Below are 72,089 nucleotides of genomic sequence, written 5' to 3' on the forward strand. Positions count from 1 at the left end.
GATCACACTATCAAAACGTTTATTCCAACTCCGAGAGGCTTGCACCACCCCATAAATGGATCGCTGGAGCTTGCACACTTTGTTAGCTCCCTTTGGATCGACAAATCCTTCCGGTTGCATCATATACAACTCTTCTTCCAGAAATCCATTCAGGAATGCAGTTTTGACATCCATTTGCCAAATTTCATAATCATAAAATGCGGCAATTGCTAACATGATTCGGACAGACTTAAGCATCGCCACGGGTGAGAAAGTCTCATCGTAGTCAACTCCTTGAACTTGTCAAAAACCTTTCGCAACAAGTCGAGCTTTGTAGATAGTAACATTACCGTCAGCGTCAGTCTTCTTCTTGAAGATCCATTTATTCTCTATGGCTTGCCGATCATCGGGCAAATCAACCAAAGTCCAAACTTTGTTCTCATACATGGATCCCATCTTAGATTTCATGGCTTCAAGCCATTTTGCGGAATCTGGGCTCACCATCGCTTCTTCATAGTTCGTAGGTTCGCCTTGGTCAAGTAACATGACCTCCAGAACAGGATTACCGTACCACTCTGGTGCGGATCGTACTCTGGTTGACCTACGAGGTTCGGTAGTAACTTGATCTGAAGTTTCATGATCAATATCATTAGCTTTCTCACTGATTGGTGTAGGTGTCACAGGAACCAGTTTCTGTGATGAACTACTTTCCAATAAGGGAGCAGGTACAGTTACCTCATCAAGTTCTACTTTCCTCCCACTCACTTCTTTCGAGAGAAACTCCTTCTCTAGAAAGGATCCATTCTTAGCAACGAATGTTTTGCCTTCGGATCTGTGATAGAAGGTGTACCCAACAGTCTCCTTTGGGTATCCTATGAAGACACACTTCTCCGATTTGGGCTCAAGCTTATCAGGTTGAAGCTTTTTCACATAAGCATCGCAGCCCCAAACTTTAAGAAACGACAACTTTGGTTTCTTGCCAAACCACAGTTCATAATGCGGCGTCTCAACGAATTAAGATGGTGCCCTATTTAACGTGAATGCAGCCGTCTCTAAAGCATAACCCCAAAACGATAGCGGTAAATCAGTAAGAGACATCATAGATCGCACCATATCTAGTAAAGTACGATTACGACGTTCAGACACACCATTACGATGTGGTGTTCCGGGTGGCGTGAGTTGCGAAACTATTCTGCATTGTTTCAAATGAAGACCAAACTCGTAACTCAAATATTCTCCTCCACGATCAGATCGTAGAAACTTTATTTTCTTGTTACGATGATTTTCCACTTCACTCTGAAATTCTTTGAACTTTTCAAATGTTTCAGACTTATGTTTCATTAAGTAGATATACCCATATCTGCTCAAATCATCTGTGAAGGTGAGAAAATAACGATACCCGCCGCGAGCCTCAATATTCATCGGACCACATACATCAGTATGTATGATCTCCAACAAATCTGTTGCTCGCTCCATTGTTCCGGAGAACGGCGTTTTAGTCATCTTGCCCATGAGGCATGGTTTGCAAGTACCAAGTGATTCATAATCAAGTGATTCCAAAAGCCCATCAGTATGGAGTTTCTTCATGCGCTTTACACCAATATGAGCTAAACGGCATTGCCACAAATAAGTTGCACTATCATTATCAACTCGGCATCTTTTGGCTTCAATATTATGAATATGTGTATCACTACTATCAAGATTTAATAAAAATAGACCACTCTTCAAGGGTGCATGACCATAAAAGATATTACTCATATAAATAGAACAACCATTATTCTCTGATTTAAATGAATAACCGTCTCGCATCAAACAAGATCCAAATATAATGTTCATGCTTAACGCTGGCACCAAATAACAATTATTAAGGTCTAAAACTAATCTCGAAGGTAGATGTAGAGGTAGCGTGCCGACCGCGATCACATCGACTTTGGAACCATTTCCCACGCGCATCATCACCTCGTCCTTAGCCAATCTTCGCTTAATCCGTAGTCCCTGTTTCAAGTTGCAAATATTAGCAACAGAACCAGTATCAAATACCCAGGTGCTACTGCGAGCATTAGTAAGGTACACATCAATAACATGTATATCACATATACCTTTGTTCACCTTGCCATCCTTCTTATCCGCCAAATACTTGGGGCAGTTCCGCTTCCAGTGACTAGTCTGTTTGCAGTAGAAGCACTCAGTTTCAGGCTTAGGTCCAGATTTGGTTTCTTCTCCTGTGCAGCAACTTGTTTGCTGTTCTTCTTGAAGTTCCCCTTCTTCTTCCATTTACCCTTTTTCTCGAAACTGGTGGTCTTGTTGACCATCAACACTTGATGCTCCTTCTTGATTTCTACCTCCGCAGCCTTTAGCATTGCGAAGAGCTCGGGAATTGTCTTATCCATCCCTTGCATATTATAGTTCATCACAAAGCTCTTGTAGCTTGGTGGCAGTGATTGAAGAATTCTGTCAATGACACTATCATCCAGAAGATTAACTCCCAGTTGAATCAAGTGATTGTTATACCCAGAAATTTTGAGTATATGTTCACTGAAAGAACTATTCTCCTCCATCTTGCAGCTGTAGAACTTATTGGAGACTTCATATCTCTCAATCCGGGCATTTGCTTGAAATATTAACTTCAACTCCTAGAACATCTCATATGCTCCATGATGTTCAAAACGTCATTGAAGTCCCGGTTCTAAGCCGTAAAGCATGGCACACTGAACTATCGAGTAGTCATCAGCTTTGCTCTGCCAGACGTTCATAACATCTGGTGTTGCTCCTGCAGCAGGTCTGGCACCCAGCGGTGCTTCCAGGACGTAATTCTTCTGTGCAGCAATGAGGATAATCCTCAAGTTACGGACCCAGTCCGTGTAATTGCTACCATCATCTTTCAACTTTGCTTTCTCAAGGAACGCATTAAAATTGAACGGAACAACAGCACGAGCCATCTATCTACAACAACATAGACAAGCAAAATACTATCAGGTACTAAGTTCATGATAAATTAAAGTTCAATTAATCATATTACTTAAGAACTCCCACTTAGATAGACATCCCTCGAATCATCTAAGTGATCACGTGATCCATTTCAACTAAACCATGTCCGATCATCACGTGAGATGGAGTAGTTTTCAATGGTGAACATCACTATGTTGATCATATCTACTATATGATTCACACTCGAACTTTCGGTCTCAGTGTTCCGAGGCCATATCTGCATATGCTAGGCTCGTCAAGTTTAACCCGAGTATTCTGCGTGTGCAAAACTGGCTTACACCCGTTGTATTTGAACGTAGAGCTTATCACACCCGATCGTCACGTGGTGTCTCGGCACGATGAACTTTCGCAACGGTGCATACTCAGGGAGAACACTTATACCTTGAAATTGAGTGAGAGAGCATCTTATAATGCTACCGTCAATCAAGCAGAATAAGATGCATAAAGGATAAACATCACATGCAATCAATATAAGTGATATGATATGGCCATCATCATCTTGTGCCTTTGATATCCATCTCCAAAGCACCGTCATGATCACCATCGTCACCGGCGCGACACCTTGATCTCCATCGTAGCATCGTTTTCGTCTCGCCAACTATTGCTTCTACGACTATCGCTACCGCTTAGTGATAAAGTAAAGCAATTACAGGGCGATTGCATTGCATACAATAAAGCGACAACCATATGGCTCCTGCCAGTTGCCGATAACTCGGTTACAAAACATTATCATCTCATACAATAAAATATAGCATCATGCCTTGACCATATCACATCACAACATGCCCTGCAAAAACAAGTTAGACGTCCTCTACTTTGTTGTTGCAAGTTTTACGTGGCTGCTACGGGCTGAGCAAGAACCATTCTTACCTACGCATCAAAACCACAACAATATTTCGTCAAGTTAGTGCTGTTTTAACCTTCACAAGGACCGGGCATAGTCACACTCGGTTCAACTAAAGCTGGAGAAACTGACACCCGCCAGCCACTTGTGTGCAAAGCACGTCGGTAGAACCAGTCTCGCGTAAGCGTATGCGTAATGTCGTTATTTATATTTCCTTATATCAAGATAAATGTTTATTATTCATGCCCTAGAGGCAATAATAAAGTTGTTATTTATATTTCCTTATATCATGATAAATGTTTATTATTCATGCTAGAATTATATTAACCAGAAACTTAGTACATGTGTGAATACATAGACAAACACAATATCCCTAGTATGCCTCTACTTGACTAGCTCGTTAATCAAAGATGGCTAAGTTTCCTAGCCATAGACATGTGTTGTCATTTAATGAACGGGATCACATCACTAGAGAATGATGTGATGGACAAGACCCATCTGTTAGCTTAGCATAATGATCGTTAAGTTCTATTGCTATTGCTTTCTTCATGACTTATACATGTTCCTATGACTATGAGATTATGCAACTCCCGAATACCGGAGGAACACTTAGTGTGTTATCAAATGTCACAACATAACTGGGTGATTATAAAGATGCTCTACAGGTGTCTCCGATGGTGTTTGTTGAGTTGGCATAGATCAAGATCAGGATTTGTCACTCCGTGTATCGGAGAGGTATCTCCGGGCCCTCTCGGTAATGCTCATCACTATAAGCCTTGCAAGCAATGTGACTAATGAGTTAGTTGCGGGATGATGCATTACGGAACGAGTAAAGAAACTTGCCGGTAACGAGATTGAACTAGGTATGGTGATACCGACGATCGAATCTCAGGCAAGTAACATACCGATGACAAAGGGAACAACATATGTTGTTATGCAGTTTGACCGATAAAGATCTTCGTAGAATATGTAGGAGCCAATATGAGCATCCAGGTTCCGCTATTGGTTATTGACCAGAGATGTGTCTCGGTCATGTCTACCTAGTTCTTGAACCCGTAGGGTCCGCACGCTTAATGTTTGATGACGATTTGTATTATGAGTTTATGTGATTCATTCGGAGTCCTGGATGAGATCACGGACATGACGAGGAGTCTCGAAATGGTCGAGAGGTAAAGATCGATATATTGGAAGGCTATATTCGGACATTGGAAAGGTTCCGAGTGATTCGAGTATTTTTCGGAGTACCGGAGAGTTACAGGAATTCGCCGGGGGAAGTAGTGGGCCTTAATGGGCCATACGAGAATGGAGAGAAGGGCCTCAAGGGGTGACCCCCCCATGGCAAGTCCGAATTGGACTAGGGAGGGGCGGCGCCCCCTCTCTTTCCTTCTCCCTCTCCTACTCCTTCCCTCTCTCCCCTCTTGGAAAAGGAAGGGGACTTCAACTAGGATTGGGAATCCTAGTTGGACTCCCCCTATAGGCGCGCCCCTCCTAGGCCGGCCTCCTCCTCCTCCCTCCTTTATATACGTGGGCAGGGGGCACCCCAAAGGCACTCCAAGATTTGTCTTAGCCGTGTGCGGTGCCCCCCTCCACAGTTACACACCTCGGTCATATCGTCGTAGTGCTTAGGCGAAGCCCTGCGCCGGTAACTTCATCATCACCGTCACCACGCCGTCGTGCTGACGAAACTCTCCCTCGGCCTCAACTGGATCAAGAGTTCGAGGGACGTCACCGAGCTGAATGTGTGCAGATCGAAGAGGTGCCGTGCGTTCGGTACTTGGATCGGTTGGATCGCGAAGACGTTCGACTACATCAATCGCGTTACTAAACGCTTCCGCTTTCGGTCTACGAGGGTACATGGACACACTCTCCCCGCTCGTTGCTATGCTTCTCCTAGATAGATCTTGCGTGATCGTAGGAATTTTTTTGAAATACTACGTTCTCCAACACTAAGACCGAAAGGTCGAGCGTGAATCATATAGCAGATATGATCAACATAGTGATGTCCACCATTGAAAACTACTCCATCTCACGTGATGATTGGACATGGTTTAGTTTATTTGGATCACGTGATAACTTAGATGATTATAGGGATGTCTATCTAAGTGGGAGTTCTTAAGTAATATGTTTAATTGAACTTTAATTTATCATGAACTTAGTACCTGATAGTATTTTGCATGTCTATGTTGTTGTAGATAAATGGCCCGCGCTACTGTTCCGTTGAATTTTAATGCGTTCCTAGAGAAAGCTACGTTGAAATATGATGGTAGCAACTACACGGATTGGGTCCGTAACTTGAGGATTATCCTCATTGCTGCACAGAATAATTACGTCCTCGAAGCACCGCTGGGTGCTAGCCTGCTACAGATGCTACTGATGACGTTAAGAACGTCTGGCAGAGCAAAGTTGATGACTACTCGATAGTTCAGTGTGCCATGCTTTACGGCTTAGAACCGGGACTTCAACGACGTTTTGAACGTCATGGAGTATATGAGATGTTCCAGGAGTTGAAGTTAATATTTCAAGCAAATGCCCGGATTGAGAGATATGAAGTCTCCAATAAGTTCTATAGCTACAAGATGGAGGAGAATAGTTCTGTCAGTGAACATATACTCAGAATGTCTGGGTACTACAACCACTTGACTCAACTGGGAGTTAATCTTCCTGATGATAGTGTCATTGATAGAGTTCTTCAATCACTGCCACCAAGCTACAAAAGCTTCGTGATGAACTATAATATGCAAGGGATGGATAAGACAATTCCCGAGCTCTTCGCGATGCTAAAAGCTGTGGAGGTAGAAATCAAGAAGGAGCATCAAGTGTTGATGGTCAACAGGACCACCAGTTTCAAGAAGAAGGGCAAAGGGAAGAAGGGAAACTTCAAGAAGAACGGCAAGCAAGTTGCTGCTCAAGTGAAGAAGCCCAATTCTGGACCTAAGCCTGAGACTGAGTGCTTCTACTGCAAAGGGACTGGTCACTGGAAGTGGAACTGCCCCAAGTATTTGGCGGATAAGAAGGATGGCAAAGTGAAAGGTATATTTGATATACATGCTATTGATGTGTACTTAAATAATGTTCGCAGTAGCGCCTGGGTATCTGATACTGGTTCTATTGCTCATATTTGCAACTCGAAACAGGGGCTACGGATTAAGCGAAGATTGGCTAAGGACGAGGTGACGATGCGCGTGGGAAATGGTTCCAAAGTCGATGTGATCGCGGTCGGCACGCTACCTCTACATCTACCTTCGGGATTAGTTTTAGACCTAAATAATTGTTATTTGGTGCCAGCGTTAAGCATGAACATTATATCTGGATCTTGTTTGATGCGAGACGGTTATTCATTTAAATCAAAGAATAATGGTTGTTCTATTTATATGGGTAATATCTTTTATGGTCATGCACCCCTGATGAGTGGTCTATTTTTGTTGAATCTCGATAGTAGTGATACACATATTCATAGTATTGAAGCCAAAAGATATAAGTTTAATAATGATAGTGCAACTTATTTGTGGCACTGCCGTTTAGGTCATATTGGCGTAAAGCGCATGAAGAAACTCCATGTTGATGGACTTTTGGAATCACTTGATTATGAATCACTTGATACTTGTGAACCATGCCTCATGGGCAAGATGACTAAGACTCCGTTCTCTGGAACTATGGAGCGAGCAACAGACTTGTTGGAAATAATACATACCAATGTATGCGGTCCGATGAGTGTTGATGCTCGCGGCGGGTATCGTTATTTTCTGACCTTCACAGATGATTTGAGCAGATATGGGTATATCTACTTCATGAAACATAAGTCTAAAACATTTGAAAAGTTCAAAGAATTTCAGAGTGAAGTGGAAAATCATCGTAACAAGAAAATAAAGTTTCTACGATCTGATCGTGGAGGAGAATATTTGAGTTACGAGTTTGGTCTTCATTTGAAACAATGTGGAATAGTTTCGCAACTCACGCCACCTGGAACACCATAGCGTAATGGTGTGTCCGAACGTCGTAACCGCACTTTATTAGATATGGTGCGATCTGTAATGTCTCTTACTGATTTACCGCTATCGTTTTGGGGTTATGCTTTAGAGACGGCTGCATTCATGTTAAATAGGGCACCATCTAAGATATTCGTTGCTAAGAATGGATCCTTTCTAGAGAAGGAGTTTCTCTCGAAAGAAGTGAGTGGGAGGAAAGTAGAACTTGATGAGGTAATTGTACCTTCTCCCGAATTGGAAAGTAGTTCATCACAGAAATCAGTTCCAGTGATTCCTACACCAATTAGTGAGGAAGCTAATGATAGTGATCATGAAAAGTAAGCTAATGATAGTGATCATGAAACTTCAGATCAAGTTACTACTGAACCACGTAGGTCAAACAGAATAAGATCCGCACCAGAGTGGTATGGTAATCCTGTTCTGGACGTCATGTTACTAGACCATAACGAACCTACGAACTATGAGGAAGCGATGATGAGCCCAAATTCCGCAAAATGGCTTGAGGCCATGAAATCTGAGATGGGATCCATGTATGAAAACAAAATGTGGACTTTGGTTGACTTGCTCGATGATCGGCAAGCCATTGAGAATAAATGGATCTTCAAGAAGAAGACTGACACTGACGGTAATGTTACTGTCTACAAAGCTCGACTTGTTGCGAAAGGTTTTTGACAAGTTCAAGGAGTTGACTACGATGAGACTTTCTCACCCGTAGCGATGCTTAAGTCTGTCCGAATCATGTTAGCAATTGCCACATTTTATGATTATGAAATTTGGCAAATGGATGTCAAAACTGCACTCCTGAATGGATTTCTGGAAGAAGAGTTGTATATGATGCAACCAGAAGGTTTTATCGATCCAAAAGATGCTAACAAAGTGTGCAAGCTCCAACGATCCGTTTATGGACTGGTGCAAGCCTCTCGGAGTTGGAATAAACGTTTTGATAGTGTGATCAAAGCATATGGTTTTATACAGACTTTTGGAGAAGCCTGTATTTACAAGAAAGTGAGTGGGAGCTCTGTAGCATTTCTAATATTATATGTGGATGACATATTGCTAATTGGAAATGATACAGTATTTCTGGATAGCATAAAAGGATACCTGAATAAGAATTTTTCAATGAAAGACCTTGGTGAAGCTACTTATATATTGGGCATCAAGATCTATAGAGATAGATCAAGACGCTTAATTGGACTTTCACAAAGCACATACCTTGATAAGATTTTGAAGAAGTTCAAAATTGACCAGTCAAAGAAAGGGTTCTTGCCTGTGTTACAAGGTGTGAAGTTGAGTGAGACTCAATGCCCGACCACTTCAGAAGATAGAGAGAAAATAAAAGTCATTCCCTATGCTTCAGCCATAGGTTCTATCATGTACGCAATGCTGTGTACCAGACCTGATGTGTGCCTTGCTATAAGTATAGTAGGGAGGTACCAAAGTAATCCAGGAGTGGATCACTGGACAACGGTCAAGAACATCCTGAAATACCTGAAAAGGACTAAAATTGTTATATCATGATAAATGTTTATTATTCATGCTAGAATTGTATTAACTGGAAACGTGATACATGTGTGAATACATAGACAAACAGAGTGTCACTAGTATGCCTCTACTTTGACTAGCTCGTTAATCAAAGATGGTTAAGTTTCCTAGCCATAGACATGTGTTTTCATTTGATGAACGGGTCGCATCATTAGAGAATGATGTGATTGACTTGACTCATCCGTTAGCTTAGCACTATAATCGTTTAGTTTATTGCTATTCCTTTCTTCATGACTTATACATGTTCCTATGACTATGAGATTATGCAACTCCCGAATACCGGAGGAACACTTAGTGTGCTATCAAACGTCACAACGTAACTGGGTGATTATAAAGATGCTCTACAGGTGTCTCTGATGGTGTTTGTTGGGTTGGCATAGATCGAGATTAGGATTTGTCACTCCGTGTTTCGGAGAGGTATCTCTGGGCCCTCTTGGTAATGCACATCACTATAAGCCTTGCAAGCAATGTGACTAGTGAGTTAGTTGCGGGATGATGCATTACGAAACGAGTAAAGAGACTTGCCAGTAACGAGATTGAACTAGGTATTGAGATACCGACGATCGAATCTCGGGCAAGTAACATACCGATGACAAAGGGAACAATGTATGTTGTTATGCGGTTTGACCGATAAATATCTACGTAGAATATGTAGGAACCAATATGAGCATCCAGTTTCCGCTATTGGTTATTGACCGGAGATGAGTCTCGGTCATGTCTACATAGTTATCGAACCAATAGGGTCCGCACGCTTAACGTTCGATGACGATCGGTATTATGAGTTTATGTGTTTTGATGAACCGAAGGTTGTTCGGAGTCCTGGATGTGATCACGGACATGACGAGAAGTCTCGAAATGGTCGAGACATAAAGATTGATATATTGGAAGACTATGTTTGGACACCGGAAAGGTTCCGAGTGGTTTGGGCATTTTTCGGAGTACCGAGGGGTTACCGGAACCCCCCGGGGGGTTAATGGGCCTTAATGGGCCATGGTGGAAGAGAGGAGGAGGCGGCCAAGGTGGGGGCACCCCCCCCCCCCCCCAAGCCCAATCCGAATTGGAAGGGGGGGCGGCCCCCCTTTGCTTCTCTCCCTCTCCCTCTTCCTTCTTCTCCTACTCCAACTGGGGAAGGGGGAAACCTACTCCTACTGGGAGTAGGACTCCCCCCCTTGGGCGCGCCATAGAGAGGGCCGGCCCTCCCCTCCTCCACTCCTTATATACGGGGGAGGGGGCACCCCATAGACACACAAGTTGATTTGTTTAGCCGTGTGCGGTGCCCCCCTCCACAGATTTCCACCTCGGTCATATCGTTGTAGTGCTTAGGCGAAGCCCTGCGTCGGTAACTTCATCAACACCGTCATCACGCCGTCGTGCTGACGAAACTCTCCCTCGACCTCATCTGGATCTAGAGTTTGTGGGACATCACCGAGCTGAACGTGTGCAGATCGCGGAGGTGCCATACGTTCAGTGCTAGGATCGGTCGGATCGTGAAGACATATGACTACATCAATCGCGTTGTCATAACGCTTCCGCTTTCGGTCTACGAGGGTACGTAGATAACACTCTCCCCTCTCATTGCTAAGCATCACCTAGATAGATCTTGCGTGATCGTAGGAACTTTTTTGAAATATCTGCGTTCCCCAACACTATAGCCACAAAAAATCAATCTAGGCCCTCTCCGGCACCCTGCCGGAGGGGGCCATCATCACCGGAGGCCATGGAGGAGGAAGCCGGAGGGGGCCATCATCACCATGGAGGCCAAGGACCAGAGGGAGAACCTCTCCCCATCTAGGGGGGAGGCCATGGAGGAGGAAGCACAAGGGGGAGACCCTCTCCCCCTCTCTCTCTCTCAGTGGCGCCGGAGTGCCGCCGGGGGAACCATCCCCGTGGTGACCATCTTCATCAACATCAACATCACCATCTTCATCACCTTCCTCGTCGCTTTTCGGCAGTCCACTCTCCTGCACCCCGCTGTAATCCCCTACTTGAACATGATGCTTTATGCCACATATTATGATCCAATGATGTGTTGCCATCCTATGATTTGTTGAGTAGATTTATTTTGTCTTTTGGGTTGATTGATGATCTAGATTGGTTTGAGTTGTATGTTTTATTTTGGTGTTGTCCTATGGTTCCTTCCGTGCCACGCACACGTGAAGGATTCCTGCTGTAGGGTGTTGCAATACGTTCATGATTCGCTTACAGTGGGTTGCTAGAGTGACAGAAGCTTAAACCCGAGTAAGGGGGTTGTTGCATATGGGATAAAGGGGACTTGATACTTTAATGCTATGGTTGGGTTTTACCTTAATGATCTTTAGTAGTTGCGGATGCTTGCTAAAGTTCCAAACATGAGTGCATATGATCCAAGTAGAGAAAGTATGTTAGCTTATGCCTCTCCCTCGTATAAAATTGCAATAATGATTACCGATCTTGTTAACAATTGCCTAAGATAATTCCGCACACCGATCCATCATTATTCCACACTCGCTATTTGTAATATATGGTGATATATATGAACTTTATGATAAAAGCACCTATTTTTATATTTTAGTTCTCCGATATCATGCAAAGCTATCCTCTTCATACCCACAACGTAGTTTTATTTCTCGTTTCTAGATGGAAGCCAAGTTTCGGTGTACGTAGAGTCGTATCAGTGGCAGATAGGACTTGAGAGAATATTGATCTTACCTTTAGCTCCTTGTGGGTTCGACACTCCATACTTATCACTTCCACCTTTGGAAATTGCTACGATGATTCCTTGCACGTGGGGATTATCAGCTACCTATGCTTGGTAGGGTTAATCTACCGGTTGTGGACGATGTAACACTTTGATTTTAATCAAGCTAGCCATGATGACCTTTCTCCCCAGAAAAAGAAACACGCCCGGTCGTCCCGTTAGGTCATTCACTGGCGGTCCCGTTTCTTTTCGGAAGGAACGGGTCTGAAACGCAAATATCACATGGTCAAATGGGCGGCGGTTTGCCGACCCAAGGACTTGGGAGGTCTTGGGATTACCAACACCAGACTGCTCAACATCGCCCTCATGTGCAAATGGATCTGGAAGCTGTCGCAAGGGGCAACGGGCTTGTGGGCGGACCTCCTTCGAGCGAAGTACTTCCTAAATGGGAATTTTTTCGAAGGGGCTGCGGGAGGATCACCCTTCTGGAATGACATCCAAGCCATCAAGCCGACCTTTGCCATGAGGGAAAAGTTTGCCGTCGGAAATGGCCGATCGACACGGTTCTGGCTAGACATTTGGGCGGGCTCTCAGCCACTCTGGTCGGAATACCAGGACTTATACGCCATAGCCGTCAACCCGAACCAGAGAGTGGCGGACGGTTTAGCCTCGACCCCCCGGCCGTCCACTTTCGCCGCGGGCTTAATGACCAAGAGCGGGCGAGTTATGCGGCATTGCTTGACCTAGTTAGCTCGTCCAATTCGCCTGACACAGTGACGTGGGCGCTCACTGGGTCCGGCAAATTCACGGTCAACTCGTTATACCACAAGCTCTGCCATGGGCCGACACAACTGGTGGTCAAGGGCCTTTGGAAGGCGCGTATTCCACTCAAAATCAAAGTTTTCCTGTGGCAAATGTTCCGTAACAGATTACCTACGTCCGTGAATGTTGCTAAACGGCACAGTCCGGCTACGGGCCCTTGCGCGGTGTGTGGGACACCCGAGGACGCGAACCATGTTTTCTTTAGGTGCCCGTTGGCCAGGTTCGCCTGGAGCGCTGCTCGTACAGCGGTTGGAATTCAGTGGGACCCTCGATCCACCAGCGAACTGGCCGGTCTTCTTGATTCGGTCCAGGGGAGCGACAATCGCGTCATGTGGAGTTGTGCCGGGGCACTCCTCTGGGCTCTTTGGCTGATTCGGAACAAACTGACATTTTCCCGTCGCATCCAGCTAATGTTATCTATAAATGCAACTTGTTTCTACAGCAGTGGAGTCCGTTGGGAAGGCGCAAGGATGCTCAGATGATGAAGCGCTCCCAAACACGACTTCAACAAGTGTATGTGTTGGCTAGGGAGCCAGCCGCTACTGCCTTGTGGAGTGGCCCCTTTTGTTTGTTCGCGAGCCTGCGTGCTCTGTTAATGGCCAATGGGCCTTGTATTCGCTCGCGGCCCTTCTAGCTTTGAACCCTATGACTTCCCTTCGTATGCTCGGCCCGAGGGCTTTTGAGTCTGTAAGATTTGGTGTTATGCTACACTGCCTATGTTGTGAGCTTTATTGATTTAAAGCCGGACGCATCTGCGTCTTCGTTCTAAAAAAAAGGTCATTCACTGGCCAAAAAGGAGTTGATGTTGGTTAAAAGTCACTTGTACTATAACTTTCCTAGTAGTGACTTTGGATCCCCACCAAGAGGCAGAAAAGCAAGTGTCTTCACATTGACCACACATATCAACAATATATGGATCGATCATACTCCACTCTCCAAACCGTAGACAATATTACAACATGTCGTGTGTGTCAGTGTGTGGAACCCTTTAAATTTCCCCTGTCCATCGGCGCAAGTTTTCTTAGTGCAACTAACGTAAACAACACAAGACGCGGCCTCTCCTAGTTAATTAAGATCCCAGCTCGAGCTTTTGGGGAAGCGCGAAGAGGCATGTGGAGCTCGCACATGGTTTGTTCAAAAGTTCAAATTAAACGAGGCTGTGGCCTCTGGGTTAGAAAAGAAGGTAGGCCAAGCCTTTGCTTCCGTTGAGAGCCAGACCCATGGACGGTTCCATTCGTCCCTAATTTTGGGTCCTTGGACTGTGAGCTCGGTACGTCGTCACCTCGGAAGCTTCACAAGCTCAAATTATTCGCGGTGACTATTTATCGCATTAAGCGAGATGAAAAGTTTCTCTCGCTGAAGCATCTGTAAAAAGGGAGAGTGCAAGGTATCGATCCTATGATCTGCTGGTTGCTACGCAGCATTGTCGCCACTGAGCTAAATGCAAGTTCGTATTGAGTAAGCAGGCCGCGACCAAATAGAAGGAGAAGAGCAGTGTTTTTTGTTTTTCTGATGTTTTCTCCATTTTTTTGTTTTTTTTGGTTTTTGTTTGGTTTCTTATTTCTTCTCCGGTTTCCTTTTTTCGTTGTTATACTTTTGTTTTTTTTTGTTTTCCATTTTGGTTTCTCTTTGTTTTTTCATTGTTTTTATCCATATTTCTTTTCTTTCTCCTTTTTCTCAGTTTCTCTTTGTTTCCTTTGTTCTTTTTTTGTTTTCTCTTTTGCGTTTGTTTCTTCGGTTTTATTTTTTATTTTCTTTTTTCTCTAGTTTATGTTTATTTCGACACATTTTTTAATTAATGGTCAACATTTTTCCTGGTCAACATTTGTAACATTTTTAATACATGGTCTACATTTTTTGTATACTTTTTAACATTTTTTAAATGCTTGCTTACATTTTAAAAACACTTTTTCAACATTTTTTTCAAATACTTAATTAACATTTTTACATACATGATCAATTTTTTTCATTATTTATTTAATACATGATTAACATTTTTTCTATACACAGTTAACGTTTTCCAAATGCTTGGTTAACATTTTTGAAATACTTGCTCAACATAATTTTTTGAAATGCTTGATTAATATTTTGATATACATGATCATAAAAAGTCATCATTTTCTAATAAGTGATCAACATTTTCTGTATACACGTTCAACATTGTCTGAACGCTTGTTCAACATATTTAAAATACTAGTTCAACATTTTTTAAATACTTACTAGCAAACATGCCTGTGCGTTGCAACGGGAGAGAAAAAAATTACCTCTCATACACACTCTCGAGACATCATTAAATCTCTTGAAATCTTGCATGATGCCACATGGAAAACAACATGATAAGTGATGTTGCGCAAAAAATAAAGATGTGATGATTTTTTAAGTGTATTCAAGGTGTTTCCAATTTATAGGCAGTAAAAATATCTATCTAGTGCAGGTTTCTCTTTACGCTTTTGTTGTCGTTCCTCCTCGCTGATGCCCAAAAAATATTTGCATTACGACGAAAATAGCAAAGTATGCTTTATTAATTAATGATAGCATGTGCATAGGAGCATTTTTTCTTCTTCCTGATATATGTGTTTTTATTTGTAATCAAAGTCAAGTATTAATTTGGTTGAAAACATATTAGACAACTCCAAGAAAACAATCAATTTGTAAGGACATGCATACCAAATGATCAAGGTTGCATATCAAATTCAATATTATTAAAAAATCATTAAGGGAACAATTTAAAACAATGAGAAAATTGAATTCAAGCCATTGGTTTAAGTAAATCTTGTATCGGCGACATTGTACATTTTTTTCCATCAGAAACATTTTATATATACATGTTTTAATACTTTCCTATTTCATGGACAACATTTTTTAAAACATATTTATTTCTGGTGTCTACCCTTTTTATGCACATTCTACATCTTTTGTATACATCAGGAAATTTTTTCATATACACGTTTAACATTGTCTAAATACATGATAATATTTTTTGAAAAGCTTATATTTTCTATGTCTACCTTGTTCCATGCACATTGTATATTTTTCTATACATTTTTATTATACACCGGAAACAATATTTATGCACATTTAACATTTTTTAAATGTATGATTAACATTTAAAAAAAGAAAAATATTTTTTTATTTTTTATATGCACTGTACTGTTTTTTTGTATATAATGGAAATATTTTTTCTATACAAGTTTGACATTTCTTTCATGCATGATTAATATTTTTTCAAAGTTTACATATAAGTGATTTTTATAATTGAAATATTGAGAGTATTTCGAAATAAAGCCAAAAGAAAAAAATACAAAACGAATTTAGAAAAAGTGTTGAAGGCCGCACTGGGCCGGCCCAATGGGGCATCTGTTTAATAGAGAAAAGGGGGAGAAAAAGGAGAGAATGTGGGGTCAAACCTGGGTGTCCTAGGTAGAAGAAAGCATCCAGCCAGTTGAGGTGGCCATGCACTTGTGATTTGTGGGAGGATCGCTGCCTATTGAATCAAAACCAACGACGGACTTATAAGTAAAAAAACAAATCGTTTTTCCCACTTACCGGTGGCATAAGAGGTAATTCATGTGAACTCTAGGGGAAAATCCACGATGGACGAAGAGAAGCAGCCCTCTCTTTATTATTAGGTTAAGATTCAAAATTTTCAAATACTTGTTTAACATTTTTTAAATACTTGTTCAACATTTTTAATACTTATTCAATATTTTTTAAATACTTGTTCAACATTTTTCAAATGTGTTTTGTACAATATTTTTTGTAATATATACAAACACACATATACATATATGTTATTTTAAAGTATAAAAAATTACAAAAATAAAGTAAAAAATGAGAACAGAAAACAGAAAAAAAACAAAATAGAGGCCATGACCTGCTGTATGCGTGGGCTGGCCCATCTCGCTTCCGCGAGTCGGCGGGGCACCCCAAATTAGAGAGCAACTAGTTGAGGAGCACTCCTTCGGAGTCTCCCCAACAAACATATAGCGCCGCTTGGCGCGTTGTCAGCCCCCGCCACGTGTCGCGCTCTGTGCTCTCCCTTCGGATTTTATTTATTTTTATTTTTTCGCATGCGTTTTCGGTTTTTAGATGGTTTTTCTGGTTTTCTTCAACTTATCGGTTTTCCACCATTCTTTCTTAGCATTGCGACAATTTTTTTTGATTTTATGCGTGAAAAAACGAATTTTTTCCCGTGAGAGACATGGTTTTTCTTCCACGAGAGGCACGGCCGTGCTTCTCAGAAACGAAAAAAAAGACGTGTTTTCTTTTTTCTTCTTCTTCTTCCATGAGAGGCACGGTTTTACTTTCGCGAGAGGCATAGTCGTGCCTCACGGAAACAGCATCCGAAAAGGAAAAAAAGTTTGATTGTTTTAGTAAAATTAAATTTGTCAAAACCTACCGACATGGGATCTAGTTTTGAAGGTCTCGACGCGAGGAATTCAAGGATGAGAATGATTTGAGATTTGGATGGACGGTTTAAGAAATAAAACATTTTAAATAAATAGATATGAAAAAAGGGAAAACTCTAAGTTGCGACAAGTGGAGCACATGCAACGCGGCACTTGTCACAACCTGAGAAGGGGAGTGATCTTATTCCTCGATTAGTGATTTTGCCCAAATTATCGGACCGAGCAGATTGATTAACAGGATTTACGGGCCAATTCTCTAAACGGACTGATCACCAGGGGGCTTAGAAAGCACTAAAAAAACAGGGGGCTTATAATGGGCTTACTTGCAGGTGGTACGCACCTGCGACGACAACGACGACCCGTGTGAAGCGGCCCGAACCCACGCCAGTCCAGTCGCGTCGCACTCCACCCAGAGAGGTCACGTGAAAAGCAGCACCAAGAAGGGAACGGACTGCTTGGACTGGAAGCGACCCGCGTCCACCACCGCCGCTTTCCCCCTCGCCCCCTCACCGCGCGGCGACGCCGAGCGACCCAGCGGCGAGCCCGGCATGCATCACGACCCCAACCCCTTCGACGAGGGCACCGCCGGCGACGAAAACCCCTTCTCCGTGAGCCAACCTCCCCTCCCCTCTCCCCTCTATACGCTCATCTATCGCCCCCTCGTTTTGCGGAAAAACCCTTGCCGCCTACGGCGGGTTAGTGGTTCGGCAGATCTGAACTCCCGCGTGTTGTTTCTGTCGCGCTGCAGAATGGAGGAGGCCGCGGCGGGAAGCAGCAGCACGGCTTCCGGCCCACCGAGCCCGTCGGCTTCGGCGGCGGCGGCAGCAGGGGCGACGCCACCGTCGACGTGCCCCTCGGCAACATGGGCGTAAGACGCTTCACGCTCTACTTATCCTTTTTAGTTTTCGTTCACTCGGCGTTCGGCTGCACGAATCTGATGGTTCTGGTGCGCCGCGCAGGACTCGAATGGCAAGGCGAGGGAGCTCTCGTCGTGGGAATCAGATCTGAGGCGTCGTGAGGCGGTGGGGTTTACTCTCCTCTTTGCCCTTAAACTCTACTACTAGTTTATTAGGTTGTGTGGTGTCTCACGGCGTTTGTTCTGTGGCTCCAGGATATCAAAAGGAGGGAGGAATCGCTGAAGAATGGTGAGCCGCTATTTCGTTGGTGGTGTCAATTGTGTTTCAGTTATGAGTTGTGTTAGCACTTAGCAGTAGTGTGCTTATTTCTGCTTTCCTTTTCTTCTTTCTTTGATGCAGCTGGAGTGCCCATGGAGGAGAAGAATTGGCCGCCTTTTTTCCCGATTATCCACCATGACATCGCCAATGAGATACCTGCAAACGTGCAGAAGTTACAGTATCTGGCGTTTGCAAGCTGGCTTGGTATGTACTTGTTGACTGCTGGTGGTGCTTTTTTTTTTGTATCTCCAGTTTGGCAGTAGAATTATGCAATTGTGGTGTTATAGGTTGTAAATATGGTTCATTTCAGAGGCACATAGTTATGATAGTTTCGGTTTTGTGTTATTTTAATTTGCAGGAATTGTGCTCTGCCTCTCCTGGAACTTTATTGCTGTCATAGTCTGCTGGATCAAGGAGGGAGGTGAGTTTTCATCACTACCTATGAATGCCTGGGTGTTCTTGTACATTGGGTGATGTGAATGCTTGGGTTGTTTACGCTTGCAGATTCAAAGCTGTTCTTCCTTGCTACAATCTATGCTTTGCTTGGAATTCCCCTTTCTTACTTGATGTGGTATCGACCCCTCTATCGTGCAATGAGGTATGCTATCATGGTACCACTTTAGCACTTCCACCTATCAATGGAAAAAGGACATCGTGAGTGAATTTATTATTTATTTTAGGGCTTTCCACCTACGCACATCACAAAGACTGTATTTCTTTTCCCTAAATGTTCTATGCGGACCTGCAATATTTACTAGCATTGTTTCTATCGACCGAAACTATTAAAGGGCAGTTTATGCGAGTTTAGAACTTCTGCATAATTTCCTTGAAAAATTTCTTATACACACAATTCATGATGCATGTGATAGCTACGACAGTTACAAAAATATTTTGGTGGACCTGCACCAGCTACACATAATTGTTTCCATTTCATGTATAAGTGACCAATTGATGGGTACAGTCATCCTAAGCTGATAGTATGACAGATTTTAGAAGTGACTGCTTTTTCAGTCCAATTGTTTACAATTTAAGAGAAAAACTGAACTGTGCATTATGATGTGTAGAAGCATCTGATATGTTCATTTACTTCTTTAAACAGGACTAACAGTGCATTCAGTTTTGGATGGTTTTTCCTGTGTTACCTGGTAAGATCTGCCTGCAAAGCTTATTTAACTTCCTCTTGAGTCTGACATTTCAACTGTTGTATTTATTCTTATCACACGGCCACATTTTTCTTGTTGTTTGGTGCAGATCCACATTGGTTTTTGCATAATTGCTGCCATTGCTCCACCAATTGTATTCCAAGGGAAATCATTAACGTAAGCTACCACTACTTTTATTCAGTGCACATCATAATTACTGTGGTAAATTTCTATTGCACCAGTGTTACTATTTGGAACAACTGGCGACCACCATACTATGAGGGTATTTTTATTGAAATCAACAGGATGTTAACAATTAATAAAAGTCAAACTTGTATACATAATAGTTGTACATGTGGTCTCACTATTCTGTGGTTTCCATCGTATTGAGACAGCTGAAATTTTGAATTGCCTGTTTCACTATGTGCCTACAAGATCTGTAATAAATTGTTTGCGTATGCTCTTCTAGCATGATCTAGTGCCAGTGTTCTGGACTAACTGACTGACTGACAGTTGAATATCTCAGTACTGATGGAATATGTTATCATTCTACATTGTATTTAACCAGTATGTATGTAGCCGGCTGATATTGAGTATTGACTAGGAAATGGATGCCTGTTATTTTTTAGCTTAAGACCAATATCTCTTCATAGGTACCCACTATAAGCTTTTTCTACTTTTCTCTCCAGGGGCATATTGGCCGCGATCGACACTTTCTCTGAGCATTTGATAATTGGGGTGAGAACATTGTTCCCTCGTACCTTGTTCCCTTCACACCTCCTTGCAGTGAGAAAGCTGGACATGTTTTGCCCGCGATCTCTTGAATATGTCAAAAGCACTGTGAAGTAACTTTATCTCCAAGTATCAACTTATAGGGCATTAAGTATCAAATATTTGCTTTTGCAGATCTTTTACTTCGTGGGGTTTGCACTATTTTGCTTGGAGACACTGCTGAGCATCGGGGTTCTTCAGGTCAGAGATAATTTCTCAATTAACATCCTCTGGCCTTCTATTGGTTTATCTTCTTGGCTGTTCTTATGTACGTCTTTTCTTCGTATGCTCACATACTGGTCATATCTAGGGCACGAAATGCAGGGACTAGTAGGTGTTCCATATATTTCAGTTTTTATGGATTATTATGTGTATTTGGTTCACAGCAACTGAATGCAATTTTTTATTTAATACTCCCTCCGCAAAGAAATATAAGAGCGCTTAGATCACTTAAGTAGTGATCTAAACGCTCTTATATTTCTTTACGGAGGGAGTATGTTGCATAACATAAAACCTTTTGTTCTAAATCCAGTGAACTTCGCCAAGACACGAGTATGCTTATAGCTGTGCCTCTGCATAGTTGAGAAATAATTGTCATAATTTTCTGCACGGAAAATTATTATACTAGTGAAATTTGTTGTAGAATATGTGGAACATATGATGTGCTAGTTCCCTTGATGGGTATCCGATAAAGATGTAGAACTTGCAAAACTTCTAAGCATTGTTGTAGCACGGGAACGTACTAAAACAAATACATCTGGGCACACAGATCCCTATGTGGGCATCTGGTAAAGACGTTAGGGGGTGCTGGCTCCTGTGAGATCCTAAGCATTCTGTGATAGTACCTATCTTTTTGTTTGGGCATCATTCTGGATGGGCATGCAAATAAATGAAACACCGATGTCTTAATCCATAGGTCATAACCCATAATTGATGCATCTATTGCATAACAAGCAGTTTGATTGTGAGCACCCCCTTTATTTGTGTTTGGTCTGTTATCATGGTACTTGTTCAGATGCATTATGCGAGAATACAGTACTAATACCATTTTCTATTCTTTATTCCTCGGTGGCCACAGAAAGTATACATGTACTTCCGAGGGCATAAGTGAAGCGGTCATGGATGGAAAAATTTCGGAAGTCTACAAGCAGCAGTGATTCTGTTCATATGTGTCAGTACACCTTGAGTCTATGTTCTGTTCTGCCAAAGGTTAGCAAAGAATACTTCTGAGCCTGAATGGAGTATGTAAGGGTAGCCCTGCTACTATATGATGTTCTCTAAGATGGGGTGTTGAGATTCTTTATATGCTGTGCTTCGTGTGTTATCTGGTAGTTCGTTTGGGAGTTTGGCATGTCGGTGAACATTACAAGTAATCAGTATTTAAACGAAGATGAACAACTAGGCAGGAATCATGTTCTTTCGAGAATTAGTGGCGATGCTCTGCTATTGTGCTTTGGAGGACTAGATGTACGCTCAATTGTCCAGTTATAGCAAATTCGTCCGGTGTCACTTGATGTGATGCTATTATTGAGCTGCTGCTTCGTTGACCCCAAATATATCCTGTTAACAGCCGTTCTTTAATAACTTAGGATTTTTTTCCTCGCCTAGGCATAGCTTTGGTCTTTGATGACTTTGCTCATTGCCGGTGTGTTTTATTTGTGTGTGCGTTGGTGTGGCTCTGTGCATCTTAGTTGTGTACAGGCCGGATGTGTGCTATCGTGTCTGTATCCACTTGGTGCGTCATTTTGAGTCAATAAAATCGATCCTTTATCGCAACAGCTGTTGGTCTCACTTGTGAGACTGTTTGCTTTTAGTTGGAGTTGAGTTGTTGCAATTTTTATTCACCCGGGTATCACAGGTATAGAAAAAAAATTGAATTAAAATTTTCAATTTCTTTTGCGGTTGTACCGCCCACCCTTCGTTAGTTAGCTGGAAGGATTTCAGGGCCACTCTCGACTTCAAACACATTCTTTAAAGAAATTAGCGATCTTAGAAATCCTTGAAGCACCTCCAAAGGGTAAATCAATCAAAGCATCGATAGCATGAAGAGCCCACAAACACAAACATCACTATTTTGTTATAAACTAGATATTCTGATCACAGGACCTTTATTTATGTCTGACGGGAGTTACTACCACTCACTACAGCTCTGGCAGACAGAGCTACAACCACTCGGCAGCTATGGCCATATTCAGGCACATACATGACGATCAAAAGTAATCTCTGTTGGATAGATCATACCCAACATTGGTGTTACGCTGAGCAATCATCCCTAGTGCAGCTTGCTCGCCGCCGGCAACCCCCAAACAAACGTAACTACCGGCTGAACCTTCAGTAAAGAGAGTATCTCCAAACAGCTCGAGCTCTGCCCCTCCATTGAAGCCGAGCGTGACCGACACCGCTTCGACATCTGACATATCCCCAAAATAGCAGTTGATGTTGGGGTTAGAAGTGGGATCGGACACTCTGACCAAAGCTATTTCGTCGTCGATCCTCTTGAGCAGAGGGTCGAAGATGACACTGGGAAGCCAGATGAGCGCTGACCCGGAGTCCACCAGCATGGGCAGCTGCTCCGCCTCCTCTTCACGGAGGAATATGGGCACGGGCTGCTGCTGATCAATGCGACCTCCTCGCCGGTACGTCACGCTCTTGAGGCTGATGGCGTAGCGATAGCCGTCCTGCTTGAACGGAATCCTCATGCCGGACGTGACAGCATGATCGCCGAACCGAAGATAGCTTGTGGTTTTCCTCCACTCGTCACGGAGATCATTTCGCTCCGGTGACAGAGCGCAGTAGGAGAATTTATTCACGCCTGCCTGGGCGACGAACGAAAGGGGACCGATGCCTAAACCGAGAATACCAGTGCTGTATTCTCTTACGGCGCTGGTGCTTTCATACATCGCGCAGCCGAAGGCCACAGGTTGCTCGAAGCTGTAGCCATCGCCGCCGCCCGCGATGCTGTTACCGAAACGGAAGATGTCAGACCCTACATAGCCTGACACTTTGCTGCCGTCGCCATAGCTCCTCCGGAACAGGCACAGGTCATCGGTCGCGCCCGGAGAGACGTAGTTCATGGAGCACTGCGTGCCAGTCCCGTGCTCGCACAATGGATCTTCGCACGAGAGGTGCCGGTAGGTCCCGGATTTGATGGCGTTGAGCGGCAGATAATAGCCCCGGTTGCAGCGCTGGCAAGGGACGCACTGCGTCCACGATAGGTCGCTGCCGGTGTCGAACAGCACGTATCTTGACGGGACTCGGCCGGCAGCTCCGCCGCCGATGCGGAGCTGCACCAGGTACAACGAGTACCTGCGGCGATGGCGGAATGGCACTACAAACTTCTGCTCCGTTGCGCTGGCGGTGGCATTGGCTGCCAACTGGATCTCCTCCTCGACGACCTCTGCCATGGTCCTCCAGTGAACGACGGGGAGAGAGAATCCAGCCCGCCCATCTCCGGGAGGAGGAGCAGCACCAGCGACGGGCTCACGCTCACGCTCACGGATGGCGGCTACATCGCCGGAGATGAGAGCGGCGATGCTAACCACGAGGATAAGGTGGAGGGAACGACAGGGCATTCTGTGAATATTTGATTTCAGCTAGAGGCTCGTGGAGGTTTTAGCTTGAGGTGGAGGAGGTATATATATACTATATGATATGTGATGAACTTAGGAGTGCAATGCTTCCTGGCCTTCTTTCTCCAGCTAGCCGACCGTTGAGGTGTGTGTGATCGGTGTCCAATTTGTGTTTCCAAACTACTCGATCACCACCAGTTCAGCTAACCATGCCACATAGCAACACAAAAGATTCTCTTTGAAAGACACATCAACTGCCAAGATTTGAAGGGAACCAACAGATTTGGGAACACAAACTCTCACAGGCTCTTCCTCAGTGTTGGATCGGATGTCGTCGAGGTAGAAAGAGACCGAAAAGACCTTATTCCAACACATCATCACCACTGCCACCTCATCGACGTTGCCACGAAAAACATAAATTTAAGGTAAAGAAAACAAGACGATGAGATCGTTGGATGGGAAAGAGAGAGGGGCCGACGCAGTGGCTTAGAAGGAAGCTATGGCAGCGGCTAGGGTTGGGATTCTTCTTGTGCGGGGATTTATTTTATGGTAGACTATTTCTTTAGACGGAAACACTTGGTAAATTTTTTATATGTGAAAAACTCTTGGTATTGATAGCAAACGGACCTTATAACTGAGGACCCCGATAATGCCCGAACGTTCGGCGAGGGGAGGAGCCAGATTGAGCGCTTCATTCGATCTAGGAGCCGATAGCGAACAAGCAATTTAGTTCGCTACGATCTCCCCCACGTGCGAACGACATGCTTCCACTCGCCTCCAGCGTACCAGCCCCAAAACGCCATTGCCTTGAAGAATGAAAAAACAAAATTACCATATTGTAGTCCCGAAAGCCGCTTCTGCCTCTCCCAACAAATAGAGAAAAAACAAAAAGGCCTAAAATTGCACTGGACTGAAAAAAACACTCCCTGAAAATAATCGAGGAAATCCATACCACATGACAAAAAGTTGTCATACTCTAATGAACAAAACTACCATATATTTGTGGAAAAAAAAATCATGATTTGCCATGATATTCAAACACATTTCATGACAATCAAGCATGAACGGCAGCAGTGGAAAAAGCCGAGCGCAGTTTCTCACTGATTCACAGCCCAACAAACAACTCTCCGCGCCTGAGCACCGCCGCGCGTCACTCCGGCGCCGGCATCCACCTCTCCCGGCGCTCGCCACTCCGGCCGCGTCGGCCACCCTCCCCGCTCCCTCTCCGCCATGGACTCCAGCCCGCACTCGCACTCCGCGACCTCGCGCCCCGTAGGGGAGCGCCCTGTAGTGTCTGGCCTTGGTCTGTCGTCCTGCTCGGCGTCGTCGGCCGCCCTAGAGGGGGTTGAGGCCTCGTCGAGGCCACGGGCTGCTGAGGTCGAGGGCCTGCAGCTGGTGCCGTGGGAGCGTCCGCCCCCCACTGGGCGTGCCAAGTGGAGGCGTCGCCATGACCCGGCTGCGCAGCCGCCGCGCGCTCAGCCGCGGCCTTCCCCCCCTCCCCGCGAGGTGTCGCCGGAGATGGTGGTCCTGTGCTTCCGCTGCTTCCAGGACGGGCACTACAGGAAGGATTGCACCAACGACATCGTCTGCTTCAGGTGTGGGCTGTCGGGTCATGGATCTCAGGACTGCAAGAGGCCCCGCAGCCCATCATCGCCGGAGGAGCTTCGGAGGCTCGTCGTCGAGAAAGTGGCTCGCCGGGGCATGGGCTCTGCTCCTGCTAACCGCGGTCTTGGGGGGGGCGTCGGGGGGGGGCGCGGCACCTCCCTCGCCGCAGCCTCCTGCGTCTGCTGCTGTGCCGCCGGTCTGGCCTCGCCTCCCTTCGCCGCCTCCGTCGTCGCCCCCTAGGCCTCCGGTCTGGCCCCGTCATCACCCGGTGCCGCGTCCGGTGCTTCCCGTGGACGAGGAGTTCGACCCGTCGGAGCTCTGCATCGTGCGCCGCTCTCAATCCATGGAGGGGCTTGAAGGCCGGCTGCAGCTATCCATGGTGGCTTACGCGGCGGGTGCTAGGAAGGATATCTCGCCGGAGTTCATTCTCGAGGTGCTGCAGGTCAAGGTGGGCATTGAGCCGCAGTGGGTGTCTGTGCATCGTTTCCGGCCGGAGGATTTTCTCATTGTCTTCGCGCGCCCGGAGCATAGGAACAGACTCTGCGCTATGCCGGTGGTGGATCATCGTGGGGTCAGATTGTTCTTTCGTCAGTGGAATCGGCAAGCCCAAGCTGTGCATTCAGTGTTCAGATCCAAGGTATGGATTGAGTTGGAGGGCATCCCGCCGCACGCGTGGGAGCTGGAGGTGGTGGAGCGGATTCTGGGATCGTCCTGCCTGGTGGATGCGATGGCGCCGGAGACGAGCTCTCGTGCGGACCTCTCCTCCTTCAAGGTCACGGCGTGGACGGCCGACCCGGAGGCGATCCCGACGCTCCGGTGGCTGGGGGTGCCCGAACCTGGCCTAGGGGTGCGGCCCTCCCAGCCGGCGCTGCTGCAATACAAAGTCCTCGTTCATCTCGTGCAAGTTCAGGATTTCGCGGAGGCGGAGGAGCCATGGTTTCTTGGGGGCGGGTCTTCTAGCAGTGGTCAGAGCGGTTTGCCGGAGTCTGAGGGCAGCATGGATGGGGGCGGTGGAGCCGTCGCTCGCCGCCGGTCATGGCAGTTCGGTGTTCGGGACTCACGGGGTGGTCCGAGCTCGGGGCGTGGAGGCTTCGGAGTGAGTGCTGCCGGCAACGGCCGTGGTCCGGCAATGGCGGCCACGGAGTGGAAGCTGCCCGCCATGGAGGATTCGCCGGTGGTGGCCCCGGCGCGTCAGCTGGGCCACGTAAGCGACCGTATTGCGGTCAGGACCTCAGCCTTTGACCGTTTGACTGGGCTGGCTCAGGATCAGGATCAGGTTCAGGTTCAGGATCAGACAGGCGCAGCTCGCTCGGGGCCTAGAGAACTTTCGCCAGACGCTTTGGCAGTGGATCGTGGCTCTGCGCATGTGGGCGTTTCGGTTATGGAGGAGGTAGAGGGCCAACGGCAACAGCTGGCTTCAATTGTGGTGGTACCCGAGGTGACCCAGAACATGGCCCCGCCTCGGATCCCAAAGACGCGGTGGTGGGAGCAGGCACGATTCAAATCCCTGTCCAGGCTGATGCGACCAACACTGAGGGCGAGGAGCAGGAGCCTATCCAGTGCACTCCACAGTCGCAGGAGGGCCCGGCCGCAGTGCTGGCAGATTCGGACGGGGACAAGACGGAGGATAAGGTCGTGGATAGGGACCCATTGGTGCATGCCCCCTCTGCATGCACCGGACAACATCCATGCATGGTGGGCCAGGACGCGATCGGCCTATCACCCCTGTCTGGCAATGATTGCCAGCACGCTTCTGCTGGAGGCGTAGACCCACCTGCTGGCTCATCGGGGTGCGAGGTAGAGATGGCTTCACTCCCATTGGCGCATGCCTGGAGGTGCGGGACGTGGCTGTCTTATCACCCATGCATGGCGATGGTTCCCACCATGCAAACGCACAAGGAGGGCAAGTTGAAGCTCAGGGCGCTAGGGATGTGGCTCTGCAGTCCGCGGTGCATTTGGAGCAGGACTCCTCGGGAGCCAAGGGAGTTTTGCAGCAGGAGGAGGTTGCGTATGGACGGATGAAGACATTCTGCTCTAACATAATCAAGAGGTTAGCACCACCCATCCTAAAGGAAGTTCATGCATCGTCCCTTCGATCGGAGGCGGAGCCTTTCACCCCCCGTCCCACGACCAGAGCTGCCAAGAGGTCCGGGATGCATGCTACATCAAAGGCAACGCCGGCAGAGAATGTACTGTTGAGGGCACTTGGCTTGGTTCCGGAGGACCTGGAGCCAGATGAGGCGGTTGTGGAGGAGCTCAAGGAGCTGTTTGACTCACCACTCCGTGAGCAACATGTGCGCGTGATTGCTGCGATCTTCGGCAAGATGTTACCACCACGGCCCGAGCTTGAGGGAGGCAACACGTTGGCATTGGCTGTGTAGTCTTGTCCAGTCAGGCAGATGGAGTTTCCACATGCTTTTGAATGGATCCAAGCCCTTCGATTACATGTTGGAACGTGCGAGGCCTGAATAACCCGGCGAAAAAGAAGGCGGTGAGGGAGTTCATCTCATCGGTCAAGTGTAATATGGTGTGTCTCCAGGAGACGAAACTGGATGTTGTAGACCAATTTACTATCATGCAATGTATCGGACCATCGTATGATGGCTTTGCTTACCTTCCGGCGACTGACACCCGTGGGGGTGTGGTCTTGGCGTGGGATTCGACCGTGGTGCAGGTTGATCATGTTGTGCTGGATACACACGCTCTAACCGGTCAGGTGCATAACCTTGACGGGAGCTTATGGTGGATCACAGTAGTGTATGCTCCGCAAGGAGACGATCAGAAGCTAGAGTTTTTGCAGGAGCTGCGGCATCGAAGGACGGCATGCCCCGGTCCCTGGATGCTTCTGGGAGACTTTAACATGATTCTCAGGGCCTCGGAGAAGAATAACTCTAACATTAATCGGCGCACCATGAACTACTTCAGAGCTTTCGTGGATGATCTAGAGCTGAAAGAACTGTACATGCATGGGAGGCGCTTCACGTGGTCTAATGAGAGGGACAACCCTACTCTTACCAAAATCGACCGTGTCCTAGTCTCTGTGGATTGGGATCTTGCGAACCCGGATTGCTTTCTCCAGGCGCTGGGAACAAACGTCTCGGACCACGCCCCACTTCACTTATGTATGCAGGCCATGTGCACCCCCAAGCGGAGATTTAGATTCGAGATGTATTGGACTAAGCTGGACGGGTTTGAGGATGCTGTCCGAGAGGCCTGGGTGTGTGATGAGGCCATCGTGGATCCCTTCAAAAGACTTGACGCCCTATTTCGGAACGCGGCCATGTCTCTGCAATCATGGGGGCAGAGGAAGACGGGTAACATCAAAGTCAGGTTGGCAGTTGCAAACTGGGTGATCTTAAGGCTAGAGCAAGCGCAGGAGTCACGCACCCTCACCGCGGAAGAGCTATGGTTGCGGAGAACCTTGAAGATGACTGTGCTTGGGCTGGCATCGCTTGAGAGGACGATTGCCAGGCAACGCTCGAGGATTAGATGGCTGGGTGCTGGCGATGCCAACACCAGACTTTTCCAGGCGGTGGCTAACGGTAGGCGCACCAAGAACTACATTGCGCATGTCAAGGAGGGCGATAATATTATCACTGAGCAGCATCAAAAGGAAGAGGTGTTCACCACTGAATTCAGGAATAGAATGGGAAAGTACCAAGCCAGGGATTTCACCCTTGACCTTGATTACCTTGAGATGGAAGCTGTGGATCTCCATGAACTAGACGCCATATTTACGGAGGAGGAGATTTGGAATGTAATTAAAGACCTTCCGGCTGATCGCGCGCCGGGGCCGGACGGTTTTATTGGCATGTTCTACCAGAAGGCATGGCCTATTATCAAGCATGATATTATGGCTGCTATCATGAAGCTGTATGTCGGAGACAGCCGCGGGTTTGGCAAGTTAAACAAGGCGCTGATCACTCTCATTCCTAAGCGCGCGGATGCTGATTCTGTGGGAGATTTTCGCCCGATTAGCCTGACGCATAGCTTTGCGAAACTCTTCGCCAAGGCGCTGGCTCTCAGGGCGAGGAGACGAATGAAGGAAATTGTCCAGGCAAATCAGTCAGCTTTCATCGCCGGAAGATGCTTACATGACAATTATCTCCTGGTCAGACAGATCGCGAGGAAACTTCACGCAAGAAAAACGCCCGGAGTGTTCCTAAAGCTCGACATTACGCGGGCGTTTGAGTCCTTATCCTGGCCGTTTTTGTTCCAAGTGTTGAGAAAGAAAGGCTTTGGGGAGACGTGGATCAGGTGGGTGGCCATTCTGCTTCAGACAGCTAGCACTAAGGTGGTGGTGAACGGATGTCCGGGACAGAGCTTTGTTCACGCTTGCGGCCTTCGCCAAGGGGACCCAGTTTCACCACTACTGTTTTGTCATCGCGATGGAAGCCCTAACGGTGATGTTCAGGAAAGGCGCTGAGGAAGGTGTGGTCAGCAACCTCACTGGGATCTCCCCGACTCAAAGGTTATCAATCTACGCGGATGACGTTGCGTTGTTCATCAAGCCAACGAAGATGGACTTGATTTTTGTCAAGCAAGCGCTAGCAAGCTTTGGGCATGCATCAGGTTTGGAGGTGAACTATAGGAAATCTAAGGCGATTTTGATTCGGGGCTCGGAGGACGACCAGTGCAGAGTTGCCGCGCATCTGCAATGTGACTTTGGGCAGTTCCCTTGCAAGTATTTGGGCATTCCCTTGGCGATCCATCAACTGTCCAGAGCGGATTGGCAGCCTCTCGTCGATCAAGTGAGGAGTTTCTTCCCATCCTGGCAACGAGATCTTATTCAACGGCCAGGGCGTCTTGTTCTCATCAAATCAGTGGTGGCGGCGAGACCCATCCATCAACTAATGGTGCTTAATGCTCCTGATTGGGTGTTTGAGGAGATTAACGCCTGGATGCGGTCGTTCTTTTGGGCTGGGAAGGACAAGGTTAACGGCGGGCAATGCCTTGTGGCGTGGAACACCATATGTCGCCCAACAAGGTTTGGAGGCCTCGGTGTTAAGAATCTGAAGCTACAAGCTATGGCACTTCGGGTGAGATGGGAATGGTTGAGGCGAACGGACTTGGATAGACCCTGGCAAGGCATACCGTTCTTGGTCGATGAAGAAGCGAGGCAGCTCTACAACCAACTCGTGCAAATCACGGTGGGTGCTGGCAACAGAGTACTCTTTTGGAAGGATCGATGGATGAACGGCTTGGCGGTTGCAGACATTGCGCCGGCCATCTTGCCTTTGGTTCCCACCAGAGTGCAAAACAAGCGAACAGTCGGTCAGGCCATGGTGGATAGCACGTGGGAGATGGATATCAATGGAGAGCCACCTTTCATGGCCCTTATACAGCTCATGCATCTCAGAGTGGCTACTATGGATGCTTATCATGACCCTCAAGCGCCGGATACGTTTACATGGCCTTGGGACGCTTCGGGGCAGTACACAGCTCGGTCCGTGTATCGGGCTCTGCATCTTGGGCTTGCGACCTCTTCAACGTATGAGTGTATTTGGAGGAGTGGGGCGATCCTCAAATGCAAAATCTTTGCATGGCTAGCGGTGCAATATAGACTTTGGACCTCGGATCGGCGAGCTAGGCACGGCCTGCAGGATAGTACGGCTGCTTGCTCACATGCTTACAAGAAGAAGACACGGTCGATCACATACTTCTCCATTGCCCCTACGCTCGGGAGGTGTGGCATCTATGCTTCACACAAATCAGTGTCACCGTGAGGCAACCGCAACCTGGTGATTCACTTGAGGCATGGTGGCTTCAAGTGAGGAGTGCAATTGTGACAAGGGATAGAAGAGGTTTTGACATTATTGTCATATTCGTCGCTTGGTCATTATGGAAACAAAGAAATACCAGAGTCTTTGGGCGGTTGGAGCAACAGAGGAGGCCGAGACAATTGGTGCATCAAATCTTCGACGAGCTTAGAGAATGGGACGAGGCCGGAGTCGGAAGAATACACCGTTTTGTGAGAAGTTAGATCTTCTTTTTCCTTTAGGTGTTGAGTGAGTTCTCCTAGCATGATGTTCGCATCTATGCTTAGCCTCTTGTAATTATGTTTGCTCTCTTCTATAAAAATATGGTACGCCATTGGCGTACTCTCGAAAAAAAAATTGCCATGATATTATGAAAAAACAAGAGTCACAAAAAATGGACATATAGGATAGAAGAAAAAAGATTTCTACAAAATTTGCCATTGGACATGTATAAACAAATTCTACAAAATTTAACTTTGCCATCTTTCAATACGCAAATTTACTTGCTTTTTTCTTACACGCAACCAACAGGAGCTAAAACAAGGACAAAAGTGCATGACAGAATTAAAACTTTTTTTTGAACACAGTACAGACGCAAGCGCTCATATATACGCGCATAAACTCACCCTTATAAACGCACACATGCACACCCTACCCCTATGAGCACCTCTGAGAGACTGAGCCGACATATCATCTTGAGATTTTACGAAGTCACCGTAGGTGCCTCGTAGTCGACGGTGACGTCTCGTCCCAACGCCGGAAATTCTGAAATAAATCCAGAATAAATGCGAGCACCAGGACTTGAACCCTGGTGGGCTGGGGATACCACTGTCCACCTAACCATCCAACCACAGGTTTGTTCGCGACATAATTAAAACTTTGCCAAGGTATACTCAATGAATTTGCCATAGAATATAAAATAAAGTTGCCATGGTAAAAAAACAGAAAAAAAGCACATACATGAAAAAATGCCATGGTATTAAATGAAAAAACATGCAGATTTAAAGTTTTTGCCATGGTAAAAAAGACCAGAAAAACAACACACACACAGAGACGAAAAAAATGACATGATATTAAATGAGAAAACATGCAGATTTAAAGTTTTTTCCATGGGCCATAGCAATGATGGAAAATGTTCTATATATCATGGAAAACTTAGCTAACAAAGTTTTACACTTCTAATTATTTTTGCCATGGTATGAAGTATGAATTTGCCATGGTAGAAACCATAAAATGCCATGGTGATGGAAATAAATTTGCCGTGGTCCATAATATGATTTTTCCATGGTCTAAAATACAAAAAATAATAGCCATGGTTCAAACAAAAAAGAAAATAATTGCCATGGTTAAAAAAGAAATCTGCCATGGTACAAACAATAAAGTTGTCATGGTTCTTTTTTTGCCATGTTATGAAGTATGAATTTTCCATGGTACAAACAAATAAATTTTCCATGGTCATAGAAAATAAATTTGCGATGGTCCATAAAATAATTTTGCCATGGTCTAAAAATACAAAAAGTAGCCATGGTCCAAACAAAAAGAAAATAATTGTCATGGTTGAAAAAAGATATATGCTATGGTGCAAATAATAAAGTTGCCACAGTTGATATTTTTTTGCCATGTTTCAAACAATAAAAATTCCATGGTCATAGAAATAAAATTTCCATGGTTAGAAAAGTAAATTTTCCATGCAAAAAAATTTAAAAAATGTCATGGTCTTATAATTGGCGTGTGGGAAAAACATTTAAACTTGCCATGGAAACACATATTAAAGTTGCCATGGCAAGTGTTAAATGGTGTGTGAAAAAACTCCAAACTTTTTGTGGCAACACATCTTAATTTGCCTTCGGAAAAGCACATTTTTAAATTGCCATGGACAGAAGTATATTTCTTTTCATGGCAAAACACACTGTAAAAAACACATCTAAACATGTCATGGCAATACATCTTGAAGTTGCCATGGCATGTCAAGAACTCCAAACTTGTCGTGGAAACACATCTTTATTTGCCTGGTAAGAACGCAACTTAAATTTGCCATGGCAAAACACACTGTAAGTTGTCGTATCAGATTGCTTGCATAGTGCAAACAATAAAGTTGCCATGGTTAGTAAAAAAATTACATGGTTCAAGCAATAAAAATGACATGGACATAGAAATAAATTTGCCATGGGCAAAAAAGAAAAAATATAGCATGCTCTTTTAATTTGCGTGTGGGGAAAACATTTAAACTTGAAATGGCAACAAATCTTAAAGTGACCATGGCAAGTGTTAAATGGCGTGTGAAACAACTCCAAACTTGTCATGGCAACACATCTTAATTTGCAATGGAAAAACACGTCTTAAATTGCCATGGCCAAAAGTATATTTTAGTTTCATGTCAAAACACACTGAAAAAACATCTGAAACTTGCGATGGAAACACATCTTGAAGTTTTCATGGCAAGTGTTAAAAATGGCGTTTCAAAAAACTTCAAAATTGTTGGGAAACACATCTTAATTTACCACCATGGTAAAACACATCTTAAATTGCCATGGCAAGAGTATACTTTAGTTTCCATGGCAAAACACACCGTACGTTGTCATATCAAATTGTTGCACGGTGCAAAAAAATAAAGTTGCCATAGTTAATAATTCTTTTGCCATGGTATACTCGACGAATTTGTCGTAGAATACAAGATAAAATTGCCATGGTAAAACAGAAAAACAACATACACAGGATAAACTGCCATGTTATTAAGTGAGAAAAATGCAAATTTAAAGTTTTTGCCATGGGCCATGTCAATATGTGAATTTTCCATGTTATAATTTGAAGATTCACAAAATTGTTCATTGTGGACATCTATAAAAAATCTTAGGATTGGAGAACAAAAAAATCACATGAAATTGCCATATGAGCAACTAGAAACATGCTCGTGCATTGCAGCGGGAGAAAAAAACAGCCCTCATACACACACTCAATGACATCAACAATCAATTGAAATCTTCATGATGCTACACAACAAACAACATGATAAGTGGTATTGCACAAAACATAAAGGTGGGATGATCTCCGAGTGTACTCAAGGTATATCCAAAAATCTTTATGGGCACAATTTCAAACAATATGCAAATCAATTTTAAGCCACTTGTTTACATAAATATCGTATCAATAGTTTATTGTACATCATTGTATATGGGTTAGTTATTGTGCACTATGCGAAATAGAGAGCATATGATACCTGGTAGGAATCAACATTCTCTATGGTGCCAATAATATCTTTTGTGAGAGCATCAAAATATCATATAAAATATATATGGTAGGCATATTTTAGATACCCCATATAAAGGAGGTATTGATTAAGGTTGCATCCTAAATATAATTTTAGGAATGATTAACATGCAAGATAATAACATATTTGTAATCTACATATTTTTATGAGGGATTTCTGTATATAGCATGTTAGATTTGGATACTCAATTCAAATGGGAGATGGGGTAGGAAACATATATAACAAGCATTTCCAAAATACCCCATATAAAGAAGTTGTTAATTAAGTTTGCACCCTAAACATAATTTTAATAATGATTAACATGATGTAACATGTTAGATTTGGAGTTAGGGTTTGAAAGATATGAACATTTTGAAAAGCATTTGAATCTACCCGAAAAAAGAAAAGAGAAATGTTAAACAAAGAGTTGTTGGGCCGAAATTGCAACATTGTCCAGCCCATATGCTGAGAATTCATAGAGAAAAGGGAGAAAAAGAAAAATGGGAGAAGTTGGGATCAAACCCAGGTCTCCCATGTTGAAGAGTGTCGCTCCATCCAGCACAGTGCCTACATGATTGTAATTCATTAGGGGGTCGCGGAATATGAACCAAGGCAGCAACGGATGTAGTGAAATGGACCGTTTTTCACTTATCGCTGGCATTGGATGCAAATTATGGCATCTGTAGGGGCAATTCTACGGCGGACGGACAAAAATATTTGTCCCTTCATTAATAGGTATAGATATATCAATTTTCCATGTTTATGAACATGGAGAAAGTAACAAATTGTCAAGCACTCTGCAAGCACTAACTACACAATGACTTGCATTGAGAAGAGAAACAGAAGGTAGGGGAAAAGGGAGGCAAGTAGAAAACCTGTCGGCGTCGATGGTGTCTGAGACGTAGCTGATGACCATGGACACCAAAGAGGGGCGGAGCTAGACAATGAGCGCAACCTTATGGGCGGCGGCCGCGGGCCTCAACCTCATCTCCGCCGCCTCCTGACTTGTCCCCACAGTCGCCCGTCTCGCCTCTGCCACTTCTACCCAGCAGGCACCAACGTCGCGTCGTGCCTCCTCCCATCTCCTTCCCTTCCTCCTTGGTCCTCTTTCTCCTTCTCTCTCAACTCTCACTCACTCAATGTGCAGGAACACTATGGCAACCGGATTGAGCTACCACCGCCACCTCCCATCAGCTACAGGCACCCGCGACCCCTCCCGACGGCCATCTCCTTTCCGCGACCTACCTCCTCACGTGCGCCCGACCATGCCACGACCGCACCGCCGTTGATCCAATCCCCGCCGTCTACTACTTCTGCTCGAGATCTAGCGCCCCGTTGACCCCTCCCGGTGGCCATCTCCTCGCCACATCATGCCCTCCTCAACGTGCCAGCCCTCTGCCACGGGATCCCATCCCCACCAGCAACTTCTGGCCATTTCCGCCTTGAGAGGAAAAGAGGGGAAAGTGGATTGAGATAGTAGAAGAGAGGAGAGTCTGAAGGATAACGTGTTCTGGTCGATCGCTCATTCGCGCTTGACCACGCAGGACCGAACGCTTTGGTGCGCTGACGTGTCACAGACTCACTGTACATCTGACAGTTGCTAGGGCATTTCGGACGAAAAGCTAAAAAGTTGACGTTTGGGCGTTATCTGTGCTGATAACTAATCCATACCGGTTCGCCAGAAAAAAGGACTAATTTTTTTAACACAGTACGGACGCAAGCGCTCATATATATACGCGCATACACTCATCCCTATGAACGCACACACGCACACCCTACCCCTATGAGCACCCCTGAGTATACCTGGCCATGTGCAACCCAGCCCGGATGGCCCGACCCAAAAAAGCCCGACCTGACCCGGGCCTGGGCCTAGATTTTGAGCCCGAAGGCCGGGCCGGGCCCGCCATATTTGCGATTTAACGAAAAGGCCCGGCGGGCTTTTACATTGGTGGGCTGGGCTTGGGCCTGATTTCTAGGCCCGATGCCCGGCCCGAGCCAGGGTTTTTTGCGTCGGGCTTGGTTAGGCCCGGCCCCAAGGATGGCCAGGTATCCCCCCGAGAGACTGAGGCCTCGTAGTCGATGAAAGCATCTCCTCTCACTGAACGCTTATCATCAGAAATCCTAAAATAAATTCAAGATAAATGCGAGCATCAAGACTTAAATCTTCATGGGCTAGGGATATCACTGTCCACCTAACCATTCAACTACATGTTGGTTCGCCAGAAAAAAGGACTAATCCATACCGTGCTAGTAGTATAGTATAGAAACAGAAACGACCGAAGAAGTTTGAGCCTTGTGCGTTAGAAGTAGATTTTGAGTCCCTGCAAAAAAGAAAAAGGTAGATTTTGAGTTTCACCCGGTTCGGGCAGAACCCGTTACCGAACAGAAACCCCTGGACTCGAACCTATCGATATAAAATACATCCTATAAAAAAGAGAACCGCCGCTACGAAGAACCATATACCTAAAATCAAAATTATCATGGCGACCTCCTCCGTCTCCGTTTTTCTGCTAGCCATCGCCATCCTCCTGATCCTCCTCTGCTCCCCGCCGGCAACGGCGCGGCGTTCCGATCCACATCACAGAGCCGGAACCACGTACCTTGCTCCGTGGACCGACGCGTACTGGGCCAACAAGACTCCACCACCCGGAGACGGCGGAGGCATCCAGCGTCGCCGCCAGACGCGCGGCGGCGGGTGGCTACACGTACGGCTGCGCCATGTTATGGCTCTCCATGGGGTGCACAAGCAAGGGGGTCAACGGGACCGTGGTCGACGATGCCGCGGCACGGCGGTATGATCGGCAGCTGGATCACTTCGAGGAGGGGATGCGGCAGTGCGGCAAGTTCTACGATGACGTCCCTCAGGTCCCAGATCTGCTGCGGCGCCGCGGCACGGCGTCTACAAAGTTGATGTGTGGGTGTTGTTGTATTTGTTGCCTTCCATGCGTCCTCGAGTACGAGCCTCGGTGATTTATTTCTTAGGAGTAGTTCACACGTGTTACTACAGGAGGTTTTATTCATTTAATTTTGGGAAACAACAGCCGTATATGTTCGTAATAGATTCTTGTTTTCGTGCACAAGGCAAGTATGCGGATCAAAGTTGCATGCGCCTAGGAGGAATTCGCGGTTTAAACAGAAACATGCATAGGTGGATAATTGCTTATATTCTCTTTGTAAGATTGATTGATGGTTTCTTTAATGAAAAATTGAAAAGGAGTCTTGTACTTCCAAGGTGGATAATTGGTGATGCAGAGAATGGAAAATATCTCACTGGTATGGGCCCTTACATTGTTTTCAACCCACTTAGCGGATTAAAGGCAACTCCGACACAGTTCACCAAATCAGATATCACCAGATGTCAGCGGACACATCCGGATGTGTCCGCGAACATGGTCGGGGCGGAGTCCGTTCAACAACAGTCACCGAATGTCGGTCCATAGTGTGGCCTCCTCCATTTAACATGCATGTCTAGATCAATATCAATTGGAGCAATAGTTGGGTATATACAATCACAGCCAAAAAGTATCGGATGTTTAATAAACTTTTACATCCAACCCATCCCAAGAGATGTTGGTCCGGTTGTCTGTGCCAAAGACCTCCTTCGTCGACTCCCAATCAGGTTGTCCCAGGCAAAGACCTCACTCTTGAGCTCGTCCAGCCTCCTCCTTTTCTGCGAAGCACTTCAATATGCACGCACGATAGACTTGGACAATCTTTGCCACGTCGAGATCCAAGTCCATCGTCTTCATGAACAACATTTTGGAGCCCTCTAAAACGCTTTGATCTCAAACTTCTTCTCATGGAGCTTGAGCTTCTTGTCTTGCATCACCATGAAGATCCCAAACCTCCCCATCTTCTTTCCCTACTTTCAACTCATTGCGTGCCTGAAAGCGCAACTATCCCTGGGTGGTTTTGGTAATTCCTAACAACATATAGCTCATTGAGCTAATGCTATTCCAAGATAAATATTTCAGGAAAGCTCAATGTTTGGCATGGCATGGATTAGAAAGTGGACCCTTCAAAATGCTAAGAACAAAGGATTGGCTCAAGCTCAAAGCACAAGACTCTACATTTTCTATTTTAGTGATCCAAGATCACATTGAGTCTATAGGAAAAGCCAATACTATTAAGAAGGGATGAGGTATTGCTTAATGAGGATCTTGCTCAAAATGCTTAGTGATATGCTCCAAAACCCTCCACTACTTTCTCATATCCACATATGTCCTAAACCAAAAAGTCCAACTCGGCCCCACCGAAGTTTCTCATCCGGAGCCACCGAGTTCAGTTGACATAGCCACTGCCAGAAACCCTAATCAATTCGGTCTCACCGATAGGGATCTCGGTCTCACCAAGATGGGGTTGCAAACTCTCTGTTTCCCTTCGTAATGTTTCGGTCAAACCGAGATGAGCGATCGGTTCCACCGAGATTGCAATGCAAACTATCTGTTTCCTTTTTGTAACGTTTCGGTCCAACCAAGATGAGCGAATCGGTCCCACCGAGTTTGTCTGACCAACTCTCTGTTTGGCTATTACCAAAATCGGTCTCACCGAGTTTGTGTAATCGGTCTCACCGAGATTACTTATGCCCTAACCCTAATGACATCGGTCCCACCGAGTTAACATGTCGGTCCCACCGAGAATCCTAACGTTCACATTTTGAACTAAATCGGTCCGACCGAGTTTAATGATTCGGTCACACCGAGTTTGGTGATTTGTGTGTAACGGTTAGATTTTGTGTGGAGGCTATATATACCCCTCCACCCACTCTTCATTCGTGGAGAGAGCCATCAGAACATGCCTACACTTCCAATACATATTTTCTGAGAGAGAACCACCTACACTTGTGTTGAGGTCAAGATATTCCATTCCAACCACATGAATCTTGATCTCTAGCCTTCCCCAAGTTGCTTTCCACTCAAATCTTCTTTCTACCAAATCCAATCCTATCAGAGAGAGTTGAGTGTTGGGGAGACTATCATTTGAAGCACAAGAGCAAGGAGTTCATCATCAACACACCGTTTGTTACTTCTTGGAGAGTGGTGTCTCCTAGATTGGCTAGGTGTCACTTGGGAGCCTCCGACAAGATTGTGGAGTTGAACCAAGGAGTTTGTAAGGGCAAGGAGATCGCCTACTTCGTGAAGATCTACCCTAGTGAGGCAAGTCCTTCGTGGACGACGGCCATGGTGGGATAGACAAGGTTGCTTCTTCGTGGACCCTTCGTGGGTGGAGCCCTCCGTGGACTCGCGCAACCGTTACCCTTCGTGGGTTGAAGTCTCCATCAACATGGATGTACGATAGCACCACCTATCGGAACCACGGATAAAAAATCTCCGTGTCAACATTGCGTTTGCTCCCTCAAACTCATCCCTTTACCTTCATATGCAATTGTTTTACATTCTGCTGCTATACTCTTAGAATTGCATGTGTAGGTTGATTGCTTGACTTGTGTTAAGTTGTTAAAATCTGCCAAGAACTAAAATTGGGAAAACGCTAGATTTTTATTTGGTCAAGTAGTCTAATCACCCCCCCTCTAGACATACTTCCGATCCCACAAGTGGTATCAGAGCTTTGGTCTCCATTTGCTTTGATTTCCATAGCTTTTGGTGGGCATAGCCTTGGTTTCACAACCTAGGAGAGTATGGCGTCTAGCGAGGGAAATTACCACCGTAGAGGTCCTTACTTTGATGGTACTAATTTTGCTAGTTGGAAGCATAATATGAAAATGCATATTCTTGGACATAACCCCGCCGTTTGGGCTATTTGTGTGCATTGGCTTGCAAGGTGAATTCTTTGATGGGAGAGAACCGAACCGTGAAGCTACCGCGGAAGAGTTGAAGATGCTACAATACAATGCTCAAGCTTGTGATATTCTCTTCAACGGATTGTGCCCTGAAGAATTCAACAAAATCAGCCGTCTTGAGAATGCAAAGGAAATTTGGGATACTTTGATTGATATGCACGAAGGTACCGACTCCGTCAAGGAATCCAAATTGGATGTGCTTCAAAGTCAACTTGACAAGTTCAAAATGAAGGATGGTGAAGGTGTCGCTGAAATGTACTCTAGGCTTGCTCTCATCACAAATGAGATTGCCGGCTTAGGAAGTGAAGAGATGACCGACAAATTCATCATCAAGAAGATCCTAAGAGCCTTGGATGGAAAATATGATACCGTGTGCACATTGATTCAAATGATGCCCAATTACAAAGATCTCAAGCCAACGGAAGTCATTGGAAGAATTGTTGCTCATGAGATGTCACTCAAGGATAAGGAAGAGCTTCACAACAAGTCAAGTGGTGCTTACAAAGCCTCATGTGATACTCCCACATCTTCAAGTGAGAAACAAACCTTCAATGAAGAATTGAGCTTAATGGTGAAGAACTTCAACAAGTTCTACAAAAGTAGAAGCAAAGAAAGAAGCTCCAAGTCAAGGTCCTACAATGACAAAAGATCTTCTAGTCGTGAGCGTAATTGCTACAATTGTGGAAGACCCGGACACTACTCCAATGAGTGTACGCCCCCTACAAAAGAAGAGAAGATTCTCCCAAAAGAAGGAGTAGAAGAGAAGAATCACCACCAAGAGAAAGGAGGAGTAGAGATGATCGTTATGAACGAAGACCCTCTCGGAGAAGCAAGGATTCAGAAAGAAAGGAAAAGTCATCAAGGAGCTACACACAAAGAATACATCAAGCTCATGTTGGTGAATGGGTATCCGGCTTCGGCTCCGACTCCGACAATCACTCCGAAAGAAGTTATCACTCCGACTCCGAATATACTCAAGATGAAGGTGTTGCCGGTCTAGCACTTGTGTCAACCAACTCCTACGACATATTTGACTCACCAAATGAAGGAATTGGAAGATGCTTCATGGCCAAAGGTCCAAAGGTAACACATCCCGAGTATGTTGATTTCAATAGTGATGAAGATGATTTGCTAGGTGATGATGATTTACTTGTTGACAACTCTAGTGATGAAAACTATGATGAAACGTCAATTAATCATGCTAATCAAGATAAAACGAATGATGATGATAAGAAGGAGATTGAGCGTCTAACTCAAGAACTAAACACTCTTAAGTTAGCTCATGAAACTACCTTGGAAAATCATCGAGAACTTTTAAAGACTCATGATAAGCTACGCTTTGAAAAGCTCAACCTTGAGCAAGAGCATGAGTTTTTAAAGGCAATCAATGATGATCTTCGCAAGAAAAGTTCTTCTTACATTGCCAAGCGTTTACTCTTGTCTACTTACATGCCACAAGTTAACTAGCAACAAGAACAAAAAAGATTCTTCATCTAGTAGTAGCAACAATCATGCTAAATCCAATGTTGATGCTTCTAGTAATTCTCTCGATTCCACTAATGATTCTCTTAGCCAAGTTACACTTGAGCAAGAAAATAGCTTATTGAAGGGAATCATAGAGAAAGGTGTTTACAAGAGTCTTGCTGGAAGTAAGCAATTTGAGGAAATTGTGCACAAGCAAGGAAGACACCGGAAGAATCAAGGTGTTGGTTTTGAACGAAAGTTCGATGCCAATGGAGTTGAGTGGGAAGAAGATCAATACCCCAAGCCGAAGTTTGTTCCTCAACAAGAGAAGTATGATCCTACTTCTTTCAAAGGAACACAAGCTCAAGATGGTCTTCCACCACAAGACCACAAGCAAAAAGGCAAGGACAAGCTTCAAGAGAAAATTGATGCATTTGAAGAAGCACCTAAGGCCTTGGTCAAGTGGGTTCCCAAGACTACATCAAGTTCCACTTCATCAAGTACAACTACGACTCCAAGGGTTCCCATCAAGATGGTGTGGATCCAGAAGAAGAACTAGAGAGTTCTTGAGGGTGACTCCGCCAACGTACTTCACTCTTATCATTTTGGCAAGGACAAGTGCAAACAACTTCCATATCTTGCACTAGTTCAAGGAGTCACAAACCCTCTTGTTGGTAAGACAAGGGACAAGGTATCCTAATGATTTCATGGACATCATCTTGTGTATGCGTCTGATAATCCCCAAGTGCAAGGAATCATCGTAGCAATTTCCAAAGGTGGAAGTGATAACTATGGAGTGTCGAACCCACAAGGAGCTAAAGGTAAGATCAATATTCTTTCAAGCCCTATCTGCCACTGATACGACTCTACGTACACCGAACGTTTGCTTCCAACTAGCAACGAGAAATAAAACTATGTTGTGGGTATGAAGAGGATAACTTTGTATGACATCGGAGAGCTAAAATATAAAAGTAGGTGCTGTTATCATAAAGTTAGAATATATTACTAAATATTATAAATAGCGAGTGTGGAATAATGGTGGATCGGTGTGTGGAATTGTCCTAGGCAATTATTAACAAGACCGGTAGTCATCATTGCAATTTCATATGAGGGAGAGGCATAAGCTAACATACTTTCTCTACTTGGATCATATGCACTTATGATTGGAACTCTAGCAAGCATCTGCAACTACTAAAGATCATTAAGGTAAAACCCAACCATAACATTAAAGCATCAAGTCCTCTTTATTCCCATACGCACCAATCCCTCTTACTCGGGTTTGTGTTTCAGTCACTCACCAACCCACTATAAGCGAATCATGAACGTATTGCAACACCCTACAACGGGAATCCCTCACGCTTGCGCGACACGAAGGGCACAATAGGACAGCACCAAAATAAAACATACAACTCATACCAATCCAGATCATCAATCAACCCAAAGACAAAGGATATCTACTCAAAACATCATAGGATGGCAACACATCATTGGATCATAATATGTGGCATAAAGCACCATGTTCAAGTAGGGATTACAGCGGGGTGCGGGAGAGTGGACCGCATAAAAGAGATGAGGATGGTGATGATGATGGTGATGTTGATGAAGACGATCACCGTGGCGATGATTCCCCTCCTGATGGCACTCCGGCGCCACTGGAAGAGAGGAGGAGAGGTTCTCCCCCTTGTGCTTCCTCCTCCATGGCCTCCCCCCTAGATGGGGAAAGGTTCTCCCTCTGGTCCTTGGCCTTCATGGCAATGATGGCCTCTCCGGGATACTCCTCCATGGCCACCGGTGATGATGGCCCCCTCCGGTAGGGTGCCGGAGAGGGCCTAGATTGATTTCTCGTGGCTACAGAGGCTTGCGGTGGCGGAACTTCCGATCTAGGTTTCTTTCTGGAAGTTTGGGTATATATGAGAGGTGTTGGCGTTGATTTCACGTCAGGGGGGTTTTCGGGCTGTCCACGAGGCAGGGGGCGCGCCCTAGGGGGGTGGGTGCGCCCCCTACCCTCGTGGGCAGCCCGGGACTCTTCTGGCCTACTTCCGGTACTCCGTGGGCTTCTTCTGGTCCAAAAATGATCTCCGTCAAGTTGCACGTCAATTGGACTCCGTTTGGTTTTCCTTTTCTGCGATACTCTAAAACAAGGAGAAAACAGAAACTGGCACTGGGCTCTAGGTTAATAGGTTAGTCCCAAAAATCATATAAAAGTGTATAATAAAGCCCATTAAACATCCAAGATAGATAATATAACAGCATGAATACTTCATAAATTATAGATACGTTGAAGACGTATCAGCATCCCCAAGCTTAATTCCTGCTCGTCCTCGAGTAGGTAAATGATAAAAGAAATAATTTATGAAGTGCGAATGCTAGCAAGTGCTTAAGTTTGATCAATGATAATTCTAATCACTTTTTCTAGCATCATTTTATGTCATAACAATAGCTCATCTCATAAAACTTTTCATGATCAAGTAACACGCAATTCACGTGTTAAGGTATAGATCATAAACTTTCTTGGAAACTAACAAACCGTGTTATCAGTCATCAAACAATTACAATTCATCTTATTTTCAGGAAGAGTCTACGTCAGAGCTTTGATTTAGCAAACTCCACATACTCAACTATCATTTAGTCTTTCATAATTGCTAACGCTCACGCGATATTTATGGGTTCAAATTTTTAATCAGACACAGAGAAAGATAGGGGCTTATAGATTCGCCTCCCAACCTTTTACCTCAAGGGTAATGTCAACAATAATAGTTCATGATGCCTTACATCCAATTGGATATATATATCAGAATCTTTCCAACACAAGGTGCTTGCCAAAAGATAAAATGTAAAAAGGAAAGGTGAAAATCACCATGACTCTTGCATAAGGTTAAGAGATAAGAGTAAAAGATAGGCCCTTCGCAGAGGGAAGCAGAGGTTGCCATGCGCTTTCAGGGTTGGATGCACAAAATCTTAATGCGAAAGAACGTCACTTTATATTGCCACTTGTGATATGGACCTCTATTATGCAGCCCGTCGCTTTTATTTCTTCCACGTCACAAGATCGTATAAAGCTTATTTCCTCCACACTAGTCAATCATACATATTTAGAGGGCAATTTTTATTGCTTGCACCGATGACAACTTACTTGAAGGATCTTACTCAATCCATAGGTATTGGACTCTCATGGCAAAACTTGGTTTAAGGATATTTGGAAGCACAAGTAGTATCTCTACTTGGTGCAAAGAATTTGGCTAGCATGAGGGGGAAAGGCAAGCTCAACGTGTTGGGCGATCCATGACAATATACTTTATTTCAGATATAAGAAAACATAACCCATTACGTTGTCTTCCTTGTCCAACATCAACCTTTTAGCATGTCATATTTTAATGAGTGCTCACAATTACAAAAGATGTCCAAGATAGTATATTTATATGTGAAATCCCTCTCCCTTCAATATTCTTTCATGAATTGTTCAAGTGACCAATTCTACGTTTGCTAACTTTCAACAAGTTTACTACCTATACTTATTATGTGTGAAGTCATTACTCCCCATATTATAAGCATATGAAACATATATAGATTCAGATTTATGACATTCAATTTATTCAACCATTTACTCATAGGATATACGTGAAGCACATGAGTAAATGACAAACTACTCCAAAAGATATGAGTGAAGAACACCGAGTAGTCAAATAATTAACTAGCCATGGGAGGATTATTTTTCATTCAATATTTCAGATACAATGATCTATTCAAACATCAAGTAAAATTGAAAATACGCTCCAAGCAAAACACATATCATGTGCCGAATAAAAATATAGCTCCGAGTAAGGTATACCGATAGTTTTGAAGACGAAAGAGGGGATGCCTTCCGGGGCATCCCCAAGCTTAGGTACTTGAGTCTTCCTTGAATATTAACTTGGGGTGCCTTGGGCATCCCCAAGCTTAGGGTCTTTCCACTCCTTATTCTCCTCATATCGATATCTCACCCAAAGCTTGAAAACTTCAATCACACAAAACTTAACAAAACTTCGTGAGATAGGTTAGTATGATAAAGAGTAAACCATCCACTTTGGTACTGTCTAAGACAAGGTTCATAATTGTTCCCACACAATGTCTACTGTACCATATCATTTCTACAATTTATATTGAGAAATATAAGTCATAGAAATTAGAAAACAAGCAAACTATGCAATGAAAACAGAATCTGTCAGAAACAGAACAATCTGTAATGATCTGAACATAAACCATACTTATGCTACTCTAAAAATTATGAAATAAATTGGTGGACGTGAGGAATTTGTCTATTAATTTTCTTCAAGAAGAATCAACTCAAAAGCACTCTTCTGTAAAAAATGACAGCTAATCTCGTGAGCGCAAAGTTTCTGTTTTTTACAGCAAGATCACATTAACTTTCACCCAAGTCTTCCGAAAGGTCTTACTTGGCACTTTATTGAAACAAAAGATATAAAACATGATTACTACAGTAGCTTAATCATGTAAACACACAAAAACAGTAAGGGTAAATACTGGGTTGTCTCCCAACAAGCGCTTTTCTTTAATGCCTTTTAGCTAGGCATGATGATTTCAATGATGCTCACATAAAAGATAGGAATTGAAGCACAAAGAGAGCATCTTGAAGAATATGACTAGCACATTTAAATATAACCTACTTCCTATGCCTAGGGATTTTGTGAGCACACAATTTATAAGAACAACAATCAACTAGCATAGGAAGGCAAAACAAGTATAACTTCAAAACTTTAAGCACTTAGAGAGGAAACTTGATATTATTGCAACTCCTACAAGCATGTATTCCTCCCTCATAATAATTTTCAGTAGCATCATGAATTAATTTAACAATATAACCATCGCATAAAGCATTCTTTTCATGATCTATAAGCATAGAAAATTTTCTACTCTCCATATGAGCAAAATTCTTCTCATTCGGAATAGCGGGATCACTAATTCCTAAAGTTGACACTCTTCCAAACCCACTTTAAATGATAGAATTATTCATACTCCAAAAGATATAAGTGAAGTTCATGGAGCATTCTACAATTAACATAGACTAACCAATATCCAAGCTCAAAATATATAAGTGAAGCACACGAAGCATTCTATAAAACCATACTCAAAAGATTTAAGTGAAGCACAAAGAGCAATTCTATAAGATCATACTTAAAAGATATAAGTGAAGCACAAGAAGTATTCTATAAATAAATTAAGGGATATCCCATACTTGCATGGTTCTTAAAGGAAAAACAAAAACACAAAGGACACAAATCATGTGAACAAAACAAAAACCGAGGTGTACCAATATTTGTTGAAGAAGAAAGATGGGATGCCAACCGGGGCATCCCCAAGCTTAGATGCTTGAGTATCCTTTGAAATATTTCCTTGGGTGCCTTGGGCATCCCCAAGCTTGAACTCTTGCCTCTCTTTATTCTTCTCACATCGGTAACTCCTCATTCTTCGAACACTTCATCCACACAAAACTTTAACAAAAACTTTGTGAGATCTGTTAGTGTAATAAAGTAAACTACCACTTTAAGGTACTGTAATGAAATCATTATTTATTTATATTGGTGTTAAACCTACTGTATTCCAACTTCTCTATGGTTCATACCCCCCGATACTAGCCATAGATTCATCAAAATAAGCAAACAACACGCGAAAAACAGAATCTGTCAAAAACCGGACAGTCTGTAGTAATCTGGAAGTTTAGTAAACTTCTGTAACTCCTAAATTTATGGAATAAATTTGAAAATTTGAAAAATTTGTACAGAAGTAATTTGAAAAAAGTTTCAGACCCATTTGACCTTCTAGTAAAAAATGTAAAATCACGCACTACAGGCAAAGTTTCTGTTTTTGTTCTGCACATAGTAAACAATCAATCTAATCGTCCTAAAACCAAAGCTTGGCACATTATTTTTATAATACAATGGATATATATAAGGGGATAATTATTTACAGAGAAACTTCCATGAAAAATTCTACATTGTTTCCGTGAGCATGAGCACAAGTGCTCAAGGTCGACCCTCACTTCTTCAATGCATAAATTTCCAATCACTTCTCTTTTTGAAAAACTTTTTAGGCATGAAAGGCAAGTATTTTTTTTTGTATTTTCATTCTTTTAATTTTTTTTTATGTTTCCCCCACAACTAAACAGAAACAAAAAGGAAAAAACAAAATCTACTTACTGAAGAAAGCAAACAAGCACACACGAGAATATCAACCCCATGCTATTACTTCCCGGCAACGGCGCCAGAAAAGAGCTTGATAATCCCCAAGTGCAAGGAATCATCGTAGCAATTTCCAAAGGTGGAAGTGATAAGTATGGAGTGTCGAACCCACAAGGAGCTAAAGGTAAGATCAATATTCTCTCAAGCCCTATCTGCCACTGATACGACTCTACGTACACCGAATGTTTGCTTCCAACTAGCAACGAGAAATAAAACTATGTTGTGGGTATGAAGAGGATAACTTTGTATGATATCGGAGAGCTAAAATATAAAAGTAGGTGCTGTTATCATAAAGTTAGAATATATTACTAAATATTATAAATAGCGAGTGTGGAATAATGGTGGATCGGTGTGCGGAATTGTCCTAGGCAATTATTAACAAGACCGGTAGTCGTCATTGCAATTTCATATGAGGGAGAGGCATAAGCTAACATACTTTCTCTACTTGGATCATATGCACTTATGATTGGAACTCTAGCAAGCATCCGCAACTACTAAAGATCATTAAGGTAAAACCCAACCATAGCATTAAATCATCAAGTCCTCTTTATTCCCATACGCAACAATCCCTCTTACTCGGGTTTGTGTTTCAGTCACTCACCAACCCACTATAAGCGAATCATGAACGTATTGCAACACCCTACAGCGGGAATCCCTCACGCTTGCGCGACACGGAGGGCACAATAGGACATCACCAAAATAAAACATACAACTCATACCAATCTTGATCATCAATCAACCCAAAGACAAAGGATATCTACTCAAAACATCATAGGATGGCAACACATCATTGGATCATAATATGTGGCATAAAGCACCATGTTCAAGTAGGGATTACAGCGGGGTGCGGGAGAGTGGACCGCGTAAAAGAGATGAGGATGGTGATGTTGATGAAGATGATCACCGTGGCGATGATTCCCCTCCCGATGGCACTCCGGCGCTACCGGAAGAGAGGAGGAGAGGTTCTCCCCCTTGTGCTTCCTCCTCCATGGCCTCCCCCCTGATGGGGAAAGGTTCTCCCTCTGGTCCTTGGCCTTCATGGCGATGATGGACTCTTCGGGATACTCCTCCATGGCCACCGGTGATGATGGCCCCCTCCGGCAGGGTGCCGGAGAGGGCCTAGATTGATTTCTCGTGGCTACAGAGGCTTGTGGCGGCGGAACTTCCGATCTAGGTTTCTTTTTGGAAGTTTGGGTATATATGAGAGGTGTTGGCGTTGATTTCACGTCAGGGGGGTTTTCGGGCTGTCCACGAGGCAGGGGGCGCGCCCTAGGGGGGTGGGCGCGCCCCCTACCCTCGTGGGCAGCCCGGGACTCTTCTAGCCTACTTCCGGTACTCCGTGGGCTTCTTCTGGTCCAAAAATGATCTCCGTCAAGTTGCATGTCAATTGGACTCCGTTTGGTTTTCCTTTTCTGCGATACTCTAAAACAAGGAGAAAACAGAAACTGGCACTGGGCTCTAGGTTAATAGGTTAGTCCCGAAAATCATATAAAAGTGTATAATAAAGCCCATTAAACATCCAAGATAGATAATATAACAGCATGAATACTTCATAAATTATAGATACGTTGAAGACGTATCAGCGTCACTCTATGTCTATGGATATCCTTGTTTGTTCTTGTGGGACTAACCCGTGTAGGTATTGAAAGTGCAACTCACTCCAAAGGATTGCTCCAAATGATCTACCTCAACATTGAGCATCTACATCTTCAACACCTACATGAAGTCATCATCGACAAAACCCAAGGTTAGTTCATTCCCTTTAGGGGGGGATATCACATCTAGGGGGAGCTTTACTCAAATCAATGAGCTAAAGCAACTCTAATGGTGTGAACACAACAATGCTTTATGTAAAAGTGGTAACCCCACTTGTGCTTAAACGATGAGTATGACCTATGATCAAATGTTCTCATTTGACTCCTAAGTCAATATACTCATATATAGATGACCTAGTCATCGCCAATTGCCTGATAGATGCTAGAATGTTTGTGCATGCTTTGTCACATATTTCATTTGCCATTTTATTGTGTGAGCATGTTGGTTGCATATTTTACTCATTCGAGGACATCCATTTGTTGCTTTGATTGTTTGGCTCTTTCTCTTTTGCCAAATGGATGGACAAGAATACCTAAGAACACCCTCTAGCTATCTATGCTTTTCTCGTCTCAAACTCTATTCATGCTACATCACAGTTTGATCAAGTCAGATTCGAACCACTCTGTGTGAGGAGCACTCGGAAATCCCGATTCGTCATAGACTTAAACCTCCAAAACCTCTTTGTGCATCTCGGTCTGACTGATTCATCTTTTTCGGTCCTACCGAGTCACTAAGTTGATCTAGGGTTTTCAATCTCGGTGCAACTGATTAGAACCTTTCGGTCACACCGAGTTGCAGTAACTGCTTGCAGTTTTGCATCTCGGTGCCACCGAGTCGTTCCTCTCGGTCACACCGACAGGGTCAGGTTCTATATACCGCTGGGTCAAAATTTGGAAATTTCTCCGAACCCTTTCGCCCGCGCGTTACCTACTCTGCCTCCTTTGGTCTCCGGATCGTCCTCTCGTCGACAGCGACCTCCCGCCGCTGGTCTCCGCCGCTATCAACGGAAATCTTCTCCGCCGTTGCCTCCGTAGCAAGTTCGTCGCCACTCTAGGGTACGGACTTGATCATTGTGCTAACCTTTAACTACGATTCTTAGCACATTGCTTTGCCATGTTTCTTGCCATGATTAAAATCATCCTGTCCAGCGAAAAAGTCCCGTAGATTAGTTTTGATTTGAAAATTTAGGGTTAGGTCTCCGCCGAATTCATCTCGGACCGACCGAGTTGTAGAAATCGGTCTCACCGATTTTGGCTTAGGCCAGAGCACACGCATTTTCGGTCCGACCGAAAATTGCAAATCGGTGTGACCGAGTTCGATTCTCTGTGAAACCCTAGCAGTCTTGGTACCACCAAACCGTGACTCGGTCTGACTGAGTTCACTAGTTCAAGTTCCAAAAGCTGCTTCGGTATCACCGAGTTTACAAATCGGTAGATCTGAAATGCCTTCTGTGAAGAACTAAAACTAAGTTTTTAAGTTATCTGTTTTGCAAAAACTCCTGTACTTTGTGATGCTCATCTACTCTACCTCATCTATAACCTATTCACAGGGTCTGCTGACAGTGTACTTGCAAGATGTCTGACCAAAGTGACAGCCAGAACAAGTCAGAGGAACAGGTTCAGTTAAGTGAGGGCACTAGTCCCTCTAGCAGCTATGATGAAGGCAGTAGGAGCACTCCAAGCAATCTGCTAAAGGCTGCTACCAGAACAAGGAAGAAGAGGACTTCTGACTTTGAAGATGAAGATTATGTGGCTGTTGAAGATGAAGCCACTTCAAAGAAGAAAGTGCCGAAGAAAGAGTATGGCTCAGCTGCTGCAACTAAGTCAGGTCTGAAAACTAAGATGCCAGCAAGAAGACAACCGATGTCTAAGCCAAGAAAAGTTGCCACAGGAGAAACAATGGAGTTCACTCTTGAACCCAAGGAAACTGGAGATGGTAAGAAGAGGAAAGAAAGGGTCAAGAAGACCATTGCCAGAGTTATTGGTAAACCATCAATGATGAGAGATTCTGAAGATGAGGAAGAGGAAGAGGATGCAGCACCAGCACCCAAAGCTCAAAAGCTTTTGGGAGATGTAATTAAGGCATGGGCTGCTCCATCTAAGCCCAAAACTGCTCCCAAGGCTGCTGCTCCAACTCCAAAGCCAAAACCCAAGAGGAGCACCAGGAACATCCCTACCGAGGAGAAGAACAAGGCCCCAGTGCCTCAAGCTGCTGAAGAAGAAGAGGAAGATGATTCTGTTGTTTTGAGAAAGCTGAAGCCCAAGATCCCTGATCACAATGATGCACACCCAGTTGCAGAGAATATGAAAATCAGGAAGGATTTAGGATTGAGGCTATGCAGAGAGTCTGATCCATATGCCACCAGGAGAAGGACTGCTGTGGACTACAGATTCCACACTAAGGAACAACAGGATTTCTATGAGACTGTTTTGCTTGACAAGAAGCCCATAGTGTGTGACATGAGATGGGTTGATTGGAAATTCATTAAAGAAAATGAGGATCACTTCCCTGGTGTATATGAGAGCTTCAAGGCATGTGGAGTTGATGAGTTTGTGGCTCAGAAGTTCACCAAGTGGAATGATGAGCTCATTATGCAATTTTACTCCACTGCACACTTCTATCCAGATGGAAGGATTGTGTGGATGTCTGAGGGTACTAGGTACCAGTCTACAGTTGAAGAATGGGCCAAACTCATAAATGCTCCTGAGGAACATGAGGATGACTTGGATGTCTATGCCAAGAAGAAGAAAGACCACAACTCTATGGCCAATATGTACAAAGAGATCCCTGATGCTGCCTTGGATACACATAGGTTTGGATCTGTACACTATTTATTGTCTGGTCTGCCAACAATCAATTGGATTCTGAGGCACACACTGCCACCCAAGTTAGGTGACCACAAGATGATCATAGGACATGCCATCAACCTACTGCACATATTTGATGTCCCACAGAAGTTCAAGGTTATGAGCCTGATTGTGGAAACAATCAAGAGGACTGCAGCTGATCAGAAGAGAAGTTGTGGATATGCCCCACACATCCAGGAGCTCATCAACTCAAAGATGGGCAAAGGCAAGTACATCTTGGACAAGGAGCACCTGCCCATCTATCCTGAATTTTAGGACAACACAGTTGTCATGACTGAGAATGAACCATCATCTGTGCAAGCACAAGAGAAGAAAGCCAAAGCTAAAGCTGAGAAGGCTGCAAAGATGCCAACTGTGGAAGAGGCATCTTAGGTCTTCTTGAAGAGCAAGCAAGACCAGCTTGGATATCTGATCCAATCCACTCTGAGGATTGAGCAGGGCCTGGCCACCCTGACCAAGAACCAGGAGAGCTTGGAAAGGATTGTTGAGACAAAATTCTATGACCTTGATGTCAAGATCAGAGAGATCCAAACTGTAGTTGAGCAACTTCAGGAGGAAGCAGAGGAGAAGAAGGGCAAGTCTACCACAGATGCATTTGCTAGAGTGCCCAGAGGACAGAGATCTACTGCAGTGCCATGACAGACACTAGAGCTACAACATCAACACCAGCAGCTACAGCTCCAGTTCCAACTCCAGCAGCTACTCCACCCGCTCCAGCCACTTCATCAGAAGCTTTCGTCCTTGGCATTCTCTCAAAACCTCCTCCCGAAGATCAAGCCTGAGAGTCGTTTAGCACTATGCATTTTCAAACTTTTTGGTAACTTGTTGCCAAAGGGGGAGAAAAATGTATAGATCATAGGCTTTGAGAGAGAGAGAGTGTGTTGGTTTTTATCTCTCTTTGCGTTCTTTTTGGTTGGTTTGAAACTTTACTGCGTGCTTGTGTGATACTACTTTGTGTCCTTGTGAGATACTTATTTGGTCAAGTGTTTGATCATATGCTACCCTTAATGCTTGTTGGATAATGCTATCTTTCATATCCTATTATGATCATTCACTTTTCTTGGTGATGAGTCCATGCATTTAATCTCTATCATTTTGAGCGCTCCACCAAGATGTATGTGACATGGAAGAGTAACCCATGATCCTAATCGATTGTGCATTTGCATTCAAAAGCAAATCTTAAATAATGCACAAATTTAGGGAGAGCTCTTGCTTTTCAATCTTATTTATCATTTGTCGAAGCTTTGATCTATATGTTGTCATCAGTTACCAAAAAGGGGGAGATTGAAAGTGCAACTATCCCTGGGTGGTTTTGGTAATTCCTAACAACATATAGCTCATTGAGCTAATGCTATTCCAAGATAAATATTTCAGGAAAGCTCAATGTTTGGCATGGCATGGATTAGAAAGTGGACCCTTCAAAATGCTAAGAACAAAGGATTGGCTCAAGCTCAAAGCACAAGACTCTACATTTTCTATTTTAGTGATCCAAGATCACATTGAGTCTATAGGAAAAGCCAATACTATTAAGAAGGGATGAGGTATTGCTTAATGAGGATCTTGCTCAAAATGCTTAGTGATATGCTCCAAAACCCTCCACTACTTTCTCATATCCACATATGTCCTAAACCAAAAAGTCCAACTCGGCCCCACCGAAGTTTCTCATCCGGAGCCACCGAGTTCAGTTGACATAGCCATTGCCAGAAACCCTAATCAATTCGGTCTCACCGATAGGGATCTCGGTCTCACCAAGATGGGGTTGCAAACTCTCTGTTTCCCTTCGTAACATTTCGGTCAAACCAAGATGAGCGATCGGTCCCACCGAGATTGCAATGCAAACTCTCTGTTTCCTTTTCGTAACATTTCGGTCCAACCGAGATGAGCGAATCGGTCCCACCGAGTTTGCCTGACCAACTCTCTGTTTGGCTATTACCAAAATCGGTCTCACCGAGTTTGTGTAATCGGTCTCACCGAGATTACGTTATGCCTTAACCCTAATGACATCGGTCCCACCGAGTTGACATGTCGGTCCCACCGAGAATCCTAACGTTCACATTTTGAACTAAATCGGTCTGACCGAGTTTAATGATCCGGTCACACCGAGTTTGGTGATTTGTGTGTAACGGTTAGATTTTGTGTGGAGGCTATATATACCCCTCCACCCACTCTTCATTCATGGAGAGAGCCATCAGAACATGCCTACACTTCCAATACATATTTTCTGAGAGAGAACCACCTACACTTGTGTTGAGGTCAAGATATTCCATTCCAACCACATGAATCTTGATCTCTAGCCTTCCCCAAGTTGCTTTCCACTCAAATCTTCTTTCTACCAAATCCAATCCTATCAGAGAGAGTTGAGTGTTGGGGAGACTATCATTTGAAGCACAAGAGCAAGGAGTTCATCATCAACACACCATTTGTTACTTCTTGGAGAGTGGTGTCTCCTAGATTAGCTAGGTGTCACTTGGGAGCCTCCGACAAGATTGTGGATTTGAACCAAGGAGTTTGTAAGGGCAAGGAGATCGCCTACTTCGTGAAGATCTACCCTAGTGAGGCAAGTCCTTCGTGGGCGACGGCCATGGTGGGATAGACAAGGTTGCTTCTTCGTGGACCCTTCGTGGGTGGAGCCCTCCGTGGACTCGCGCAACCATTACCCTTCGTGGGTTGAAGTCTCCATCAACGTGGATGTATGATAGCACCACCTATCGGAACCACGGATAAAAAATCTCCATGTCAACATTGCGTTTGCTCCCTCAAACTCATCCCTTTACCTTCATATGCAATTATTTTACATTGCGCTGCTATACTCTTAGAATTGCATGTGTAGGTTGATTGCTTGACTTGTGTTAAGTTGCTAAAATCTGCCAAGAACTAAAATTGGGAAAAGGCTAGATTTTTATTTGGTCAAGTAGTCTAATCACCCCCCCTCTAGACATACTTCTGATCCCACAGTGCCACACTTGCCTCCTTCTTTGTCATGATGTCCTTGAATTTCTTTGTCATCCTGGTTTTCGCCCCTTCTCGCTTCCCCTCCTCCTCCCACTTCCTCCCCTAGTTCCTAATCACCTTGTTGGCCGGAGCAAGGCCATCTTGTGTTGGCACCGTTGGATAACTGCCTTCAACTTCATTAAGCATGGTGGTCTTGACGGAATTGGAAATTGAGGCGATCAACTTGCTTTGCCCATTCAACTTCAACCAACAATGCATATAGATGAAGTGCTTCATCTCCATTTTGTGATATACTCCCTCCGGTCCTTTTTACTCCGCGTATTCGATTCACATCAAGTCAAACCTTGCAAAGTTTGACCAAATTTATATTAAAAAATATCTACATATACAGTACCAAATATATATAGTATGAAACTACATTTCATAACGAATCCAATGATAATGATTTGGTATTGTGTATGTTGATACTTTTTCTATAAGTTTGGTCAAATTAGAGATACTTTGACTTCTGACGAAACTTATATGCAGACTAAAAAGGACCGGAGGGTGTAGTGTGCATGTACGTACGCGCTAGCAAAGGAGGACAATGGATGGTCAAGAAGTTGCAACAAGTCGCCAAATCAATGAAATGATCAACACATAAAGAAACAAGCCACAAAACATATGAGCTCTTGGATTGTTACGCCACTTTGGCTGCCGGGTTTTCATTTGATTGTAGAAGCTGCAAAAGTTGTTGAAGCCTTCTTGAATGTTGCACCGTCGGTACATGAGTAACTTTGCATTGTGTAGATGGGTCACTTTCTTGCGGTAGGGATCGTAGTGCTTTTGCTCATGAATCCAAACATGGACGCTATGCCAAAACTTTGCCCCCCTTTGCTCTCAGCCATGAAAAGGATTGATACTAGAGGCCAACTATGCCTCACATAACAATTCATCCTCCTTTGAGGAGAAATTTAGTCCCCTCCGCTTCTTCTTTGGGTTGTCATCTGCGCTCACTTCTCGTCTGAATCCATGTTGGCTACTGGGAGTCCTGCTGGGTGTTCGACTGTTGGGTGCATGTCTGTTGGGAGTCTGGTTGTGACTGTTCCTCCGGCTAGTAGGCATCCACTTGTTTTTACTCATAGTTACCTTTGTCATGATAATGTTCATCATCGCCTCACCATCCACGGTCATCCCGCTCGGATGAGGCATTGCCGAAAAAAATGACCAGTCACCAACACCGACGGCTATGAAGACGGACAAGCGGTCCACAGACGGAATCTGTGACAGGACAAGCCCTGACAACCATGACTCCGTGAAGAGGTAGTCGGTGTTGAGGTCGAAGATGAACGGGACTAGATGTCCAGAGGTGAAGGAGGACGCGGACTGTTGCGACGACTGCTTCAGATCGAGGTGCGACGAGGCGTAGTAGTAGGGCGCTTTAGCGAGGATGATCACATCGTCGATTACCCGAGCGGCACCAGGGGTGGCGATGCGCTTTGCCGGACAATGTCCGCCTGACTGGCCGCCAGCACAATGCCCGCCTTCTTGTTCACCTTGTGGCAGCGGGCGCTGCGTTCCGCGTACGCAGCCTTGCGGAGTGGGGGAAAGCACCACACTTGGGTCCTTCGGCTCCGGCGGGACGATGATCTTCTTTGTCTGGTGCTACTTGTGAGCTGCGTTGGGATTTCCTCGAAGAGAAGAGGATGATGTGACAACCCACAAGTATAGGGGATCGCAACAGTTTTCGAGGGTAGAGTATTCAACCCAAATTTATAGATTCGACACAAGGGGGAGCCAAAGAATATTTGAAGGTACTAGCAGCTGAGTTGTCAATTCAACCACACCTAGAGATTAATTATCTGCAGCAAGAGTGATCAGTAGCACAGTAGTATGATGGTTTTGATAGCTGTAGTAGTAGCAACAGTAACGGTAACAGTGATAGCAGTAATTTGTAGCAAGTGTAATAGTGATGATAGCAATAGTAACGCAGCTAGATCAATATAAATAAATTCGTAGGCATTGTATCGGTGACTTGTTGGATGATACTCATCATGTGACAGTTATAACCTAGGGTGATACGGCACTAGCTCTAGTTCATCGATATAATGTAGGCATGTATTCCGTAAATAGTCAAACATGCTTTATTAAAAGAACTTGCATGACATCTTTTGTCCTACCCTCCCGTGGCAGCGGGGTCCATATTGGAAACTAAGGAATATTAAGGCCTCCTTTTAATAGAGAACCAGAACAAAGCATTAACACATAGTGAATACATGAACTCCTCAAACTACGGTCATCACCGAGAGTGGGCCCGGTTGTTGTCACTTCGGGGTTGTCAGATCATAACACGTAATAGGTGACTATAACTTGCAAGATCGCATCTAAAACATGGATATAATGATGAATTCATAAACGGTTCAGATCTGAGTTCATGGCACCCGGGCCCAAAGTGACAAGCATTAAGCATAGCAAAGTCATAGCAACATCAATCTAAGAACATAGTGGATACTAGGGATCAAGCCCTAACAAAACTAACTCGATTACATGATGAATCTCATCCAACTCCTCACCGACCAGCGAGCCTACGAAGGAATTACTCACTCCCGGTGGGGAGCATCATGGAATTGGCGATGGAGATTGGTTGGTGGTGACGAAGAACGAAGATCCCCCTCTCCGGAGCCCCAAACGGACTCCAGATTTGCCCTCCCGGGGAAGAACAGGGCTTGGCGGCGGATCCGTCTCGTGAAATGCGATAATTCTTTTTCCCTAATTTTTTTCTGGAAATATGTGATTTTGTAGTATCAGGGGCATCGTCTGCGGGGCCACCAGGTGGGTACAACCCACCTGGGCGCGCTAGGAGAGGGGGGCGCGCCCTGGTGGGTTGTGCCCACCCAGGGGCCCCTCTCCGGTAGTTGTTGGCTCCAAAAATCCTCATTTATTCCATAAAAAATCCTAGCAAAGTTTCGTTTCATTCCGAGAACTTTTATTTCAGCACAAAAACAACACCATGGTAGTTCTGCTGAAAATAGCTTCAGTCCGGGGTTAGTTTCATTCAAATCATGCATATTAGAGTCCAAAACAAGAGGAAAAGCGTGCAAAAAAGTAGATACGTTCGAGACATATCAACTCCCCCGAGCTTAAACATTTGCTTGTCCTCAAGCAATTCAGTTGATAAACTGAAAGTGAGAAAGAAAAACTTTTACGAACTCTTTTGCTCTTGTTTGCATAAATAAGCTTAAACAACACCCAGGTTTTCAGTCAGCATTATAACTAACCATGTTAACAATAACATTTAAAGATTATATTAACTCATATCAATGACATAATCAGCTAGCGAGTAATAATAAGATATCTCAAACAGCAACACGTTGTCAAAACAACCATGATATGATATGACAATAGTGGTATCTCGCTAGCCCTTTCTGAGACCGCAAAACATAAATGCAGAGCACCTCCAAAGTTCAAGCAACAACTAGACATTGTAATGCATGGTAGAAAAGATCCATTCATGATGCACCCAACATTAGCTACACATAATGCATAAATCATGACAATTGTGCTCTCTCAGTTTCTAGCACTTGTTTCAGAAGGTGATGACACAACATAAAAGTAAATAGAAAGTCCCTTCGCAGAGGGAAGCAGTGATTTGCAGGGGTGCCAGAGCTCAGTTTTTAAAACAGAGATAAATGATATTTTGAGACATGAACCTTTCTTATTCACTTCGCGACCATCAGTTATCCACATCTTCCATGCTAAGCACGCTAGTGGCGGTTCCCAAGCGATAAAAGTAAAGGTTTAATCCCCCTCCACCATTAATCACACTCCACTTCTTGTCCGAAACAACGGGTGCTGTCCAAGCCAACATCAGTCCCGCGGGAGTTTTGTTTAATTATTTGCATTCTTGAGTTCGGGACTGGGAATCCGTATTACCCCCCATTTTCTTGTGCGATGGCGAGTGAATAAACACTTGACCTAAGAATAACCCGCTTAGCATGGAAGATACCGACCACCTCCTGTCGTTCCATGAACGATTCAAGCACACAAAAAGGAAAAAAATTAGAAGTTTTTAGAGGTGGCACATGCAAATTTACTTAGGACGGCAGGGTAATACCGCATATAGGTAGGTATGGTGGACTCATCTGGAATAACTTTGGGTTCAAGGTTTTTGATGTACAAGAAGAGTTCCCACTTAGTACAGGCGAAGGCTAGCAATTAAGATTGAGAAGCAGCCAGCTAGAGAGCAACAACGATCATAACCAAGCATTATGCATAAGTAACATTGGACACTAGCATGAATAGGATATGAACACCATGAACATAAATATCATAGAGGCTATGTTAGTTTTGATTCAACTACATGCATGAACATGTGCCAAGTCAAGCCACTCGAACATTCAGAGGAGGATACCATATCATCATACTACATCACAATCATTTTAACGCTATGTTGATATCCAAGATAAATCATTAGAGCATCTCCAGCCGCGCCCCCAACAGGCCCCCCAGGCGACTTTTTTGGCGCCGGCGCCAAAAAACGGCCCAGTCGCACCCCCAGGACGACGAAAAGCGCCGGTTCGGCCCTTTTTTCCGCCCGGCGGCCGCAGGCCGAACCCGGCACGCTGGGGGGCGCTTGGGGGCTCCGGCGCAAGGGAAAAGCGCGGCTGGCCCACGCCGTCAGGTGAAAAGTCATGATTTTCTTCCCCGACTCGCCTCCCACCCCCCGCGCTCTCGGCCGCCACTAGGTATATCCCGGCGCCGCCCCGACGCCCTTCATCAATAGATAGCCATTCCCCGCCGGAAAAATAGCAGAGGTTCGCCGCGGCAGCCCCTCCGACACCAGCTGGGCGTTTCCGGCCGCGGAGGGGCAGTTTAGCGGCGGGTGCAGGCCCACCGCGCGCAATTTGTTCGGCGATTTGCCTGCCTCGGCGATGGACTCGGATGACGAGGAAGTGCTCGCCGCACTGCTGGAGGAGGAAGCCGAGGCCGACGTCCAGGAAGAAGAGCATCTCATGGTGCTCGCCGCCCTCGCCTAGCTGCTGGCGAGCAATGAAAAGCCGCGGCGAGGTGGCTCAGCGCCGGGCGGGTGAAAGCAAAGAACCGGCATCGTCTCGAAGGCTACTGCATGCTCTACTCCGACTACTTCGCCGATGCTCCACTTCACGGCGACAGAACATTTCGGCACCATTATCGGATGAGCAGAAAGCTTTTCCTCAGGATTGTGAATTCCATCCGGGAGTTCGACAACTACTTCAAATGCAAGATGGATTGCACCGGCAAACTTGGATTCACCTCCATCCAGAAATGCACGACAGCGATGAGGATGCTTGCATACGGGGCTCCAGAAATGCAAGATGGATTGCACCGGCAAACTTGGATTCACCTCACGACGTGTGATGAAATATGAGTTTTTATTTGTTGAACTATATAATTTGTATTGAACTATTTGTTGTTGAACTATTTTGTCGAAGTATTTGAATTTTCTGTGATGAAATATGTGATAAAAAATATTTATGTTGATAATTGAACGCCGAGCCACGGCGAACCACGCCGAATATGGGCCTATTCTCGCCCATATGGGCCTTTTTCGCCGAAATGGGGCTTCAAAAGTGGGCCAAAATCGGCGACTGGGGGCGACGACTGGGCGCAAAACCGCCCCCAGCGCCGAACGAATCGCCGGCTCGCCCCCAGGGGGCGATTTTTATGCGTCCTGGGGGGCCAACGGCTGGAGATGCTCTTATCCACTCCTAGCTACTTATGCATGGCATGAGAAACTATAATCTCTAATTGTCATTGAAAACATGTTTAATCATAATGGGCTGAAGCATGGATACTAGGTTAAACATATTTACACAAACAGAACAAGTCGAGTTCATACCAGTTTCTCTTTGCCACGGCCAGCTCATCGAATATCGTCATTGTTGCCTTTCACTTGCACGACCGAATGATATGAAAATAATAATAGTTCAAGAGTGCCATGGACTAAGCTGTAATCTGCAAACATTTTATTCAACAGGAGAAGACAAGGTAAAATGTGCTCTTATTAGTTCAACAATTATTCATATGAGAGCCACTCAACATTTTCATCGTGGTCTTCTCCTAGGTAAGACTCGAATAAAAAGAAAAGAAATTCAGAGAAGCACACTGAAATATTTTTGGAGTTTTTGTTTTTCTTGAACAAGCAAATAAAAAGGAAAAGCAAAAACAAGAAAAACTATTTACACGGGAAAGCTCCCAACAAGCAAAAGAAGAACAAGGAATCTTTTTGGATTTTCCTTTTAGTTCTACTACTAAACATGCATAGAAAGTAAATTACTACAACTAATTTTTTGGTTTTTCTAAAGTTTTTCAAACACACAAGAAGAAAGCGAGAAAATAAATCTAAGCATGGATGATACAATGAAAAAGTGTGAACACCGACAGATAAAATGATATGTGTGAACATGAATATAATATCTGTGGGAACACGTACTCCCCCAAGCTTAGGCTTTTGGCCTAACTTGGTAGTCGATCAGTAGCCTAGAGGGTAGTAGTCGGCGTGGTAGCTCACGGAGGCTCTCGGTGTGGAGGCCTCAGCACGTCGTGCCGCCAACACTGCTGCGTTGTGAGCTCGGGCCTCGCTCTCAAGAACAAAATACCTTTCCTTGATGTTATAATCAAAGAGAGCAGGCGCAGGCAAATATGTGTCCACAACATGTGATTGGTTAAACAACAAATTATAAGTGAAGTTATCAGCCCTTCCCGTGAGAATCTTATGCTCTTTTAAAGCATTAAAATCTAGATACCTAGTGGGTAGGATAGGATCAAAAGGCAGAGGTAAAACACTCAGCCCTCGTGCTAAACACGTGGCATATATTCCACCATAGAACCCGCCACTTTTGGCGTTATGCTGAAGTCTACATGCAACAATCGCTCCAAGGTTATAATTCCTTTCACTAGTGAGAGCGGTGTGAATGAGGCTCAAGTCCGGCGCACAAAGTATGCTACAGTATTGCTTGCCTACTATGCATATCCCGTTAAATAATGCAAAGTACTGAATTGTGGGAAAGTGAATACTCTTTATTCTTCCTTGTCTCACTCCGCTATTTTCACCGTAAGAAAGGCTAGTCAAGAAAGACTCATACTCAGCCTTTGGTGGCTCATCAAGCGAACCCCAAAATGGAAGTTTGCAATGGTAAGCAAAATTCTCTAGTGAGATGGTATAATGATTATCATAAAGCATAAATGACACCCTAGACTCACGTGGAAAATATTTAAATCCTTTGATAAATGATTCAGTGAGAAGATGGCGCTGTTCACACTTATCTGAGAGGTAGAGACCAAGACTGGCATTATGAACATATTGCTAGAATTCCTCCTTGATGCCCACTTGCTTCATATACTCATCGCAAGGCCATAAGCAAGTTTTGGTGGCGGCATCTCGCGTGGAACTTTCACTTGTTTCAAGATAAGACCGGCGAGCAGAACTGTCACTAGAAGATGCCCCCGAGGATCTTCTCCTCGAAGAACTCCTTCCAAACAAGTTCATAATGTCCACGTACAATTTTTCCTATGAACAAAAATCTGAATTTTTAGTCCACAAAATTTTCTCAACAAAACTTCACAAAATTGATAGCAACTACTCATAGGGATACATAGAGGCCATAGCAAGCATTCAAACTACTTAGAACACTAAGAATTCAACATGCAAGCTCATCTACAGCAGCACCAAGAGTAGCTAATTATTCAAAGTATAAACCACTAAAACAAATACTAATTGGACAAATGGTGGAGTCACATACCAAGGAACAATCCCCCGAAACAGTTTCGGAAATGGAGCTTCGAGTAAAGAGATCGAAATCCGCGGGATTGAGCTCAAGAACACGGGAGAGAGAGCAATGGGGATTTTTTTTTCTGAAGGTGAGTGATGATGTGGGCTAAAGAGATAAGTGAGGGGGCCCACGTGGGGACCACAACCCACCAGGGCGCGCCTAGGGGTCCTGGTGCGCCCAGGTGGGTTGTGCCCACCTGGTGCACCTCCCTCTAATATTATTTGCACCAAAAATTCTTAAATATTAAAAAAACATATAAAATTTTCAGGGCATTATGAAAACTTTTATTTTTGGGACATTTTTATTGCACGGGAAATTCAGAAAACGGACAAAACATGGCATTTTATTTTATTTAACTAATAAAAACAGAGAATAAAAAGTAGGGACAGAAGGTAGTGCTTACTAAATTCATCAACTTCATACCGCTCAAAAATGATTCATTAATAAGGTTGATCAAGTCTTATTAACAACCACTTCTGATTAGCATGAAACTGAAGAACTTTCGTAAATCACTAAGTTACCTCAATGGGGATATGCATGTCCCCAACAATAAGCATTTCATATTTCTTTTTGACAGTAGGTAGAGGTATTTGAAAACTTCCAATAGTGATTGTCGGATATTATTCAATAACATTAATACCATTCACATGGAATTGTTTCTTCGGAAAGTGCACCATATGCTCATTACCATTACTATGAAAAGTGACCTGGTTTCATTGCAATCAATAACAGCCCCTGCAGTATTCAAGAAGGGTCTACCAAGGATAATTGTCATGTAGTCATCCTCGGGCATCTCAAGTATAACGAAGTCAGTCAAAATAGTAACATTAGCAACAACAATGGGCACACCCTCACAGATACCGATATGTATGGCCGTTGATTTGTCAGCCATTTGCAAAGATATTTCAGTAGGTGTGAGTTTATTCAAGTCAAGTCTTTTATATAAAGAGAAAGGCATAACACTAACACCAGCTCCTAAATCACACAAAGCAGTTTTCACATAGTTCTTTTTGATGGAGCAAGGTATAGTTGGTATTCCCGGATCTCCAAGTTTTTTAGGTACTCCATATTTGAAAGTATAATTAGCAAGCCTAGTGGAGATTTCAGCTTCTGGTATTTTTCTCTTGTTAGTGATGATGTCTTTCATATACTTTGCATAAAGAGGCATTTTCAAGATATCAGTCAAGCGAGTACGCAAAAAGACTGGCATCAGCATTTTAGCAAAGCGTTCAAATTCTTTATCATCATTCTTTTTAGTTGACTTTGGTGGAAAAGGCATAGGTTTTTGAACCCACGGTTCTCTTTCTTTAGCATGTTTTCTAGCAATGAAGTCTCTTTTATCATATCTTTTATTCTTAGGTTGTGGGTTATCAAGATCAACAGGTGGTTCTATCTCAACATCATTAGCTAGTTCTTTTTCATTTGGTTGAGCATCTTCATGAACATCAGCATTATCTTTTTCATTATCACTAGGTGGATGTTCATTACCAGATTGAGTTTCAGCATCAGACATAGAAGTTTCATTTTCATTATCAGGAGGTTTCTCTACTTCAGGTTCACTAGAGGTGTGCAAAGTCCTATCATTTTTCTTCTTCTTTTTCTTTTTCTTTTTAGAAGGACTAGGTACATTAGCATTAGCTCTTTGAGAGTCTTGTTCAACTCTTTTTGGGTGTCCCTCAGGATAAAGTGGTTCCTGAGTCATTTTACCTCCTCTAGTTGCAACTCTAACAGCAAAATCATGCATATTATTATTCATTTCATCAAGCAATTCTCTTTCTGATTTAGCAACTTGTTCTAGTTGGGTTTGTACCATAGAAGCATGTTTCCCAACACCTCTAACATCATTTGACATTCTAAATAACAAGTCACTCAAGCGAGCAATCATATCAGAGTTATATTTCAATTGTTTCATAACATTTGCATTGAAGTGATCTTGTTTTCTTATATAGTTTTCAAACTCATAAAGGCATTGACTAGGATGCATATTGTGAGGATTATCATTTTCATTGAACTTCATTAAAGAATTTACCTCTACCACCTTAGGTAGTGGTGATGTATCAAGCCCGTGTATTTCTTCAATAGGAGGTAAATTTTTAACATCCTCAGCTTTAATACCCTTTTCCTTCATAGATTTCTTTGCCTCTTGCATATCTTCAGGACTGAGATATAATATGCTCCTCTTCTTCGGAGTGGGTTTAGGCGGTGGTTCAGGAATAGTCCAATCATCATAATTTTTCAATATGTTATTCAATAATTCTTCAGCTTGAGCAATAGTTCATTCCCTGAAAACACAATCAGCACAACTGTCTAGGAAGTCCCTAGAAGCATCAATTAGTCCATTATAGAAGATATCAAGTATTTCATTTTCCTTAAGAGGATGATCAAGCAAAGCATTAAGTAACTGGCAAAGCCTCCCCCAAGCTTGTGGGAGACTCTCTTCTTTAATTTGCACAAAGTTAAATATTTCCTGTAAGGCAGCTTGTTTCTTATGAGCAGGAAAATATTTTTCAGATAAATAATAAATCATATCCTGGGGACTACGCAGCAACCAGGAGCAAGAGTATTGTACCAAGCTTTAGCATCACCCTTTAATGAGAAAATAAATAATTTGAGAATAAAGTAATAGCGAGTTTTCTCATCATGAGTAAAAAGGGTGGCTATATCATTCAACTTAGTAAGATGTGCCACAACAGTTTCAGTTTCATAACCATGGAAATGATCAGATTCAACCACAGTAATTAACTCTGGGTCGACAGAGAATTCATAATCCTTATCATCAATAAAGATAGGTGAAGTAGCAAACTTAGGATCACATTTCATTCTAGCATTCAGAGATTTTTCTTTATACTTGCACAATAATTTCTCTAGATGATCTCTATCCTTACAAGCAAGAATGTCTCTAGTTGTCTCCTCATTCATAACATAACCTTCCGGTACCTTAGGCAATTCATATCTAGGAAGGCTAGTTCTAGCAGGTGTTTCAGGAGTTTCAGTTTCAAGCTCATCATCAGATTCAACAACATCATGTTGTATTACTCTAGCAATTTATGCATCAAGAAATTCACCAAGTGGCACATCATCATTATCAAGCAAGGTACTAGCATCATCATAAGCATTATCCATAGCAGAAGTTGCATCATCAATAACTTGCGACATATTAGAATTCATAGCATGTGGTGGAGTTGCAAGTTTACACATAGCAGAAGGTGAATCTAAAGCAGAACTGGATGGCAGTTCCTTACCTCCCCTCATCTTAGAGGGATAAATCTTAGTCTTTGGATCCTTCAGATTCTTCATAGTGGTAATATGATAATAATCCCAAGTGACTCAACAAATATAGCTATGCTCCCCGGCAACGGCACCAGAAAAAGGTCTTGATAACCCACAAGTATAGGGGATCGCAACAGTTTTCGAGGGTAGAGTATTCAACCAAATTTTATAGATTCGACACAAGGGGAGCCAAAGAATATTTGAAGGTATTAGCAGCTGAGTCGTCAATTCAACCACACCTGGAGATTAATTATCTGCAGCAACAGTGATCAGTAGCACAGTAATATGATGGTTTTGATAGCAGTAGCAGTAGCAACGGTAACAATAACAGTGATAGCAGTAATTTGTAGCAAGTGTAACAGTGATGATAGCAATAGTGAAGCAGCAAGATCAATATAAATAAATCCGTAGGCATTGGATCGGTGACTTGTTGGATGATATTCATCATGTGACAGTTATAACCTAGGGCGATACGGCACTAGCTCCAGTTCATCGATATAATGTAGGCATGTATTCCGTAAATAGTCATACGTGCTTTATTAAAAGAACTTGCATGGCATCTTTTGTCCTACCCTGCCGTGGCAGCGGGGTCCATATTAGAAACTAAGGGATATTAAGGCCTCCTATTAATAGAGAACCGGAACAAAGCATTAACACATAGTGAATACATGAACTCCTCAAACTACAGTCATCACCGATAGTGGGCCCAGTTGTTGTCACTCTGGGGTTGTCGGATCATAACACGTAGTAGGTGACTATAACTTGCAAGATCGCATCTAAAACATGGATATAATGATGAATTCATAAACGGTCCAGATTTGAGTTCATGGCACCCGGGCCCAAAGTGACAAGCATTAAGCATAGCAAAGTCATAGCAACATCAATCTAAGAACATAGTGGATACTAGGGATCAGGCCCTAACAAAACTAACTCGATTACATGATGAATCTCATCCAACTCCTCACCGACCAGCGAGCCTACGAAGGAATTACTCACTCCCGGTGGGGAGCATCATGGAATTGGCGATGGAGATTGGTTGGTGATGACGAAGAACGAAAATCCCCCTCTCCGGAGCCCCAAACCGACTCCAGATCTTCCCTCCCGAGGAAGAACAGGGCTAGGCGGCGGCTCCGTCTCGTGAAACGCGATAATTCTTTTTCCCTGATTTTTTTCTGGAAATATGTGATTTTATAGTATCGGGGGATTGTCTGCGGGGCCACCAGGTGGGTACAACCCACCTGGGCGCGCCAGGAGAGGGGGCGCACCCTGGTGGGTTGTGCCCGCCCAGGGGCCCCTCTCCGGTAGTTGTTGGCTCCAAAAATCCTCATTTATTCCATAAAAAATCCTCGCAAAGTTTCGTTTTATTTCGAGAACTTTTATTTCTGCACAAAACAACACCATGGTAGTTCTGCTGAAACAACGTCAGTCCGGGGTTAGTTTCATTCAAATCATGCAAATTAGAGTCCAAAACAAGAGGAAAAGCGTGAGAAAAAGTAGATACATTGGAGACGTATCATGATGCACTACAGTAGAGATAAGTATTTCCCTCAGTCAATAACCAAGGTTATCAGTCTAGTAGGAGAACCACGCATCAGCTCATGAACATCACCTACACACAAAATAACAAGTACTTGCACCCAACGCAAACAATAGGTTGTCAATCCCTTGGCGGTTAATTCCAAGATGAGTAGAACGACCCCCGCCTGCATCTACTACTATTAATCCACTCATCGACCGCTATCCAGCATGCATCTAGAGTATTAAGTTCATAAAGAACATAGTAATGCCTTAAGCAAGATGACATGATGTAGACAAAGTAAACTAAATTAATATGAATAAACCCTATTTTTTATCATTAATGGCAACGTACAAGTACGTGTCATGTCCCTTTCTGTCACTGGGATTGAGCAACGCAAGATCGAACCCATCACAAAGCACCTCTCCCATTGCAAGATAAATCAATCTAGTTGGCCAAACCAAACCGATAGATAGGAGAGAAATACAAAGCTATAACAATCATGCATAAAAGATTTCTGAGAAGACTCAAATAATATTCATGGATAATCTGATCATAAACCCACAATTCATCGATCCCAACAAATACACCGTAAAAACGATTATATCGAATAGATCTCCAAGAACATCAAGGAGAACATTGTATTGAAGATAAAAGAGAGAGAAGAAGCCATCTAGCTACTAGCTATGGACCCGTAGGTCTGTGGTAAATTACTCACACATCATCAAAAGGGCAGCAAGGTTGATGTAGAGGCCCTCCGTGATCGATCCCCCTCCGGCAGAGTATCGGAAAAGGTCTCCAAATGGGATCTCCGAAGAATAGAAACTTGCGGCGGTGGAAAAAGTATTTGGGGTGGCTCTCTGATGTATTGGGAATATTTGGGAATTTATAGAGCTGGAATTAGGTTAGGAGGTGCCAGAGGGGCAGACAAGCCTTAGGGGTTCCCCCCTGGGGTGCGCCTGGCAGGCTTGTCGCTTCCTCGTGGCACTTCAGGTCTTCTCCCGAAGCTTCTAGGGTCCCTTCTAGTCCAAAAAAATCGTCAAAAAGTTTCGTAGCGTTTGGACTCCGTTTGGTACTGATTTTCTGAAAAGCCAAAAACAAGGAAAAAGTAGCAACTGGCACTAGGCACTAGGTTAATAGGTTAGTCCCAAAAAATGATATATAATTGCATAATAGACATCCAAGATTGATACTATAATAGCATGGTACAATAAAAAATTATAGATACATTGGAGACCCATCATCCGGTCCTTCTGCAATGGCCCCATCGTGGTGGTGGAAGGAAAAATGGGCTGGAATTGTGGGGGCGGCAATCGGGGAAGAGGTAGTGGTAAGGGCGGGCTTTGGCATGGAAACAGTATGGGAATGGCCAAATGTGCGGGCTTTGGGATATCTTTTTGTGGATCGGGCGTGTTAGAGTCTGACATGTCGGAAATCCGGATGACCGCAACCTCCCCTGCATTTGGTTCCAGATTGTGGCATTTCAGACGTTTGGACCGGTCCAAAAAAATTGGTTATCGCCATTGGATAGCAACAGATGTTCAGATAGTCCGGTCCAGACATTTAGGAGCGAAATGGTGATCCGCATTGGAGTTTCCCTAAAGGCAAATTAGTAGAGTAGGAAAGAGGTGCTGGCATGCCATTGCAAAAACTGTGAGTTCCATGTCCAAAGAAAATAAGACTGGTCATGTTTACAAATCATACTAGGTTTTGGGACCTTCCATCCAAAGCATTGATACATATTCAAATTCCTCGTTCAATGTGTGCAAGCTCTCAAGGTAAGTGACGGTGTCCCAGCTATGGGACCTCTTACCATGACGGTTCTCGCCCTGGTGGGCCGGTCTGAGGACCCCTTGCCGGTTCCATCCCGGGCCACTTCGGACGGCTCATGGCTTGTTAAAAAAAGATCCCAGGAGACTTGAAGGGCAAGACAAGATGTTGGGATAGTGGAGGATTCTACATCCTTGTATGTAGACGACTAGTATCCATGTAACCTAGGACCCCCCCTCCCCCCCCCAAGGTGTACGCTATATGAGCCGAGGGGCCAGGCTCGTAGATAGACACATTGAAATCTCTCGGTACTTTTTACTCTTGATACACCCAACATAATAAAGCACAAGCAGGACGCAGGGTTTTACCATCTCTTGAGAGCCTAAACCTGGGTAAAATCTTGTGTCTTTTTACCATAATGCCAAGTAGCCTAGTTTAGAATACAATATCGAGAGATCTGTCGGATTTAGCTTCGACAATATGTTTAACGGGGGACCAAGGAATATCACAAAGATACATTTAGACTAAAGAAATTAACTTATGGATGCACACTTAACCCACCCTTGGTAACTCCCCCTGAATATCATTGTGTGGACACCCCCCTGACTAGATGATAAGGTGTGCTCCGCTCTGCTAGATATAGTTATGTTTGGCAACCGCACATTCATTTGTGTTTTAGATGGGCATGCTTGCTTTAGAAACGATGCAAGCACGCAACTAATAATTGTAACACACATTTAGTGCACCTGCACATATTAACATGATGACACAATGTGCAAGTAAAAATTGTGTAATGAAAAGGTAAGAAAATATAAAAAAAGCATCATAGTATACCTAAAACTACAAACATTTCAACACAAAAACAAACATAGATTGTTTCACTTGATTAGATAGATATGACACTGCCTAAAGACTTCATGTACCCATCCCATATGCCATTGTTCAATTGAGATGAAAATTCATATAATGTTGATGACATTTGTTCTCATTAAATCTGCAAAAGTATCCAGATAAAAAGTAAAGATGTTCTTGTAATCTATCAATTGCTGGTACTAAATACATAAAGGAAAGATTAAAATGAATGTGCCAGTTTTAGTGATGTTATTGTCATTTCCAAATGTTGCATAAAGCACAATGTGGCATTATCTCCGTGTTACCAACCATCCTTTCTTGCACGATTCATAGGAGAAGATATGATAATATATGATAACAACAAATAAACAGGCACTTATATATCACTTATTTATCACTTGAAGTACTGTCACTTCATAATCAAACACACCCTCTGTACCATAAAGAATTTCATGAGTTCTAAAGTGATTGAATCTCTGCCTTGATTTCCTATATGGCATGTAATGAAGTTTCTCAACATGCGAGCACCAATAATAGTCCTCCTCTCTTAAAACTTACAAAGATAATTGCTCTGGTGCTAGTGATAAGGACTAGGGGGATCAGCATTCATGATATTATGGTACATATGGTGTTTTTTATTTGGTCATTTTTTCTGTTATCCTTGTGAAGACATGGAAAGAACAACTCACAGAAGCATTACGTCGACAAATAATGCTCCACGGATCTTCTGATCTGAGGTAGTTGTGGAAGTGTGTGGCGAGGGGCGCCCGAAAGGATCCCATCGACAATAGTGGTGATACATTGTTTTCAATTAGGTTTAGGCCCCAAACGGGTAATAGCCCTACGCCCTTCCTACCTATCTTGATTGATAATCAACGAGAATTACAATGGTGTTTATCTATCTACTATATGTGCTCACGCATGACCTTGCTCACGCATGACCTTGCCTCACTAGCGGGGTTCTGTCATGCCCTTATAAAGGTAGTCCCGGACCGGTAGTTTGATAGCTATCTTTAAGGGACCCTACTATCAAGTGCTCCATTGATTTTAGGGAACAATCTCCCATAACTATATAATCCACCAAGCAACACTCATGTTCTTAACTCTTATGAGAGTGTCTACTCGGACGCATCGGGGGGGGGGGGGGGGGGGGGCGGGTAGCGCCGGGTATTCCCAAAACACTCGGGTCGGTGATATGATCCTGGCGTACTCGTAAGACATTCTTCTCTTAGTGGGTAAACTTACTCACCGACAAACCCCCACGCCCGCAAGTACTGGAAAATCATTTGTTTCTAAGTTGTTTTTGTAGTGATGGCCAGGAAAGTATTGTCTCATGATTCTTTTGTTGAGAATCGTCAGGCGATGCTTCCAGTTTTAATCACCATCTAGCCAATTGTAGAAGTATCGATGCCAATTAACATACTCCATCAATTGATTGATTCTCCATTTTTTAACTACATA

The 72,089-nt window shown here is 44.0% G+C and overlaps 2 protein-coding genes and 1 long non-coding RNA gene across 3 annotated transcripts; 1 reads left to right on the forward strand and 2 right to left on the reverse strand.

Moving 5' to 3' along the window:
- The first annotated feature begins 17,599 nt into the window (after nt 1–17,599).
- Nucleotides 17,600–21,866, forward strand: LOC123054468 (secretory carrier-associated membrane protein 6). The gene is made up of 12 exons (XM_044478249.1): nt 17,600–17,855; nt 17,996–18,115; nt 18,207–18,269; nt 18,359–18,392; nt 18,504–18,626; nt 18,781–18,843; nt 18,927–19,020; nt 19,522–19,567; nt 19,674–19,741; nt 20,254–20,302; nt 20,471–20,536; nt 21,414–21,866. The coding sequence occupies exons 1-12, from the start codon at nt 17,796–17,798 to the stop codon at nt 21,444–21,446; spliced, it is 819 nt and encodes a 272-aa protein (XP_044334184.1). The 5' UTR covers nt 17,600–17,795; the 3' UTR covers nt 21,447–21,866.
- Nucleotides 21,867–22,545: 679 nt separating this feature from the next.
- Nucleotides 22,546–23,962, reverse strand: LOC123049947 (aspartic proteinase CDR1-like). The gene has a single exon (XM_044472800.1). It carries the CDS (start codon nt 23,905–23,907, stop codon nt 22,546–22,548), a length of 1,362 nt encoding a protein of 453 aa, XP_044328735.1. The 5' UTR covers nt 23,908–23,962.
- A 7,691-nt stretch (nt 23,963–31,653) lies between these two features.
- Nucleotides 31,654–35,996, reverse strand: LOC123054469 (uncharacterized). The gene is made up of 2 exons (XR_006426185.1): nt 35,391–35,996; nt 31,654–35,082 (listed from the first exon to the last, which is right to left on the reverse strand). It is a non-coding gene; the product is annotated as an uncharacterized lncRNA (long non-coding RNA).
- Nucleotides 35,997–72,089: the final 36,093 nt, after the last annotated feature.

This window comes from Triticum aestivum, chromosome 2D (genome assembly GCF_018294505.1).
Source record: "Triticum aestivum cultivar Chinese Spring chromosome 2D, IWGSC CS RefSeq v2.1, whole genome shotgun sequence".
Lineage (NCBI taxonomy): Eukaryota > Viridiplantae > Streptophyta > Magnoliopsida > Poales > Poaceae > Triticum > Triticum aestivum.

Coding starts and splice junctions, on each gene's coding strand:
- LOC123049947 (XM_044472800.1), bottom strand. CDS start 23,907: ATGCCCTGTCGTTCCCTCCACCTTATCCTCGTGGTTAGCATCGCCGCT.
- LOC123054468 (XM_044478249.1), top strand. CDS start 17,796: ATGCATCACGACCCCAACCCCTTCGACGAGGGCACCGCCGGCGACGAA. Junction 17,856..17,995: donor GCGACGAAAACCCCTTCTCC/GTGAGCCAACCT, acceptor GTCGCGCTGCAG/AATGGAGGAGGCCGCGGCGG. Junction 18,270..18,358: donor ATCTGAGGCGTCGTGAGGCG/GTGGGGTTTACT, acceptor CTGTGGCTCCAG/GATATCAAAAGGAGGGAGGA.